The 72,089-nt window shown below is 43.2% G+C and overlaps 3 protein-coding genes and 8 pseudogenes across 12 annotated transcripts; all 11 read left to right on the plus strand.

The window, feature by feature from the left end:
* Positions 1-1,643: 1,643 nt before the first annotated feature.
* On the plus strand, positions 1,644-2,653 carry z1C1_11 (alpha zein pseudogene; annotated as a pseudogene). Its single transcript, NR_152430.1, has one exon. The product of NR_152430.1 is annotated as an alpha zein pseudogene (transcript).
* A 2,350-nt stretch (positions 2,654-5,003) lies between these two features.
* z1C1_12 (alpha zein) lies at positions 5,004-5,942 on the plus strand. The gene has a single exon (NM_001111589.1). It carries the CDS (start codon positions 5,055-5,057, stop codon positions 5,853-5,855), a length of 801 nt encoding a protein of 266 aa, NP_001105059.1. The 5' UTR covers positions 5,004-5,054; the 3' UTR covers positions 5,856-5,942.
* A 2,153-nt stretch (positions 5,943-8,095) lies between these two features.
* On the plus strand, positions 8,096-8,625 carry z1C1_13 (alpha zein pseudogene; annotated as a pseudogene). Its single transcript, NR_152426.1, has one exon. The product of NR_152426.1 is annotated as an alpha zein pseudogene (transcript).
* Positions 8,626-15,990: 7,365 nt separating this feature from the next.
* On the plus strand, positions 15,991-16,804 carry z1C1_1 (alpha zein pseudogene; annotated as a pseudogene). The gene has a single exon (NR_152175.1). The product of NR_152175.1 is annotated as an alpha zein pseudogene (transcript).
* A 3,332-nt stretch (positions 16,805-20,136) lies between these two features.
* On the plus strand, positions 20,137-32,724 carry z1C1_2 (alpha zein pseudogene; annotated as a pseudogene). The gene is made up of 2 exons (NR_152431.1): positions 20,137-20,896; positions 32,543-32,724. The product of NR_152431.1 is annotated as an alpha zein pseudogene (transcript).
* Positions 32,725-35,868: 3,144 nt separating this feature from the next.
* z1C1_3 (alpha zein pseudogene) lies at positions 35,869-36,695 on the plus strand (annotated as a pseudogene). Of its 3 annotated transcripts, NR_153773.1 has the most exons (3): positions 35,869-35,982; positions 36,233-36,314; positions 36,401-36,695. The product of NR_153773.1 is annotated as an alpha zein pseudogene, transcript variant 3 (transcript). The 3 variants fall into 3 exon arrangements; NR_153772.1 differs by having other exon boundaries at positions 35,870-36,314; positions 36,418-36,690; NR_153770.1 differs by having other exon boundaries at positions 35,870-36,691.
* Positions 36,696-39,229: 2,534 nt separating this feature from the next.
* Positions 39,230-41,036, plus strand: LOC103655048 (CRS2-associated factor 1, chloroplastic-like; annotated as a pseudogene).
* A 3,364-nt stretch (positions 41,037-44,400) lies between these two features.
* Positions 44,401-45,349, plus strand: z1C1_4 (alpha zein). The gene has a single exon (NM_001111588.2). It carries the CDS (start codon positions 44,447-44,449, stop codon positions 45,245-45,247), a length of 801 nt encoding a protein of 266 aa, NP_001105058.1. The 5' UTR covers positions 44,401-44,446; the 3' UTR covers positions 45,248-45,349.
* Positions 45,350-49,586: 4,237 nt separating this feature from the next.
* z1C1_5 (alpha zein pseudogene) lies at positions 49,587-50,535 on the plus strand (annotated as a pseudogene). Its single transcript, NR_152177.1, has one exon. The product of NR_152177.1 is annotated as an alpha zein pseudogene (transcript).
* A 12,599-nt stretch (positions 50,536-63,134) lies between these two features.
* Positions 63,135-64,098, plus strand: z1C1_6 (alpha zein pseudogene; annotated as a pseudogene). Its single transcript, NR_152180.1, has one exon. The product of NR_152180.1 is annotated as an alpha zein pseudogene (transcript).
* A 3,161-nt stretch (positions 64,099-67,259) lies between these two features.
* Positions 67,260-68,199, plus strand: z1C1_7 (alpha zein). Its single transcript, NM_001112277.1, has one exon. It carries the CDS (start codon positions 67,312-67,314, stop codon positions 68,113-68,115), a length of 804 nt encoding a protein of 267 aa, NP_001105747.1. The 5' UTR covers positions 67,260-67,311; the 3' UTR covers positions 68,116-68,199.
* Positions 68,200-72,089: the final 3,890 nt, after the last annotated feature.

The following is a 72,089-nucleotide window of genomic DNA, read 5'->3' on the forward strand; positions in this document are numbered from 1 at the left end:
TGGTGCAATCCATGCTCAGGTAAAGAAGAAGGCGTCGAGGCGGATCTCCAGGAGTTCCAGGACTTCGACGAGTTCGATGATTAGGCTAGCGACCTCCCCAGTCAGCTGCCTGTGGTGGGTTAATTTTTGTTGGCTACGTTTCGATTCTGTGTACTTTGATTTATATTATGCAAATGACTCTAGTCTTTAATATTATTACATACTCTTTATTGTTATTCAAAGCATTGTGCTCTGATGAGTCATTTATGTAATCGCTGTGTACGTGAATTTCTGATCCTGGCACGTACATGGTTCGCATTCGGTTTACCTTCAAAACCGGGTGTGACAACCCCTGACATAAATTATATAGACACTTGCAATTTGTTCCTTTGTAAATAAAAGGAAACTATAGAGGAAATCAGTAGTGTTTTTTTGCTCTCGCTTTGATTTTGTGTCCATAGAAGTTTATCTTTTAAAATATTTTTAGCCATATTGGATTTCCTTAGCCCAAAATAGGTGCCGAGTCCTAGCAAAAGAGAATGTGAAGGAGTGTAAAGTCATGGAACTTCATGTTTTGATGCTCTAGGTTTTGGATTGAAAAATCAATGGTGACACCATGCTTGTCTCTTTTTTCTTGAGTTTTTGCAGCATTATTGGTAAATGTTTACGTTAATGAACATGTTGACTTTCTTCTTGAATGGATCAATGCCTTTGAGCCCCAACTTTGTTTCAAACAACAAGAAGGTTGTGCATTGTCCTCTTCATGTATATAATGTAGGCTAGACTTACAACATAGCTGTTGGAAGGAATAAATGTTGCATAAACTTTGTCATTTGCATTCTTTGAGGAAACAAGTCAATATTGGCATTTGCTGAAGATAGCTTTACATCTAATTGAATCAAGAATGACAATTCAACATATACTCCATCCACACTAGTTTATTACGTGTCCTAGCTTTTCCCTAAATTAGTTTCACTAAATTTACATAATTCTTAGAAAATGTATCCAAATTTTGAAGATCAATTTTCTTCCAATGAGTTATTTATGACATATATATTGGTATTTCATTTTAGTCATCAAAATATATTTAGAACTCTAACAAAGCTATACAAGATTTGTTTTAGAAAATACCAAAGAAAATTGTAATCAAGATTACTCGAGATGTGGGCCAATTGCCACGTTTACATAAAATCATTGTAATTTTGTTCATCCTATGTTTGTGCATTCATCTATGCATTTAGGATTCCAATTAGTCTCAATCTTGTAGTATTTTTTCATTCATTGTTTGATCACTTCTCGTCTATCTACTAAGCTTGTTCAACCACGAGAAGAATATTAGGACAATATATATTTATAAACGCTTCGATAGCAAACTTTACATATTCATCATGTCTATAAAATGGAACATTTTTTATGTGGCTAAGGTTGTCACATGTGTAAAGGTGAAGAGATGATGCATGTCATCCAAGTATATGAAAATAATTCCTATAGAAAATGACACTTTTTCTTATAGGTAGTGGAAACTATCTTTCTATATAATCCGATGAAACCGATAACTAAATGTCGAAATTGAGTAGGTGCCATATCATCGATAGCTTATCTATTGTTTGGCAAAAAGACAAAATCCAAATATATATATATGAGATCTCACATGTATGAATATCTCCCAAATCAGTAGTTAATTCATCGCCCATAATATTTTGAGCATTCAGAAACACACAAAGGGAAGTGCACTAGCAACTTCCTAACAACAATGGCTACCAAGATATTAGCCCTCCTTGCGCTCCTTTCCCTTTTAGTGAGCGCAACAACTGCATTCATTATTCCACAATGCTCACTTGCTCCTAATGCCATTATTCCATAGTTCCTCCCATCAATTACATCAATGGGCATCGAACACCCTGTTGTGCAAGCCTATAGGCTACAACAAGCGCTTGCGGCGAACGTCTTACAACAACCGTTTGCCCAATTACAACAACAATCCTTGGCACATCTAACCATACAAAACATCGCAATGCAACAACAACAACATTTTGTGCCAGCACTGAGCCAACTAGCCACGGTGAACCCTGCCGCCTACTTGCAACAGCAACTGCTTGCATCCAACCCACTTGCTCTGGCAAACATAGCTGCTTACCAGCAACAACTACAGTTGCAACAGTTTCTGCCAGCTCTCAGTCAACTAGCCATGGTGAACCCTGCCACATACCTGCAACAGCAACAACTGCTTTCATCTAGCCCACTCGCTGTGGGCAATGTGGCTACATACCTGCAACAACAGCTGCTACAACAGATCGTACCAGCTCTCAGTCAGCTAGCTGTGGCGAACCCTGCTGCCTACTTGCAGTAGCTTCTTCCATTCAACCAACTAGCTGTGGAAAACACTGCTGTATACCTGCAACAACGACAACAACTACTTAGTCCACTAGTAGTGGCTAACCCATTGGTCGCAGCCTTCCTGCAACAACAACAATTTCTGCCATAAAACCAGATCTCTTTGATGAACCCTGCCTTGTCATGGCATCAACCGATCGTTGGAGGTGCCATCTTTTAGATTACAAATGAGATGTACTTGATAACATTGCCCTCATACCGGCATGTGCAACTTCCTATAAATAATCAATATATTGATTGAGATTTATCTTGATCTTTTCTTAACTATGTTCATCATTTAAATAATTGAAACATCAAATCAAAATTATATACGCATGATTGGTCAATACATAGACAATACAATATTACTTCTTCATCCCAATGATGTCCTAGCACAACATCTTGAATACTACTATTTGGGTGTGTGAGGGTGTCTTTGTAAGATAGATGTGACTATTTGCACTTCTTGTTGAGTACAAGCATGTGTGGTATGTTGATTTGATATAGTGATGGGTACAAGCTTTGACCATGGCTTTTTAAATTAGTTGTACTTGCACCAAGCAAAACAAAATAAGTTCAGGAGTAAACTTATAACTGTCAAAGTTGTTGACGCAAAGTCATTTCACATAATTTTTTTGGTAAACATTCCACACACATGTTTACAAGAACCCAAATTTTGCAAGCCGTCATAATATTGTATAAATATATAGAATTCTTTGGAGCCCACGAACATAACAACGCCATGGCCATTAAATCAACTGGACCAAGTCAGCACAAATTTTGGTGTTGCAAAAACCAAATTACAAAACTTGTTGGCCAAAACATTATGATGAATATGAAGTTTAAATTATTATCCCATTAATACTTGCATGGAATGCGTTGCTCAGCATACTAGCTCACTTTTTTGCTTGGTAGCATTTCCAAAGATGGGGACCTTGCTGATGAACATAAAACCTAGTAAAATAATATTTATGTTTCGACTTTCTAATCATAAAAGTAAAGACCCAAGATTGAACTACCAATCGACAAACGCATCCTCCAATTTTATGGAGAACACACTTGGTGTGCCATTCATACTTGTAGCTTAGTCCAATGGATTGCATTTTCCTTATATGTGTAGAATGTGGCAAAGGGCATGATCTAAAATGTTAAATCTAATGAAATCAGGAAGTTTATTACTAGCATGATGGTTTACTATGCCTAGCTCATAGCACTAGAACCAATATAGCCTGCACCCACATGTCATAGAAACAGAAGGAATACCCTAGCACATTTTTGTGAGCACCCGTGACACAAATTATATAGACTCTTACAATTTGTTCATTTGTAAATAAAAGGAAACAATAAAGGAAGCGATAGTGTTTTTTTGCTCTCGCTTTGATTTTGTGTCCATAGAAGTTTATCTTTTAAAATATTTTTAGCCGTATTGGATTTCCTTAGCCCAAAATAGGCACCCAGTCCTAGCAAAAGAGAATGTGAAGGGCTGTAAAGTCATGGAACTTCATGTTTTGATGTTCTAGATTTTGGATTGAAAAATCAATGGTGACCCCATGTTTGTCTCTTTTTTTCTTGAGTTTTTGCAGCATTATTGGTAAATGTTTACGTTAAGGAACATGTTGACTTTCTTCTTGAATGGGTCAATGCCTTTGAGCCCCAACTTTGTTTCAAACAACAAGAAGGTTGGGCATTGTCCTCTTCATGTATATAATGTAGGCTAGACTTACAACATAGCTGGTGGAAGGAATAAATGTTGCAGAAACTTTGTCATTTGCATTCTTTGAGGAAACAAGTCAACATTGGCATTTGCTGAAGCTAGCTTTACATCAAATTGAATAAAGAACGACAGTTCAACATATACTCCATCCACACTAGTTTATTACGTGTCCTAGCTTTTCCCTAAATTAGTTTCCCTAAATTTACATAATTCTTAGAAATTGTATCCATATTTTGAAGATCAAATTTCTTCCAATGAGTTATTTATGACATATATATTGGTATTGCATTTTAGTCATCAAAATATATTTAGAACTCTAACAAAGCTATACATGATTCGTTAAAGACAATACCCAAGAAAATTGTAATCAAGAATACTCTAGATGTGTGCCAATTGCCACGTTTACATAAAATCATTCTAACTTTGTTCATCCTATGTTTGTGCATTCATCTATGCATTTAGGATTACAATTAGTCTCAATCTTGTAGTAATTTTTCATTCATAGTTTGATCAGTTCTCGTCTATCTACTATGCTTGTTCAACCACGAGAAGAATATTAGGACAATATCCATTTATAAACGCTTTGATAGCAAACTTTACATATTCATCATGTCGGTAAAATGGAACATTTATGATGTGGTTAAGGTTGTCGCATGTGTAAAGGTGAAGAGATGATGCATGTCATCCAAGTATATGAAAAGAATTCCTATAGAAAATGACAATTTTTCTTGTAGGTAATGGAAACTAGCTTTCCAGCAAAGACCATATAATCTGATGAAACTGATAACCAAATGTCGAAATTGAGTAGGTGCCATATCATTGATAGCTTATCTATTGTTTGGCAAAAAGATAAAATCCAAATATATATATATATATGAGATCTCACCTATATAAATATCTCCCAAATCAGTAGTTAATCCATCGCCCATAATATTTTGAGCATTCAAAAACACACAAAGGGAAGTGCACTAGCAACTTCCTAACAACAATGGCTACCAAGATATTAGCCCTCCTTGCGCTCCTTTCCCTTTCAGTGAGCGCAACAACTGCATTCATTATTCCACAATGCTCACTTGCTCCTAATGCCATTATTCCACAGTTCCTCCCATCAGTTACATCAATGGGCATCGAACACCCTATTGTGCAAGCCTATAGGCTACAACAAGCGCTTGCGGCGAGCGTCTTACAACAACCGTTTGCCCAATTACAACAACAATCCTTGGCACATCTAACCATACAAACCATCGCAACACAACTAGAGCAACAGTTTGTGCCCGCATTGAGCCAACTAGCCGCAGTGAACCCTGTCTCCTACTTGCAACAGCAACTGCTTGCATCCAACCCACTTGCTCTGGCGAACACAGCCGCATACCAGCAACAACTACAGTTGCAACAGTTTCTACCAGCTCTTAGTCAACTAGCCATGGTGAACCCTGCCACATACCTGCAACAGCAACAACTGCTTTCATCTAGCCCACTCGCTGTGGGCAATGCGGCTACATACCTGCAACAGCAGCTGCTACAACAGATCGTACCGGCTCTTAGTCAGCTAGTTGTGGCGAACCCTACTGCCTACTTACAACAGCTTCTTCCATTCAACCAACTAGATGTGGCAAACTCTGCTGCGTACCTACAACAGCGGCAGCAACTACTTAATCCACTTGCAGCGGCTAACCCATTGGTCGCCGCCTTCCTGCAACAGCAACAATTTCTGCCATACAACCAAATCTCTTTGATGAACCTTGCCTTGTCAAGGCAGCAACCGATCGTTGGAGGTGCCATCTTTTAGATTACAAATGAGATGTACTTGATAACATTGCCCTCATACCGGCATGTGCAACTTCCTATAAATAATCAATATATTGATTGAGATTTATCTTGATCTTTTCTTAATTATGTTAATCATATAAATAATTGAAACATCAAATCGTAATTATATACACATGATTGGTCAAAACATAGGCAATACAATATTACTTCTTCATCCCAATAATGTCCTAGCACAACATCTTTAATACTACTATTTGGGTGTGTGAGGGTGTCTTTGTACGATAGATGTGACTATTTACGCTTCTTGTTGAGTACATGCATGTGTGGTATGTTGATTTGATATAGTGATGGGCACATGCTTTGGCCATGGCTTTTAAAAATTAGTTGTACTTGCACCATGCAAAACATAATATAAGTTCAGGAGTAAACTTATAAATGTCAAAGTTGTTGACACAAAGTCATACCACATAATTTTTTTGGTAAACATTCCACACACATATTTTTACAAGAACACAAATTTTGCAAGCCGCCATTTGTAGAAATATATAAAATTCTTTGGAGCCCACGAACATAACAACACCATGGCATTAACTCAACTGGACCTGGTCAGTAACAAATTCGATGTTGCAAACACCTAATTACAAAACTTGTTGGCCAAAACATTATGATGAATATGGATTTTAAATTATTATCCCATTAATACTTGCATGGAATGCGTTGCTCGACATGCTAGCTCACTTTTCTGCTTTGGTAGCATTTCCAAAGATGGGGACCTTGCTGATGAACATAAAACCCAGTAAAATAATATTTATGTTTCGGCTTTCTAATCATTAAAGTAAAGACCCTAGATTTAACTACCAATCAACCACCGCCATCCTGCTATTTTTCGGAGAACGCACTTGGTGTGCCTTTCATACTCATAGCTTAGTCCAATGGATTGCATTTTCCTTCTATGTGTAGAATTTTGAAAGGGCATGTTCTAAAATGTTAAATCTAATAAAATCAGAAAGTTTATTACTAGCATGATGGTTTACTATGCCTAGGTCATAACACTAGAAGCAACATAGCCTGCACCCACATGTCATAGAAAACAGAAGGAATACCCTAGCACATTTGTGTGAGCACCAATGACACAAATTATATAAACTCTTGCAATTTGTTTCTTTGTAAATAAAGAGAAACAATTTGGAAGCGATAGTATTTTTTTGCTCTCACTCTTATTTTGTGTCCATAGAAGTTTTTCTTTTAAAATATTTTTAGCCATATTGGATTTCCGTATCCCAAAATAGGTGCTCAGTCCTAGCAAAAGAGAATGTGAATGAGTGTAAAGTCATGGAACTTCATGTTTTAATTCTTCTAGGTTTTGGATTGAAAAATCAATGGTGACCCCATGTTTGTCTATTTTCTCTTGAGTTTTTGCAGCACTATTGATAAAGGTTTACATTAATGAACTTGTTGTCTTTCATCTTGAATTGGTCAATGCCTTTGAGCCCTAACTTTGGTTTAGACACCAAGAATGTTGGTCATTGTCCTCTTCATGTATATAATGAAGGATAGACTCACAAGATAGCTGATGGAAGGAATAAATGTTGCATAAAATTTGTCATTTCCATTCTTTGAGGAAAAAAGTCAACGTTGACATTTGTTGAAGCTAGTTATACATCTATTTTAATCAAGAGTTACAATTCAACATATACTCCATCCACTCTAGTTTATTACATGCCCTAGCTTTTTCCTAAGTCACTTTTCCGTAAATTGACATAATTCCTAGAAAACCTATCCGAATTTCTTAAATCAAATTTGTTCCATTGAATTTTTATGACATATAAATTGGTATTGCTTTTTAGTCATCAAAATTTATTGTGTTTGTTTAACCAGGAGGACAATACTAGAACAATATCCATTCATAAAGGATTTGATAGCAATTCATAACTTAACAAATTTAGCAAATTGATAAAATGAAACATTAATTATGTGGCTAAAGTTGTAACATGTGCAAAGGTGAAGAGATCATGCATGTCATTCCTCATGTATGGAAAGAATTCCAATAGAAAATGACGAATTTTCCTGTAGGTAGTGAAAACTATCTTTATAGCAAAGTCCATATAATCATATGAAACTGATGACTAAATGTCAAAATTGAGTAGGTGCCATATCATCTATAGCTTATCCATTGTTGGGAAAAAATACAAAATCCAAAAAATATATATGAGACCTCACCTGTATATATAACCCCCAAATCAGTAGTTAATTCATCACCTAAAACATTTTGAGCATTCAGAAACAAACCAAGTGAATCACACTAGCAACTTCATAACAACAATGAGATTTGGCCCTCTTTGTGCTCCTTGCTCTTTTAGTGAGTGCAACATCTACATTCACTAATCCATAGTGCTCTCTTGCTACAAGTGCCATTATTTCACAATTCCTCCCACCAATTACTACAATGGGCTTCAAACACCTAGATGTGTAGGCCTACAAGGTACAACAAACGCTTGCGACGAGCATATTACAACAACCAATTATTCAATTGCAACAACATTCCTTGGCCCATATAACCATATAGACCATTGCATCACAACGTCAACAATTGTTCCTTCCAACACCGAACCACCTAGCGATGGTCCTTGCCGCTACTTGCAACAATAGCTACTTGCATTCAACCCACTTGCTCTGGCAAATGCAGTTGCATACTAGCAACAACAACAACTGCAACAACTTCTACTAGCGTTCAATCAACTAGCCACGAAGAATGTTGTTGCCTACCTGCAACATCAACATTTGCTTTCATCAAACCCACTCATTGTAGGCAAAGTGGTTGTATAGCAGCAACAACAGTAGCTTCAACAAATCGTACTAGCACTTGTTGTTATGAACCCTGTCGCCTACTTGCAACAACAATTGTTGCTTTCATTCAACTAACTAGTTGTGGCGAACTCTGCGTGTACCTGCTTCAGCAGGAGCAGCTATGTAATCCACTAGCAATGGCTAACCCATTGGCCGCGCCTTACAGCCGCTGCCTTCCACTAATAGAAAAAATGGCTGGCATACAACCATATATGTTTGATAAACTCTGCCTTGTCGTGGTAGCAACCCATTGTTGGAGGTGTCATCTTCTATATTACTTATGAGACATACTTGATAATAGAGCCGTCGTAGCAATGTGTGCAACTTCCTAGAAATTATCAATGCACTGATTGAGATTTATCTAGGTCTATTTCTTAACTGTGTGTTTCATATAAATAATTGAAAATATCAAATCAAGATTATACGCACATGTTTGGTTAATACTTGGACGATTCAACATTTCTTCATCAACCTAAATGATGTGCCAGCATGGTCGCTTGGATGTTACTGTTTGGGTGGGGTGCGTGTGTGTTTATAATCTATATCAAGAAAAATATAATACTCACTCTGTCCCAAAATATAATTTGTTTTAGCCTAAACATAGGTTCATTAATTAACCTAAGAATGTAGTTTGTATGTATGTCTAAATTCATTATCATTCATTCAGATGCGGATGAAAAAAGGGCTACAAAGAACTATAATTTAGGACAGAGGGAGTATAAGTTCAAGCATAAAATTATATGTACCTCCAAAGTTGTTCACACCAAGTCGTACCTCTTAAATATTTTTAAATATTACATACATATGTTTTAATAGAACCCAAATTTACATGCCACCATAATATTGTAGACATAAATGGAATTCTTTGTAGCCCATGAACTTAACAACACCAAAGTCATTAAATCATTTAGACCCTATCAGTAACAATTTCAATGTTGGAAACACCAAATAATGGAGCTTATTGGCCTAAATATTATGACCAATAATATGAAGTTTAAACTATTATCCCATAAATACATCAAAGAATTTTTTTAGGGACATACTTGCATGGAACGGGTTGCTCAACACGCTAGCTCACTTTTATGCTAGGTAGTATTACCAAAGATGGGAACGTTGCTGATGAACACCAAACCCACTGAAACAATATTTATATTTGGGTGTCTAGTTCTAAAAGTAAAGCCCCAAGATTGAAGTACCAATAGGCCATTGCCACTCTACGGTTTTGTTTTCAGAGAGCACTTGGTGCGTCATTTGGACTCGCGCGTATCTTAGTCCAATAGATAACATTTTCCTTGTATATGTAGAATCTGACAAAGGACATGTTCTCAAATGCTAAATCTCTACTATATTTAAGTGTGAGTTTCTTCGTGCGTTATCTGTGTCCATCCCAGCGCTTAGTTGTGTCTATCTCGAGTGCAGTGCTTACTTGCAAAAAAAGGAGTGACTGGGAGCTCGAAGCTTACTCCAGTATGTTAGGTGTTGAGTGCTTCCACCACTAAGGAATGTTTGTATTATATGGAAGAGATATATTGTAAATATATGTATGAATATTTATAATAAAAATAATATAATATTTAAATAAATATTTCATTTAAACAAGGTTTATATATATATATGATACAAAGAAGCCATAGAAATGTACAAACAACTAACTAGTCTAACTAAATTAGGAAGTTTGTTCCACATCCATATGCATCCAACTTTATCATAAGGTTACACCTATATTGTACCTTTCGCGAGCTTCTCAGTGGTGCTCTGCATATTTTAGATCCGACTTTGTATCACTTCCAATCTAATTTGGGGTTTTCTCCGACAAACCTCGAATTATGCACCCAAAGATGAATGGATTGCCATCATTCATCTGTTACTATCAATTGAAAACGACAAAACTTTATGTCGTCGAGCTCGGTGCGGCGTGCTCACGAGCGCGTGTGGCTTCTCCTTCCCCACATTGAACTTCTCAATAGGTAGCCACTGGATCACGCTATTTAAGTTGATTAACCTTTTCTTACAATTAGCAACATGGGATTAATGTCCCAATGATACTTAGTATTCCACAGGGGCCTTGGAGTTAATTAGGCCTAAAAGTTGCTATATTACAATAGTTTTTTATTGCTTACTATGTATGAAGAGGCTTGACTTGCTTCTTGAGTATCTCATCCATACTGTAGCATTACGCTGCTGTCCGATGAGCCAAGACTATACTAGCTCTCTGTACATTCACTGGTTCTGGACATTGTCATGTGTTTGGTTGCCCGTATTTGCTGGTGCTTGCATCGCGGGATGCAATGAGCTGGTGTTTGGTTGTTTTCAATGAGGCTCTACGCATGCGAGGTGTGTGTTTGGTTACCTGCGTGCAGATGTGGAGTCAGACTCGCACGATACTTAAAGCACCCTGGGCCAGGCTCTGCAGACGCGAGTAAATTGGTCGTATCTCTGCAGCTAGGCTCCCGCCGACCTGGCTCATACAGCCGGGCTACCGGAAGAAGCCAACCAAACAGGCGGTGTAGGTATACGCGGAGGCCACTTGCTTATGTACATGCTGTTTGATGTTCAGGCCATGCATGTGGTACGTTCACATGTAAAATACACATGTTTTAGTGTTCGTGAGAACAAAAATATAAATAAAATAAAAAAGATCTGGCGACGAGGATAAGTGTAGCAATCATGAATCATATATTTAATTAATTATCCGATTTACAAAATATATAGTTCGTTTGAACTTGTCTTCCGCTATCTTCTGCGTTATTGCTTGGAGAGAGTTCTGACTTAAAGAATGTGTAGTTTGCGATTCCCGGGGCCTTACGCGAGAGAGGTTTGTCCGATTAATTACATCTACAAAGCAATTAAATTGCACATAGTGGTTGCCGCATCTCTAGGATGGGTGCAAAGTGTATGATGCGAGTAGCTTTAGAATTGCAATTATAATTACACCATTTTCACGTTGGTTGGTAAACAAGGTTTGTTGATGAAGGGATGACTTTCATATCGACGGCGCTCGATCATGTGTCCGCTAGTCTTCATCGGCTTGAACAGGTTTGTTGTCTTTGCCTCGTTGGTGTCTAGCAATGGTGTGTTCGGTCTCGTTTACACAAGGCGTGTCGATGTGATAATAATGATAAGTCTAGCCAATAATTGGCCAACACTTCATCAAGCCTTGTCAATATTAGATATGGGTGGATAGCTTCTTTAGTTAATCAGGAGTACTAAAAAGATGTTGCACTTTTGTTTGGCGAGAATTCCTCATCCATGACATTGACATAATTTTAATCTAGATCACATATATATTATCGGATCTTTGTCTTGCAATGTTACCCACTTGGTAATCATTCATTGTTTAATAATATGAGCCAATAATAATGGTTTGGTTGCTTTACGTTGCTAAAATATCCAAGCTGTTGAGATCTTATGTGTTCTTCAGTGCCACTATGCATAGCTTATCCATAGAGCTACATTGGTGTTCCAGTGGCTTCAGCAGAATTTTATTACGCTGACTAAATATTATACATAAAGAAAGAAAGCTGAATCTTATGTCACCTTGTATATTTATCACCTTAATTAATTAAATTGCAAATGTATAGTGTCGTTCCTTCTATGGACTAAATGGTGAATTACATACTTCTTTAACATATTTAACGAGAGATTTTGATATTTGCCATCAACAAGAAACAGGTTTGTAAAATTGCCATCAGGCCCATATTTCATAGACTCAGCTGGACCCACAATTCATAAACACAGTGGTAATTATAACAAGAAGACAACATTGTGAGTGGCAAAAATCCAATCATAGACACAGAGGTTTTCTTAGCCCCATTTTTCCCTGTTCAAATGTTTTTAAACAGCCTACAATACATTGTTGACCTTTGTTTACCATTTAAATGCTGTTCAAACAAGTTAGATATAACGGTGGTTGCGACTGAATGAGAGGCATGCATTTCTACAAGGTGGACATGCGCATAAGCTAAACTAGGGTGTCAGGGCCTAAGGAGGCCCACGGAAGGGCGGCAGCCATAGACCCTTAAAGAGGATTAAATAAGAATAGTTAGAGATAAAATCAAAAGATTAGTTGAGATTATCTAAAATATTAGTTGAGATTATTTAGGAAAGTTATCAGTTAATAGTTGTTGAGAGTTTTTAGGAGAGCTTTAAGGAGATAAGGATCTCTATCTAGATATGGACGGCCAGCTGGCCTATTTACGTAATCAATAGATGGGAAATAAAGTAGGCAATAATTAGAAGAGAGAAACTCTCCTCTTGCTTGACCATTAGCAGAGGCCCCCGGCCGACGTTACTGCCTATCGATACCCCTCTCTCATCTCTCACCAATCTAGCAACCATAACGTAGAGTCCTTCATATATACCCACATACACACGGTGGTTTATTAACGATAGGAGTAATTACACCTGGGAGTAGGAAAAATGCACCATATATATGTCAAACTTCAACTATATATTAGAACCATTGAGACTTTCTGATTGGTGTCCTTCGCAAATATAACCTCATGGTATGGCTTATATGACAGAACATCTCCATTAGATGTGTGTGAAAGAGAGGACGCTACGCCTGCTGAGGATGCTGATTGAATTGCTGCTGCATATATATAGGTTTCGATGAATTGCCATAAGCGGATATGTGACCCATGCACTCCTGTTGCACCATTCATGTGTCCATCTGATAAACCATATGCAGAATCCTGAGCTGAATCCTGGAGTTGGGGTCCTGTTGATTACTGAATCCGGAGCTGCACATTCTGTTGATTACTGAATCCTGGAGTTGGGATCATGTGAGCTGAGGTAGTTGTCGATGGACACCAACTGAACCCGGCCCATCGTAGATTGTACGTTATTTGTGGTAGATTTTGTGGAATGCCAGCATTTAAATGCTGGTAGCCATTGGACCTGTGTGGAGGAATTAAGAGTGGGTTACTATAAAAACAAAATGTTATTCTTTTACAATTTTTTGTTAATACACATGGCTCTGTTCCTGATGCAGCATTTCCTATATATAGACTTGATGAAACATTTCCTGATGAAGCTTTCTTTTTCTTAACAGGTCAGTGGAGGTGACGTTTAGTACGAAATGAGGACACATGTCGCTTATCTGCTGCTAATACTGCCGTCGGACAAAAAAAACTTATAACTTTTTGTGCAATCAGCAATTACTAATATGCTGCTCGCGATGAATGATGTGTGTATGCTACTTTTGGACCTGTGGTATCTAAGGCTGCCAACCATAATGTTTTGGCAAACACAAATCCGTGTGGCTAAACAAAAATCTTGATGCCTGTTGTATGATACAGCTAACATCAATGCCGCTTTATTGTAAATATTTATGTTTTTACTATATGACTTACTATATGTGTTGATTATATTGTAAATATTTTTATCTCCTCCCATTCTTCCGAAGGGTAGACTCACAGCATAGCTGGTGCAAGGAAAAAAATCTATAATATAATTAAAGCACCAGTTTCAACAGTCGCCCCGCGTCATCTTTTTACAAATAACCCCTCACAGCTATTTCAAATTAACCCGCTGCACGTCTATAAATGGCCAAACGGCGGCCCAGTATGGGCCAGACGCCCACGGGCCACAGCTCTGGCCCAGGCACGTCATGCCGACTGTGCCGGGCCAGCTCGTTAGCATGTTGGCCCATTTGATTAAATCAGTGTAAAATGTTAAAAAACGATGCAGGAGGTGGGGGTTCGAACCTATGCCCTGATGGAAGAAGGGCGAGAGACACTGGGTGAAACTTTCTAAGCTGTAGAACATCATGTTCAGATATTTTTAATATTGAATATAAATTATATATATGTATATACATTTTTTGTAAAATAAAAAAATATAATCGTGTCAGGCCAGCACTACGGGCCGAGACTACATCTTAAACACGACACAACATTCTTGGCTCTTGCAAACATTAGATCGTTTCTGAGACCATTTTGGCGCAATGGACTCCATGATGTTTGAGGTTGCTGAATTGGATTGAACAACAATGATTTGTCACACTAACAGTAAAATGAAAGGTTATTTGTTGGTTTTAAATGTTAGTAATTGCTACGAATTAGCACATTTATATGGAGCACATCTTGTTTTATTGATACTTGACTTAAGCAACTATATATTTTGATTTATCTTTTTTATAAGTTTGAGTTCATGTGACTTATTTTAGAAACTTGAGCTCACAAACTTTCTCTTATTTGGTATCTGTATGGTGGAATTATATCATTCTATAATCTCCGTTCGTTCAGTCAGTCGTTGTGAACTCTCTTCTAATCGCTCACTTTATTAGTCGTGTTGTACCAAAACATATTGGATGTAGTAAACAATAACATCAGTTAGCCAAATCAAAAAATATTATATGGAGAGCAGAGACAATCAATAAAAAATATTGAGATTTTTTTGGTGGATAGTTTACGTGGGTATTGTTGTAAGCCGTCGCAACGCACGGGCAACCGACTAGTGTTGCATAAAATATGTCATTTCTATTTTTTGAGGAAACATGTCAACATTGATATTTGCTGAATTAGGTATACATCTATTTGAATCAACAGTTATAGTTCAACATATACTCCTTCCGCTCTAGTTTGTTGCGTGTCCTACCTTTTTCATAAATCACTTTACCTAAATTGACATACTACCTAGAAAATCTATCCAAATTTTTAAGATCAAATCTGTTCCATTGAATTATTCATGACATATATCTTGGTATTGCTTCTTCGTCATCTGAATATATTTTGAACATAGTAAAAGTTATACACGATTCTTTTTAGACAATACTAAAGCAAATTGTAATCAATAACACTTGAGGTGTGCGCCAATTGCCACATTTAAATATAATAATCATTCTAATTTTGGTCATCCTATGTGTGTGCATTCATCTATGCATTCTAGGATTTCAATTAGTCTCAATCTTGTAGTATTTGTTCCTTCATTGTCAATTCACTTCTCATCTAACTACTATGCTTGTTTAACCACTAGAACATAACTACGACAATATCCATTTATAAAGGCTTTGATAGCAAACTTTACATATTCATATCATGTTAAGGTTGTCACATGTGTAAAGGTGAAGCGATCATGCATGTCATTCCACGTAGATGAAAAAAAATTCCTATATAAAAATGACAATTTTTCTTGTAGGTAGTGGAAACTATCTTTCTAGCAAAGACCATATATATAATCCGATAAAGCCGATAACTAAATGTCGAAATCGAGTAGATGCCATATCATCTATACCTTATCTGTTGTTTGGAAAAAGACAAAATCCAAAAAATATATATGAGATCTCACTTGTATGAATAGCTCCCAAATCAGTAATTAATCCGTCACCTATAATATTTTGAGCATTCAGAAACACACCTAGCGAAGCGCACTAGCAACGACCTAACAACAATGGCTACCAAGATATTATCCCTCCTTGCGATTCTTGCCCTTTTAGTGAGCGCAACAAATGCGTTCATTATTCCACAATGCTCACTTGCTCCTAGTGCCATTATTCCACAGTTCCTCCCACCAGTTACTTCAATGGGCTTCGAACACCCAGTTGTGCAAGCCTACAGGCTACAACAAGCGCTTGCGGCGAGCGTCTTACAACAACCAATTGCCCAATTACAACAACAATCCTTGGCACATCTAACAATACAAACCATCGCAACGCAACAGCAACAACAGTTCCTACCAACACTGAGCCACCTAGCCATGGTGAACCCTGCCGCCTACTTGCAACAACAACTGCTTGCATCCAACCCAATTGCTCTGGCAAATGTAGTTGCAAACCAGCAACAACAACAACTGCAATAGTTTCTGCCAGTGCTCAGTCAACTAGCCATGGTGAACCCTGCCGCCTACCTACAACAGCAACAACTGCTTTCATCTAGCCCGCTCGCTATGGCCAATGCACCTACATACCTGCAACAACAATTGTTGCAACATATTGTACCAGCTCTGACTCAGCTAGCTATGGCAAACCCTGCTGTCTACTTGCAACAGCTGCTTCCATTCAACCAACTGACTGTGTCGAACTCTGCTACGTACCTACAACATCGACAACACTTACTTAATCCATTGGCAGTGGCTAACCCATTGGTCGTTGCCTTCCAACAGCAGCAACAATTGCTGCCATACAACCAGTTCTCTTTGATGAACCATGTCTTGTCGAGGCAGCAACCCATCGTTGGAGGTGCCATCTTTTAGATTACATATGAGATGTACTCGATAATGGTGCCCTCATACCGGCATGTGTTTCCTAGAAGTAATCAATATATTGATTGAGATTTATCTCGATATATTTCTGAACTATGTCCATCATATAAATAATTGAAAACATCAAATCGTAATTATAAACTCATGCTTGGTCAATACATAGACAATGCGATATTACTTCAACATCCCAATGATGTCCTAGCCCAACCTCTTGAATGTTACTGTTTTAACGCGTGAGGGTATATTTATAAGATAGACGTGACTATTTGCGCTTTTTTTTAGTACATACATATATGGTATGTTGATTTGATATAGTGATGGACACATGCTTTGACCATGAATATTTAAATCAGTTGTACTTGCATGAAGCAAAACATAATATAAGTTTAGGAGTACACTTATAACTGTGTCCAATCATGCTCACACAAATTCATACCACATTATAATTTTTTGGTAAATATTCCACACATGTATTTTTTACAAGAACCCAAATATTGCAGACAAATGCAGCATTGTAGACATGTAGAATTATTCGAAGCACGTGAACTTAACAACACCAAGGTCATTAAGTCAACTGGACCCTATGAGTAACAATTTCGATATTGCAAACACCAAATTATAGAACTTATTGGCTGAAAATTTATGAGCAATGTGAACTTTAAATTATTATACCATAAATATATCAAATAATTTTTTTTTGAGGAACGTAAAAATTGCATGGAATGGGCTGCCCAACGTGCTAGCTCACTTCTATGCTAGTTAGCATTACCAAAGATGGGAATGTTGCTGATGAACGCCAAACCCACTCAAATAATATTTATAGTTGGGTTGTTTAGTTGTAAAAGTGAAGACCCAAGATAAAAGTACCAATTGTCCAATGACATTCGATTATTTTGTTCGGGGAGCACTTGGTGCGTCATTTGGACTCGTATCTTAGTCCAATAGATTGCATTTTCCTTCAATGTGTAGAATCCGACAAAGTGCATGTTCTAAAATTGTAAATCTAACTAAATTAGAAAGCTTGTTACTAATTTGATGGTTTATTAGGTGTAGCTCATAAAACTAGAACCAACATAGCCTGCACTCACATGTCATAGAAAATAGGACTATCCAAGCACAATTTGTGTGAGCATCCATGACACAAATTATATATAGTCTGATATAATTAATTCCTTCAAAATAAAAAAGGAAAAAATAAAGTGGTTTTTGATACTGCAGGATATCTCCTTTAGCTAATGAGGAGTACTAAAAAGTTGTTGCACTTTTGGGTGGCGAGAATTCCTCAATCATAACTTTGACATAATTTTAATCCAGATCACATATATAGCATCATATCTTAATTATTAAATTATTATGGTTCCATCATCGTATTATTAATTCAATATGATATAACCATCAAATCTTAATTATTAAATTAATCTGGAGCGTACATTAGATTATCAAACCAAATCAACCCGACATAACCATCGAATGTTCCGCTATGCACCTTAAGCACATGGTCTGGGGCTTAATCATCCGGAATAACCATCCGATCTTCTAGTAAGCATAGTAAGCGTATGGTTCACGACTTCGTTATCCGGAATAACCATCAGATTTTCCAGTATGCACTGAAAGCAAATGATCCGGGGTTTTGGTAGGTGAAACATTGTTAGGTGAATGCGGATGCTGGCTGCTGTTGCACGTGTGAACTGCTGTGTGGAAGCTGCTGGGTCCTCCTCTATTGTGTGTGGTTTGTGGCGGGCTTCGAATGCTCTCATGGCTTCGGTGCTTGGAACTGCTCGTACGTCCGGTCCTGCGTGCATCTCTCTCTCCTGGCTGGAGGCGTGGTGGTGTGGCGGCTTGTCTGTGTTTTTCTTTTTACGGCGGCTTCTCGTGTTGGCTAGTGTTGGCGTCAGGGGCCCGGTCAGCTATGCTCCCTCAGTTTTATAGGCAGTGCACCACAGCAGGCAGAGCAGAGATAAAGATTCCAACTGCATCCATCTACAAACAAGGCTCTCGGCAGAAGGGATAAAAGCATGGAGCGCAATTGTCGCTGCCCTGCTGCAGCCTTGACTCTCGTCAATTGGATGACCAAAAGATGCCACCGTCTAAGCTCTTTTCTATGTGCAGCTGCCTGTTTGTCACCAACACAAAATAGTAGGTGCCTGTTTGACACCAATTATCCTCTACCACAAAGAACTACAATAGTGATGGAGGATCCGATCCGGCACAGATCCACTATAATGCATATTGGGTGATGCATGCCTAATGGTGGTTGTTTAGTGTTAGTTTGGGCATGTTGGAACTAAGCAATTGACGATGCCATACACTAGAAGTGAAGAATGTTGTTAGCGTTAGGAGTTGAGGTGTCAATGGGGACCAATACCCGTTAAGCCATGGAGAATTTCTCTATTAGATTTAGGGTATGGGAAAAATTTTATTTCCATTTGCTGATGTTAGGTATACATCTATTTGAATCAACAGTTACAGTTCAACAGAAACTCCTTCCGCTCTAGTTTGTTTCATGTCCTAACTTTTTCCTAAACTAGTTTTTCCTAAATTGACATACTCTCTACAAAATCTATCCAAATTTTGAAGATCAAATCTGTTCCATTGAATTATTCATGACATATATCTTGGTATTGCTTTTTGTCATCAGAATATATTTCGAACTCAGTAAAAGTTATACACGATTTTTTAGACAATACTAAAGCAAGTTGTAATCAAGAACACTTGAGGTGTGCGCCAATTGCCACATTTAGATATAATCATTCTAATTTTGGTCATCCTATGTGTGTGCATTCATCTATGCATTCTAGGATTTCAATTAGTCTCAATCTTGTAGTATTTTTTCCTTCATTGTCAAATCACTTCTCATCTAACTACTATGCTTGTTTAACCATTAGAACATAAGTACAACAATATCCATTTAGAAAGTTTTTGATAGCAAACTTTACATATTCATATCATGTTAAGGTTGTCACATGTGTAAAGGTGAAGCGATCATGCATGTCATTCCACATAGATTAAAAAAAATCCTATATAAAAATGACAATTTTTCTTGTAGGTAGTGGAAAGTATCTTTCCAGCAAAGACTATATATATAATCCGATAAAGCCGATAACTAAATGTCAAAATCGAGTAGATGCCATATCATCTATACCTTATCTGTTGTTTGGAAAAAAGACAAAATCCAAAAAAATATATATGAGATCTCACTTGTATAAATAGCTCCCAAATCAGTAGTTAATCCATCACCTATAATATTTTGAGCATTCAGAAACACACCTAGGGAAGCGCACTAGCAACGACCTAACAACAATGGCTACCAAGATATTATCCCTCCTTGCGCTTCTTGCCCTTTTTGTGAGCGCAACAAATGTGTTCATTATTCCACAATGCTCACTTGCTCCTAGTGCCATTATTCCAAAGTTCCTCCCACCAGTTACTTCAATGGGCTTCGAACACCCAGCTGTGCAAGCCTACAGGCTACAACAAGCGCTTGCGGCGAGCGTCTTACAACAACCAATTGCCCAATTACAACAACAATCCTTGGCACATCTAACAATACAAACCATCGCAACGCAACAGCAACAACAGTTCCTACCAGCACTGAGCCACCTAGCCATGGTGAACCCTGCCGCCTACTTGCAACAACAACTGCTTGCATCCAACGCACTTGCTCTGGCAAACGTAGTTGCAAACCAGCAACAACAATAGCTGCAACTATTTCTGCCAGCGCTCAGTCAACTAGCCATGGTGAACCCTGCCGCCTACCTACAACAGCAACAACTGCTTTCATCTAGCCCGCTTGCTGTGGCCAATGCACCTACATACCTACAACAACAATTGTTGCAACATATTGTACCAGCTCTGACTCAGCTAGTTGTGGCAAACCCTGCTGCCTACTTGCAACAGCTGCTTCCATTCAACCAACTGACTGTGTCGAACTCTGCTGCGTACCTACAACAGCGACAACAGTTACTTAATCCACTTGCAGTGGCTAACCCATTGGTCGCTGCCTTCCTACATGTCACACCCGGTTTTAAAAAGGCAAACCGAATGCGAACCATGTACGTGCCAGGATCAGTTATTCACGTACACAGCAGTTACATAATATGGACATCATCACACAGTGCTCAAAATAGTATTAATAAGGGAAATAGTAGATTACATCATACGTCTGAGACGTCCATATAGTTCTTACAATAAATCAAAGTGCGGAAAAGAAACGTAGATAACGCGGCCTTCACAGGCAGCCGACTGGGGGTTGCCGCTAACCCACACCTAGAACTCGTCGTAATCTTGGAACTCCTGGAAGTCTCCTTCCACAGCTTCATCTTCGCCTGAGCAGTGGTTGCAATGCTGACAACCTGGGGGGGGGGGGGGGTTTGGTGTGTAGAGCAAGGGTGAGTACACATCAACATACTCAGCAAGTATCCTGTTTGGCTGTAGTGGACTAGCTTTATGTGGGGATAAGTCAAGCAGTTGCTTTTAGTTGGTCAGGTTATTACTTACTAGTAGAAAGCCAAGTTTTAGCATTAACCCAAGTTATTAACCCAATGTATCCTTTCCAAACGGAAAGAATACCACTTACCAGCACCATAACCATAACCAGAACCATCAATCTCATAACCACCTGTACCACAATGTCTCTGATCAAGTACCACTAATCATTGGAGCTCCCTTGGCCGCTCATAACCGCGAGCACGGCTGATATATCAGTTTCATAACACTCTGCAGAGGTTGTGCACTTTACCCACAAGCCGTGATTCCCATTCTGCCCGGAGATCATGACTCTCCATTGATCACTACCAAGGTGATCCAGCAGGGCATCACTACGAAGCCTTTACAAAGATTCCCCGGGACTGCAGCCACCCGTTAGGTTTCCTAAATGCACCGCACTCCTCCCCAAGGGGCGAACCCAAACTTGGCAGAGCGAGCCGCATACACCGAGCCCCATTGACGGCACGACGGCTAAGTGAACTACACCCCGGATCCTCTAATTATTCAGCTAAGGGCACCCCATTCCACCCTCATGGTTGCACTGTTTTCCCGGGCGGTCATCCATAGAACAGGTCCTTACGGAGAGGCACTCGAGAAACCGCTCGAGTCCCCTTGAAAACCACAAGTATAATCATAAAGAAGAACGGGAAAACAGCGTATCATAGATAATCACATCATGTTCATTGATTAGAGTTGAGCAATAGCATCAGACTAAGTAGTAATAATCCGACCCAAATAGGTAAACAAGGACATGGATAACAAAAGCTAGTCAATCCTTAGGTATAAATGTGTAATGCGGGAGGTGAATTAAAGAATGAATAGGACATAGATAGGTCAAAGGACACTTGCCTCCACCAAACGACTGCTGCTCAGGGGCTTCTCCTGCGAATTCCTCGGGCTCTTCGACTGGATCGTTCTCTATGCGAGCGCAAACATACATACATACATCCACATATTTAATACAAAAGAACAGTACACCATACAAGATAACAAATAAAGCGAATATGCATCAAGTATGACATTCGATAACGCATTTGTTATGGTCAGAAAGAAACGGGAAAGGTCTCGCAGGGGGGGTTAAATCTTATGCACTAACGATCAATTACAATTGGTTTTTAACAAAATAATTCTGCTACATATACACTAATGGAAACCTAATCACTTTTAGTTGATCAACATTGCACAGGGTAAACAATTAACTACGTGCGTCAATAGCATAACGGAATTTTAAATTAAACTTCCTATTTTCCCATAGCATGAACAGTGATTAGCCTACTTAAAATACAGTAATTATGATCACAGAAAGTAAATAAAATAAAATAAAAAAAAATAAAAAAAAAAACAGAGGGGGGGGGCGGTTGAACCGGCCCTAGGGCGGTTGAACCGGCCCTAGGCGGGGCGCGGGCGCGGGCGGCGCAGGGGGCGGCCGAACCGGGGGGCGGGGGGGCGGCGCAGGGGGCGGCCGAGCCGGGGGGCGGGGCGGCCGAACCGGCGGGGCAGGGGGGCGGGTAGGGGGCGGCCGAGCCGGGGGGCGGGGCGGCCGAACCGGCGGGCAGGGAGGCGGCCGAACCGGCCATGGGGAGAGGGGATGGGGGAGGGAGGAGAGGGGGAGGGGGAAGCTCACCGGCGACGGGGACGGGGCGGCCGAGCGGGGCGGCCGAACGGCGACGGGGAGGGGCGGCGGCCTAGGCAGGGGCGGCGGCTAGGGCAGGGGGCGGGTAGGGGGCGGCGGCTTGGGTGGGGAGGGAGAAAATGAGGGGGGAGAGGGAGAGGGTTAGGGGATAAGGGAAAGAGGGGGGGGGGCGGCTGGGCCTACTAGGCCCAAGAGGGGGGCGCCAGGGGGCGGCTGGGCCGGCCGGGGTCGGCCCACGGCGCGGGAGAGAGAGAAAAAAAAGGAGAGAGAAAGAGAGAGAGAAAAGAGAAAGAAAAGAGAAAGAAAACATTTTCGAAATCCGATCTTTCTACATGAATGCATTTGCACTTTCAAAGCAATCAAAAGAAATGCAAGGTTCGGCATGGTGCATCAAACAACATAAAGTATTTAGGGTTTTTATACATACGGGAATTCCAAACCGAATCCCGCTAGAACTTTGGAAAAGGTCAAGGTTTAGCGAGGGAAAAAGAAAAAGAAAAGGTAACGCCCGAATTTTGGCGAGTAAAGAAAAGAAAAAAAATTCAACTGCAAAAATTCGGGGCGTTACAAACCTATCCCCCTTAAAAGAATCTCGCCCTCGAGATTCAGGGCTGGCTAGCAAAGAGCTCCGGGTACTTGGCCTTCAGATCATCTTCACGCTCCCAGGTTGCTTCTTCCTCAGAGTGGTGACTCCATCTGACTTTGCACATTCTGACGGTCTTCCTTCGGGTGACTCTGTCTGCAATCTCAAGGATCTGAGCTGGCTTCTCAACGTAGGTCAAGTCCTCCTGGACTTCCAGACCTTCCACTGGCAACTGCTCTTCCGGCACACGCAAGCACTTCTTCAACTGAGACACATGAAAGACATCATGCACAGCAGACAAATTCTCTGGCAGACTGAGCTGATAGGCCACTTCTCCACGTCTTGCAAGAATCTGATACGGACCAATGTAGCGGGGTGCTAGCTTGCCTTTCACTCCGAATCTTCTGACTCCTCTGATCGGTGACACTTTCAGATAGACAAAGTCTCCGACTTCGAAACTCAGCTCTCTTCTTCTTGTGTCTGCATAGCTTCGCTGCCTTGATTGCGCTATCTTCAGATTCTCTCGGACCATCTTGACGTTCTCTTCGGCTTCGAGCAAAATGTCTGGCCCAAACACTTGCTTTTCCCCAGGCTGATCCCATTGCAACGGAGTTCTGCAACTCCTTCCATACAGCGCTTGAAATGGTGACATCTTCAAACTGGCCTGGTAACTGTTGTTATAGGAAAACTCCGCATAAGGCAATCGCTTGTCCCATCCGGACTGATCTTGCAACGCACATGCTCTCAACATATCTTCAAGAATTTGATTGGTTCTTTCGGTCTGGCCATCTGTCTGCGGGTGGTAAGCTGAACTGAAATTCAGATGCGTGCCCAAGGCTTCATGCAACTGCTGCCAGAAATGAGAGGTGAACTGCGTTCCTCTGTCTGACACTATCTTCTTTGGCACACCATGAAGACAAACGATCCGAGACATATACAATTCTGCCAATACTGCACTGTTGTAGTTGGTCTTGACAGGTATGAAGTGGGCTGACTTGGTCAAGCGGTCCACTACTACCCAAATGGAATCGTAGCCGGCTCGAGTGCGAGGCAATCCGACTATGAAATCCATACCAATTTCATCCCATTTCCACTGAGGGATCTGCAACGGTTGCAACAATCCAGCTGGTCTCTGGTGTTCTGCCTTAATTCTTCGACAACTATCGCACATAGCCACATGCTCTGCGATTTCCCTTTTCATTCCGTACCACCAGAATTTCTTCTTCAGATCCTGATACATCTTCTCACTGCCAGGGTGAATCGAATAGGCTGTCTCATGAGCTTCCTTGAGAATCAACTCCCGAATAGACTGGACATTGGGAACACACAAGCGGTCTTTGAACCATACCACACCTTCTGCATCTTCTCGAAAGTCTTTGCCTCTGCCATCTAGAATCAATCGCCGAATCTCACTGATCTTCTCATCATTTTTCTGCGCTTCTTTGATTTCGCGCTCCAAGGTAGGTTCCAATTCAACTGTGACTCCTCGAGAATTGTTTAGAAATCCGAGACTCAACCTGTCAAACTCCTTGGCCAACTCATAAGGCATCGGACGAGCGACCATCAGATTGACTTGACTCTTTCTGCTCAAAGCATCTGCCACTACGTTTGCTTTGCCTGGATGGTAATGAATCTCCAACTCATAGTCTTTGATCAATTCTAACCATCTTCGTTGCCTCATGTTCAATTCTGATTGAGTGAATATGTACTTCAGACTCTTGTGGTCTGTGTAAACATCGCATTTCTGTCCATACAGATAGTGCCTCCATGTCTTCAGTGCGTGAACCACTGCTGCCAACTCTAGATCATGGATGGGGTAGTTCTTCTCATGAACCTTCAGCTGTCGGGACGAGTAAGCCACAACTCTTCCCTCTTGCATCAACACACATCCCAAACCTGTGTAACAAGCATCACAATACACCGAGAAGGGCTTGTGCACATCAGGCAAGACTAGGACAGGCGCTGTTGTCAACTTCTCTTTCAGCGCTTCAAAGGCCTCTTGGCATTTCTGGGTCCACTTGAACTCAACCTTGTTGCCTAGCAACGCTGTCATTGGCTTCGCAATCTTCGAAAACCCTTTAATGAATCGCCGATAATATCCGGCCATTCCAATGAAGCTCTTGATTCCTCTAGCATCTGTTGGTGCTTTCCAGTTCAGAATGTCTGCCACTTTCTTCGGATCCACAGTCAATCCTTCTTTGTTGATTATGTGACCCAAGAACAGGACTTCACTGATCCAGAACTCACACTTGCTCAACTTTGCATACAACTGGTGCTCTCGCAATCTCTGCAACACCATCCTCAAATGATCTGCATGCTCTTCTTCACTTTGAGAATAAACCAGAATGTCATCAATGAATACCACCACGAACTTATCAAGATAATCCATGAATACACTGTTCATCAAGTTCATAAAGAATGCTGGCGCATTGGTCAAACCAAAAGACATCACTGTGAACTCATATAAACCATACTTGGTAATGAATGCCGTCTTCGGAATGTCCGAAGGTCGGATCCTGAGCTGATGATAACCTGACCTCAGATCGATCTTGGAGAACACACTGGCTCCTCTCAACTGGTCGAACAGATCTTCTATTCTGGGCAAAGGATACTTGTTCTTGATCGTGACCTCATTCAAAGCTCGATAGTCGATACACATCCTCTTGGTACCATCTTTCTTCTCCACAAACAAGACAGGGGCGGCCCAAGGCGAGGTGCTTGGCCGGATGTAACCTTTTTCTGACAGCTCATCAATCTGCTTCTTAAGCTCATCCAACTCTGGTCCAGATATTCTGTAAGCTCTCTTGAAGATAGGGGCGGTTCCAGGAAGAAGCTCTATGGCAAATTCAACTTTCCGCTCTGGTGGCATACCCGGTAAATCCTTTGGAAACACATCTGGGAATTCGGACACAACCTTGATACTCTCAATCGGGTCTGCTTCACTGCTATCGACAGTCATCTGATAACAACTTCCTTTCTTTGGCTCAGGCGGGACTAACTCAGTCACCACTTCCTCTCCTAGTGGGGACACTAACTTGATTGTCCTTTTATCACAACTGATAACTGCCTGATACTTATCTAGCCAATTCATCCCTAGGATGACATCTATTCCCTGAGTACCCATTACTATAAGGTTGGCGGGAAACGCTATCCCCCTTATTTTCACACTTATATTCAAACAAATGCTATCGGCTCGAATTCTACCACCGGCTGAATCAATTTGAATGGGGGTTGACATGGTAGTTATTGGAAGTTTATGTGCTTCTACCCATGATGCAGTAATGAAAGAATGTGTTGCTCCAGTATCAAATAACACTTCTGCAATATGGGAGTCGACTGGGAACATACCTACTGTCATGCCGGGGGTCTCCTGAACTGCTTCAGCTTCCAAGTGGTTCAATCTTCCATGATTATAGCGCTGCTGAGAGCGATTGCCTGCTCCAGGCTGAGACACATTCTGCTTTGCTGGGGCATTGGGGCCTGACTGCTGCTGGGCTGCCTTCTTTGGACATTGCATCACCCAATGGCCTTGCTCTCCACAGTGGAAACATGCCCTGTTTCCAACCTGAGCTGGTGCTGCCTGACTGTTCTGCTGATTTGCTGGGGCAGGAAGACGAGGTGCTTGCTGATTCTGCCTTTGAAACTGACCTCCTGACTGATTGCTCTGACGGTTCTGGTACTGATTCTGAGGGTACTGCCTTTGGAACTGCTGATACTGCTGACGCTGCTGATGCTGCTGAGGTGGACGCTGGTTCTGCCTGAACTGCTGAGGTTGATTGCCTGAAAAGCGAGGGCGACTGCTGCTTCCAGACTGCGGTCCACTGATCTTGCGCTTACGATCTTCCATCTCCTTGCGCTTCCTTTCTGTCATGATTGCTCTGTCAATCAGGTGCTGGAATGTCGGGAAGGTGTGATTCATCAGCTGATACTGCAGAGGGTCAACCAAGCCTCTCAGGAAACGGTACTGTCGCTTGGCGTCGGTGTTGACATCTTCAGGAGCATAGCGAGACAATTGCAGAAACTTGTCCCGGTACTCACTGACAGACAATGGCCCTTGCTTAAGGGCCAGGAACTCCTCCTTCTTCACTGTCATCAGACCTGCAGGCACATGGTACTGACGAAAGCTACCCCTGAATTCTTCCCAGGTGATGGTGTCGGGGTTGGCATGGGTGGCGAGGTAAGACTCCCACCATGACTGGGCTGCTCCTCTCAACAGACGGGGACCATACAGAACTTTCTCCCTGTCATCGCACTGAGCGGTATGCAACTCCCGCTCCACAGTGCGCAGCCAATCTTCAGCATCCATGGGGTCAGAAGAGTGAGCGAACGTTGGTGGATGACCTCTCATGAATTCAGCACGCTTATCTCTAGGCATCTGAGGCATCTGAGGCTGGGGTGGTGCTTGCTGCTGTTGCTGCTGCTGCTGCTGCTGAATGGCGGCCAAAGTCTGACCGATGGCTTGAACTGCCTGAGTCTGCATCAGAAACATCTGCTCAATCGACATCGGGGGCGGGGGCGGCAGGTGCTGCTGCTGGGGCACCTCATCCTGCGGAGCGGCTCGCTCCTGCTGAGCACGCCTTCCTCCTCTACGCCTGTTCTCTGACATCTGCAGAACGCAACCACACATCAGAACTGATCTGGCAAATCTTGCAGCATAAGGAAAGAGAATAGAATTCTTCAACAGCACTGGGCAGGTGAGCATCTTCACTGATCTCCAACACAGACCACACATCTTCTCAGATAAAGAGGAAAGGAGAATAATGGGTTTCCCAACTATATAACTAACTTTATTGACATAGTATGTAAACCAAAATGCAGGGGATACCCACACTCTGGTGACAATCATTACAAAGATCCAAACCAAACATAGTTCATCATGACAAGCATAAATGCACAGGATATAGCAAACTACCCTGTCTAACTAAAACTAACTAAGACCGAGACTAACGCTAAGACTGAAGCTTCTATGTATATATTTATTTCGTATTAATTACAAGATCCAGCTCTAACGATCTATGGTTCTAGAGTTATCTTGGTCTTGCAGGCGGGATTGCCATAAGACTGGTGTCCACGCTGAGGTGAGCGGTACGGGTGCTGAGTCCCAACGGGAGCGGGGGAACCACCATCCAGAAAACGACGTTCCGCGCGCTCAGCCCGCAGCAGGGCGATCTCAGCACGAGCCCTACTCAGCTCGTCTAATGCATGGTCCAGCTCCGTGTTTAGCACGGCGGCTAGGTTGACTGTGCTGCTCAACCTAGGATTGCCCTCACCGACAGGTGAGACAATCACGCCTCCTGTGCTGCCAGATGAACGGCGGGGGTAATACTTCAGGTCAAGACCGTCAGCTGCCCCACCGAAAACCGAGCAGTAGTGCGAAAGCGCACGCCGTGCAGCATCTTGCATGGCTGCCTCAGCTGAGTCCCGCTCAGAGATAGAATAGTACTCTGAACAGGCCTCTGCACCCTGGAGACTGTCCTCCGGGCAGCGCACCAAGCAAGTCGCCTCCCAGCGGTCCGGGTAGACCCCGCGACTATGCTGGTAGACCACACAGCGATACTCGACGGACCAAGTATGCCGGTCAAATGCCCGACGTAGCAGGGTGTCGAGCGCATCATGGAAGTGACACCCGCGAGCAGCGTCGCGAGTGATGGGTCGAGCAACCCATCCTTCCGGCTCAGGATTAGCAGAGAAGTCGGTGTCGTGGCTCGAGCTGTCGTCGCCATCTCCGTCGTCTGGGTCTCCTCCAGCAGCTACTCCAGAAGCTGGGGCGCCCAGTGGTGGTGCAGGGGGCGGCTCCAGAGAAAGCACAGGGGAGCAGCTCCTCACAGACTCTATCTCCTGGTGGAGCGAGAGGGAAGAGCTCCGCTGCTCCTGTCGTCGACGCTCCTGCTCCTCACGCAGGCGGTGGTGTAGTCTCTCCAAGTGGCTGGACTGTCCGGCCACGGGACGGCGAAGCGGACGCTCAGCAAGGCGGGAGGGTAAGAAGGGGATGACTGACTTTCGTGCAGTGTGTCTAAGTCGAGCCATCTACAAAAGACATCGCAAGCAAAAGGGTGAGAACAGAATTAATATGACCAGCAAGTAATAAGTAAATGAAGGATCAGAATAAAACATAATTTTCAGCAAGGTATAATATGTAGTAGAACATAGGTTTGGTCAGTAGGACCAACTTTTGAAGGGATATCAAAGTCAAGGAAGAGACAGAGGTCTATAGTCCTTAGAACGACCATTCTACTCTAGGTTAGCGGTCCTACAGTCAGCACGGCTCTGATACCACTTATGTCACACCCGGTTTTAAAAAGGCAAACCGAATGCGAACCATGTACGTGCCAGGATCAGTTATTCACGTACACAGCAGTTACATAATATGGACATCATCACACAGTGCTCAAAATAGTATTAATAAGGGAAATAGTAGATTACATCATACGTCTGAGACGTCCATATAGTTCTTACAATAAATCAAAGTGCGGAAAAGAAACGTAGATAACGCGGCCTTCACAGGCAGCCGACTGGGGGTTGCCGCTAACCCACACCTAGAACTCGTCGTAATCTTGGAACTCCTGGAAGTCTCCTTCCACAGCTTCATCTTCGCCTGAGCAGTGGTTGCAATGCTGACAACCTGGGGGGGGGGGTTTGGTGTGTAGAGCAAGGGTGAGTACACATCAACATACTCAGCAAGTATCCTGTTTGGCTGTAGTGGACTAGCTTTATGTGGGGATAAGTCAAGCAGTTGCTTTTAGTTGGTCAGGTTATTACTTACTAGTAGAAAGCCAAGTTTTAGCATTAACCCAAGTTATTAACCCAATGTATCCTTTCCAAACGGAAAGAATACCACTTACCAGCACCATAACCATAACCAGAACCATCAATCTCATAACCACCTGTACCACAATGTCTCTGATCAAGTACCACTAATCATTGGAGCTCCCTTGGCCGCTCATAACCGCGAGCACGGCTGATATATCAGTTTCATAACACTCTGCAGAGGTTGTGCACTTTACCCACAAGCCGTGATTCCCATTCTGCCCGGAGATCATGACTCTCCATTGATCACTACCAAGGTGATCCAGCAGGGCATCACTACGAAGCCTTTACAAAGATTCCCCGGGACTGCAGCCACCCGTTAGGTTTCCTAAATGCACCGCACTCCTCCCCAAGGGGCGAACCCAAACTTGGCAGAGCGAGCCGCATACACCGAGCCCCATTGACGGCACGACGGCTAAGTGAACTACACCCCGGATCCTCTAATTATTCAGCTAAGGGCACCCCATTCCACCCTCATGGTTGCACTGTTTTCCCGGGCGGTCATCCATAGAACAGGTCCTTACGGAGAGGCACTCGAGAAACCGCTCGAGTCCCCTTGAAAACCACAAGTATAATCATAAAGAAGAACGGGAAAACAGCGTATCATAGATAATCACATCATGTTCATTGATTAGAGTTGAGCAATAGCATCAGACTAAGTAGTAATAATCCGACCCAAATAGGTAAACAAGGACATGGATAACAAAAGCTAGTCAATCCTTAGGTATAAATGTGTAATGCGGGAGGTGAATTAAAGAATGAATAGGACATAGATAGGTCAAAGGACACTTGCCTCCACCAAACGACTGCTGCTCAGGGGCTTCTCCTGCGAATTCCTCGGGCTCTTCGACTGGATCGTTCTCTATGCGAGCGCAAACATACATACATACATCCACATATTTAATACAAAAGAACAGTACACCATACAAGATAACAAATAAAGCGAATATGCATCAAGTATGACATTCGATAACGCATTTGTTATGGTCAGAAAGAAACGGGAAAGGTCTCGCAGGGGGGGTTAAATCTTATGCACTAACGATCAATTACAATTGGTTTTTAACAAAATAATTCTGCTACATATACACTAATGGAAACCTAATCACTTTTAGTTGATCAACATTGCACAGGGTAAACAATTAACTACGTGCGTCAATAGCATAACAGAATTTTAAATTAAACTTCCTATTTTCCCATAGCATGAACAGTGATTAGCCTACTTAAAATACAGTAATTATGATCACAGAAAGTAAATAAAATAAAATAAAAAAAAATAAAAAAAAAACAGAGGGGGGGGGCGGTTGAACCGGCCCTAGGGCGGTTGAACCGGCCCTAGGCGGGGCGCGGGCGCGGGCGGCGCAGGGGGCGGCCGAACCGGGGGGCGGGGGGCGGCGCAGGGGGCGGCCGAGCCGGGGGGCGGGGCGGCCGAACCGGCGGGGCAGGGGGGCGGGTAGGGGGCGGCCGAGCCGGGGGGCGGGGCGGCCGAACCGGCGGGCAGGGAGGCGGCCGAACCGGCCATGGGGAGAGGGGATGGGGGAGGGAGGAGAGGGGGAGGGGGAAGCTCACCGGCGACGGGGACGGGGCGGCCGAGCGGGGCGGCCGAACGGCGACGGGGAGGGGCGGCGGCCTAGGCAGGGGCGGCGGCTAGGGCAGGGGGCGGGTAGGGGGCGGCGGCTTGGGTGGGGAGGGAGAAAATGAGGGGGGAGAGGGAGAGGGTTAGGGGATAAGGGAAAGAGGGGGGGGGCGGCTGGGCCTACTAGGCCCAAGAGGGGGGCGCCAGGGGGCGGCTGGGCCGGCCGGGGTCGGCCCACGGCGCGGGAGAGAGAGAAAAAAAAGGAGAGAGAAAGAGAGAGAGAAAAGAGAAAGAAAAGAGAAAGAAAACATTTTCGAAATCCGATCTTTCTACATGAATGCATTTGCACTTTCAAAGCAATCAAAAGAAATGCAAGGTTCGGCATGGTGCATCAAACAACATAAAGTATTTAGGGTTTTTATACATACGGGAATTCCAAACCGAATCCCGCTAGAACTTTGGAAAAGGTCAAGGTTTAGCGAGGGAAAAAGAAAAAGAAAAGGTAACGCCCGAATTTTGGCGAGTAAAGAAAAGAAAAAAAATTCAACTGCAAAAATTCGGGGCGTTACACTACAGCAGCAACAATTGTTGCCATACAACCAGTTCTCTTTGATGAACCCTGTCTTGTCGAGGCAGCAACCCATCGTTGGAGGTGCCATCTTTTAGATAACATATGAGATGTACTCGATAATGGTGCCCTCATACCGGCATGTGTTTCCTAGAAATAACCAATATATTGATTGAGATTTATCTCGATATATTTCTGAACTATGTCCATCATATAAATAATTGAAAACATCAAATCGTAATTATAAACTCATGCTTGGCCAATACATAGACAATGCGATATTACTTCAACATCCCAATGATGTCCTAGCCCAACCTCTTGAATGTTAGTGTTTTAATGTGTGAGGGTATATTTATAAGATAGACGTGACTATTTGCGCTTTTTCAGTACATACACATATGGTATGTTGATTTGATATAGTGATGGACACATGCTTTGACCATGAATATTCAAATCAGTTGTACTTGCACGAAGCAAAACATAATATAAGTTTAGGAGTACACTTATAACTGTATCCAATCATGCTCACACAAATTCATACCACATTATAATTTTTTGGTAAATATTCCACACATGTACTTTTTACAAGAACCCAAATTTTGCAAACAAATGTAGCATTGTAGACATGTAGAATTCTTTGAAGCACGTGAACTTAACAACATCAAGGTCATTAAATCAACTAGACCCTATGAGTAACAATTTCGATATTGCAAACACCAAATTATAGAACTTATTGGCTGAAAAATTATGAGCAATGTGAACTTTAAATTATTATACCATAAATATATCAAAGAATTTTTTTAGGAACGTAAAAATTGCATGGAATGGGCTGCCCAACGTGCTAGCTCACTTCTATGCTAGGCAGCATTACCAAAGATGGGAATGTTGCTGATGAACGCCAAACCCACTCAAATAATATTTATATTTGGGTTGTTTAGTTGTAAAAGTGAAGACCCAAGATAAAAGTACCAATTGTCCAATGACATTCGATTATTTTGTTCGGGGAGCACTTGGTGCGTCATTTGTACTCGTATCTTAGTCCAATAGATTGTATTTTCCTTCAATGTGTAGAATCCGACAAAGTGCATGTTCTAAAATTGTAAATCTAACTAAATTAGAAAGCTTGTTACTAATTTGATGGTTTATTAGGTGTAGCTCATAAAACTAGAACCAACATAGCCTGCACTCACATGTCATAGAAAATAGGAGTATCCAAGCACAATTTGTGTGAGCATCCATGACACAAATTATATATAGAGTGATATAATTAATTCCTTCAAAATAAAAAAAGGAAAAAATAAAGTGTTTTTTGATACTGCAGGATATCTCTTTTAGCTAATGAGGAGTACTAAAAAGTTGTTGCACTTTTGGGTGGCGAGAATTCCTCAATCATAACTTTGACATAATTTTAATCCAGATCACATATATAGCATCATATCTTAATTATTAAATTAATATGGTTCCATCATCGTATTATTAATTCAATCTGATATAACCATCAAATCTTAATTATTAAATTAATCTGGAGCATACATTAGATTATCAAACCAAATCAACCCGACATAACCATCGAATGTTTCGCTATGCGCCTTAAGCGCATGGTCTCAGGCTTAATCATCCGGAATAACCATTCGATCTTCTGGTAAGCATAGTAAGCGTATGGTTCATGGCTTCGTCATCCGGAATAACCATCATATTTTCCGGTATGCACTGAAAGCAAATGATCCGGGGTTTTGGTAGGTGAAACGTTGTTAGGTGAATGCGGATCCTGGCTGCTGTTGCACGTGTGAACTGCTGTGTGGAAGCTGCTGGGTCCTCCTCTATTTTGCGTGGTTTGTGGCAGGCTTGGAATTCTCTCATGGCTTCGGTGCTTGGAACTGCTCGTACGTCCGGTCCTGCGTGCATCTCTCTCTCTCTCCTGGCTGGAGGTGTGGTGGTCTGGCGGCTTGTCTGTGTTTTTCTTTTTACGACGGCTTCTCGTGTTGGCTAGGGTTGGCGTCAGGGGCCCGGTCAGCTATGCTCCCTCTGCTTTTATAGGCAGTGCACCACAGCAGGCAGAGCAGAGATAAAGATTCCAACTGCATCCATCTACAAACAAGGCTCTCGGTGGAAGGGATAAAAGCATGCATCGCAATTGCCGCTGCCCTGCTTTAGCCTTGAGTCTCGTCAATTGGATGACCAAAAGATGTCACCGTCTAAGCTCTTTTCTTTGTGCAGCTGCCTGTTTGTCACCAACACAAAATTGTAGGTGCATGTTTGACACCAATTATCCTCTACCACAAAGAACTACAATAGTGATGGAGGATCTGATCCGGCACTGATCCACTATAATGCATAGTGGGTGATGCATGTCTAATGGTGGTTGTTTAGTGTTAGTTTGGGCATGTTGGAACTAAGCAATTGTCGATGCCATACACTAGATGTGAAGAATGTTGTTAGCGTTAGGAGTAGAGGTGTCAATGGGGACCGATACCCGTTAAGCCATGGAGAATTTCTCTATTAGATTTAGGGTATGGGAAATTTTTTATTTCCATTTGCTGAAGTTAGGTATACATCTATTTGAATCAATAGTTACAGTTCAACAGAAACTCCTTCCGCTCTAGTTTGTTTCATGTCCTACCTTTTTCCTAAACTAGTGTTTCCTAAATTGACATACTCTCTAGAAAATCTATCCAAATTTTGAAGATCAAATATGTTCCATTGAATTATTCATGACATATATCTTGGTATTGCTTTTTGTCATCAGAATATATTTTGAACTCAGTAAAAGTTATACACGATTTTTTTAGACAATACTAAAGCAAGTTGTATCAAGAACACTGGAGGTGTGCGCCAATTGCCACATTTAGATATAATCATTCTAATTTTGGTCATCCTATGTGTGTGCATTCATCTATGCATTCTAGGATTTCAATTAGTCTCAATCTTGTAGTATTTGTTCCTTCATTGTCAAATCACTTCTCATCTAACTACTATGCTTGTTTAACCATCAGAACATAACTACAACAATATCCATTTATAAAGGTTTTGATAGCAAACTTTACATATTCATATCATGTTAAGGTTGTCACATGTGTAAAGGTGAAGAGATCATGCATGTCATTCCACGTAGATGAAAAGAATTCCTATATAAAATGACACCTTTTCTTGTAGGTAGTGGAAAGTATCTTTCCAGCAAAGACCATATAATCCGATAAAGTTGATAACTAAATGTCAAAATAGAGTAGATGCCATATCATATATACCTTATCTGTTGTTTGGAAAAAAAAGACTAAATCCCAAAAATATATATGAGATCTCACTTGTATAAATAGCTCCCAAATTAGTAGTTAACCATCACCCATAATATTTTGAACATTCAGAAACACACCTAGCGAAGCGCACTAGCAACGACCTAACAACAATGGCTACCAAGATATTATCCCTCCTTGCGCTTCTTGCCCTTTTTGTGAGCGCAACAAATGCGTTCATTATTCCACAATATTAGTTATACTCTTAATGTCACGATGTATATGTTTGATTAAATTGTTTAATAGATATAATCAAAGATAAATAACTTGCATGGCTCCGTAGGATATTATGTGTATCTTGTTCATGATCACTAATGGTCCTCATAGGCACCATTTGATTTGCTGCTCCCATTGTCTCAATTTCCATTGTATTGTCATCGTTGACCCCCGACGCTCGAAATTCTGCAGGTGGTGTTACAATATGTCTCCGTGGACTCGTAGCACAGTTTGGAGATTTAAGTCTTAGGGTGAGCGCTGTTGGTAGACCACTGTATGTGTCTGCACGACGGCCACCATATTTGACTTTTTATTTTATAAACCGATGTATTTATACAAATATTAATGTACCTGATGCAGCTCTGTGCATGATGCAGAAGAAACATCACCAGTTTCTTCTTCTCCACCGTCAACCATGGGTCAACAATGCAGCGACGCCGCCAGTTCCCTTTCTTATATGCACCGCTCTGTCTAGTCTCGGGTAGCCATGTTTACGCTATTTTTTGTGGTCATTTACGGTCTATAAAGTTTGTTCCTGCATGCATGGAGATATTATCGGAGACGTGACAACTACCCGATAGATTTTATCTCGGTTTGTTGAAACAATTTTGTATTTACTCAACTAAATGAAACCAGTTACGCAATTTTCTGTATATATTTATGCCTGAGTTTCTGCTTACGTGCATGCCATGCAATATTCTCGGGAACTACCAATTATGGTTTGTGATTTTATCGCGTATTCCGTTTATGCTAATATTCAAACACGTTTACATTTTGTTTGTTAATGTTTATGCTTTGGTTCGACCAACCAGAAAACCGCACAGAGAAACTTGGGCGCTGCCCGGATCGAACAAATTGGCTGGGGCTTCCCGATACTAATGGAAGCCCTAGGCTTCCATTAGTTCGTCCATATATATATATATATATATATATATATATATATATATATATATATATATATATATATATATATATATATATATATATATATATATATATATAGTTTATCTATTTGGAGCCCTGGGCTTCCAAAAAAACAAGGAAGCCCTGATCCAAAAAGTCTATTCCGGTTCAGTGCAACCACAACCGGCCAACCCAACCACAATCCCCCACGCTTGCGCGTACATTTCATTTTTTCCATCAATTCAGCCGAAACCGCCACCTTAAATTAGGATATATTATTTTCCCCCAAAACAAACCCTAACCGGTCGGCCCAATTCTCACGCGCTCGCCACAGATCTAGCCCTGCCTACAGCGCTCTCGCTGCTGCACGTCCCGTTCACGTCGTCGTCCGCCCCTGGCCCTTGCCTCACCGACTCGTGGCCGTCGGCAGCTCCACGTGGGACACGGCCACGCCTGACGCCTCCACCTCCACGACTCAGCTGACGGCTCCTCTCCATGGGACGGTGCATGACGACGCCATGGCGGTTCACCGGCTCCAACCTTCCCCCTCCGGCCTACAGTCCTCCACCGTCCGGTCGCCAGTGGTCCTCCATGGGCCATGGCTGACGGGTGCACGCACCGGTATTCATCCCTTGCTGCTCTATTCCCAATGCTCTAGCTCGTGTACTAGTTGTGCAGCCTGTCGCCTAGCCCTGCTCCGGCGTGAAGTCCTGATGCTTCTAGTTGTTTTTGTCTTAAATAAAGATGCTAGTATGCATGTGGCTATGTGAGGTCTATTGCATCCGATTTAGTGCTGCACATTTAAGTAATCTTGATGATTGATTCAAGCAATTTTTTACTTGGCCTTTATATTCTAGATTATTGTAACCGGTTGAAACTAAGAGATACATGATGATTTTCTAAATCATAAATATATTTATATTGCATAATCTTCTACCTAAGGCCTTAGTGCCTATCCTTAACAAATATTTTTTTATACTTGATTCTACTGTGTAGGTATGACAGGTCGTTCAACGAGCACCTCATTATCCAGAGTCTCACAATTTAAATTGTTTGATTTCTAAAGTCCAATTATATTTCTAGTCAGCAATCACATATTAACTACACAAGCAAAGTGCAGAGATATATTATGTTCCTTTTTGAAACAAGTTATTTCTTACAATACCATTTTCATTGTGTTCTTTTCATTGTATTTTTCCTTCATCTATCATGTCACGTTGTGGTTGTGGACCTGGCTAGCTTCAATCATGCTTTTCCTTTTTCAGTTTCGCCTTTTCCAGTGGTAATACTTGACAGAGAAATCCTGAACCAAGCGCAAACCTTCTGCAAGACCTGGTAACTTATTTTAGGGGCTAGAAATAGGCGACGACAGTTCAGGCCTTGTTTTTTACACCAATCCAACCCTGGATTAGCAATGATTTTTATGCAGCTCTTGTTTGTTACGACTACTCATGGCACCATTTATGCATACATCTGAACTATTTATGCTGTTGATATGTTTCTAGTGTGGCAATGATTTTTTTACATATAGATGCTTACCAAAAGTTCAAAATCTTTCCGGTCGGTAGCAGTAGAAGCAGCACACCCAATTTGTCATACACTCTGTAATTTTTATTTCCTAAATATGTCTTTTTATGCTAATTTGAATACGCTATTACGCCCAATTACTAGATCGCGCGTATGCTCCATTTTGTAAACACGTAGACCACCAAATTGTACATTTTTTATGTTCTTTTTATGCTTTTATTCTGAGTTGAATTGGTCCTCACATGATCATGCATCAATACCCAATGGTTCAGACTCATCTAATGCTTCTGCTTCCTTACATGAACATGCATTAGCACATCAGTCATCTAGCGCTACTTACTATAACAAGCACACATTATCCACCGATATGATTCTTATTCCTGCTAATTTTAATGTGTTATTATGCTCAATTATCAGATCTCGTGTACGCTCCGCATTGTAAACACGTAGACCAATTCTCCTACATTGTTTTTGTTCTTCCTTTTATGCTTTTACGATGATTTGAATTGGTCCTTTTCAGAACAATGCACCCCCAGTACGTAGTCCACTCTAGAGCAGTATACGACAGATACGCCCAGTACCTCCAGTAAGTATATGCTCTTTATTTTTGTGATCTACTGCCCAAGTATCCAGAAGGCAAACTAGATTTTGATGTCTGCATATTAAAATTGCCGATATCAAATAAATCGTCCATGAGTTGTCCTAGAGTTTCTAGTGTGAAGGATATGCATTGAATCAGTTTTATATGTTTTCGGAATGATGGACAAGGTACAACATGATAGGAGAATTTTTTTACACCCTAGTTATCTTGTTTTAATTCACCCTTTTTGCGCTCCAATTATTTTGGTGAATCTTAGCATAGAACTTGACCTTATATTATTTTGTATGTTTGGTTTGCATGGGATATATTTATGAACATTGATATCGTTTTTATGCTTACTGACAGAATGCATATGGCCTGAAAATGGAGAATTGAGGTATAAAATATCGGCTCTTCACTGTCATATGCATTCATTAGCTTTTTGGTGATTGGCTCAATTTAATGGTTGGTGCACTCATGCAATTTTGAACTAAAACAACAACTTGTTTGCACTATCCATGCATATTGATATTGCTATTGTAGCAACTGCTATAAATAACTGTGGCACCATTTATGCATACACTCCACTATATATGTGTTTTGATTTGTTATGATCAGAAATTCCATTATTAACGACTGAATTTTGGTGTGCTGATGCTATAACCTGTGACATCCAGCTATTTTCTTGATTTGTTACATCTTTTTGTCAATCTTAATCTTATTTTATTTGATTTATTGCATCATCCATTTGAATATAGACATAAAAACCAAGAGCTAAAATGAATACTATTTCCAGTTCTAGGCGGCATTATAAATTCTATTTTTTTCTTATAATGATGTGAATCTTGATGGTTTAATACTATTGTTTTAGGACAATTATTATGGTTTCATACTATTTCCAGTTCTTTAGTCATGGATTTTTTTTCAGAAGTTGATGAACTCTACCTTCGCAGGATCTAGTTCCTTGAATCTTACTGTCTTTTGAGTTTGAGCATATACTGATGTGGAGAGGAAGTGATTGGAAATCATCTCTTCCTCCATTAGAAAATAGTTATGAAGTGACAAAGGTGCAAGAAAGTTTTAGTGGCAAAGAATCTAATGAAAAGGTTACACATTCAGGAAATGTTCTGATCCAGATTTAGTTGGTCAGTGTTGCAACATCTCACAAGAACTGGAACTTGGATGAAGGTCAAGAAAAATTTAAAGATTCCACTGACAGTGATATGGTACTGAATTCTGCAAAGGATGTTCCTGCATTGTTCCATTCTACAGGTATATCTAGAACTGAACCCTCAGCAGACATTGCATTGGAATATTCCCCATTAAATCCAGTATGTGATATTATGGATCCATCCCTGAACTGCCGAAGTATCCCAACAAACAAATGTGAAAGTAGAGCTCTGGTAGAGAAGTCAGAACATTGTCCGAATGATTATAATTTGGAAATGAAGGGGAAAAGAAACGATGGTACAAAATGTACAGTTGTTCTAAATAGCGGTTCTAAAGTAGAGGGATTGTTATGTCTTTTGGAGCAAGCCATTCACAGTGGCAGGGCACTTGTTCTGAGTGAAGATGAACTTGCTGATTCAGATCTGGTCTATGAAAAGTCTGTTGCTTTTAGAAAGTCAATTCTGCGAAGACTGGTTTTTGAGAATACTCGAAGGAAGTCCAGTGCCAGGAGAAATGTGCCAGACAATCATGCAAGAACTAAAACACATATTATAGCAAATAAAATGTTGAGCAGTCCTGTTGAAAATAAATTTATCGTTAATGGAGGATCTGCAATGCAGACAATTGACCATGGACAAGAGTGTCTTTCTGGTGTTGTTCATCAAGGTACCTTAAGAGTAGATGAACTAGCAAAGTTACTAGCTTGAGAGGTGATTGCTCTTTTATCAACCACATAGACCAGTATCAACATCCTTTGAAACATATGCAAGATTTGCATGAACTCTGAATTTGGTTAAAACAAGTCTCAGGTCTGTTGCGTCGTGGCGAGTCCTTTTTAACCTTGAAATATTGAACTATAATCATGTGCGATGTACAAACAACCTTCCGAATACATATTCTCTGATTTGTCTGTTGTCACCATAATTGGCCACTGATAAATAACCCTTCTGTTTTATGTGACAAAAAATGGTCCACACGATGCGTTTTACGTTCAAAAACTTCTACGCGACATGCACGGAAACTAACGCTAAACATGCGTGATTTAAACGTCGTAATTCGTTACGAAACAGATCAACGATTTATGCTAAAATTCACACCCATTTACGCTATTTTGGATCATATTTTACGCAAAAATCCGCCCGAGCCAGAACCCGCGCATGATCCGACGCGCGCGATTTTTACGCCGTAATTTTTGGGCCACATTCGTCGTTATGAAACTAAGTTACGATTTACGCTAAAATTTTTACCCATTTACGTTGTTTTGGTTAACGTTTTACGCAAAAATCCATCCAAGCCAGAACCCGCGCATGATCGGACGCGCGCAATTTTTACGCCGTAATTTTTGGGCCCTATTCGTCGTTACAAAACAGATCTATGATTTACGCTAAAATTCATAACCATTTACGCTGTTTTGGTTCACGTTTTACGCAAAAATTCGCCCAATCCAGATTCCGCGCACGATCGGAAGCGCGCGATTTTTACACCGTAATATTTGGGCCCATTCGTTGTTATGAAATAGATCTACGATTTACGCTAAAATTCGTACTCATTTACGCTGGTTTGGTTCACGTTTTACGCTAAAATCTGCCTGAGACAGAACCGTGCACGATCGGATGCACGCCTACCTGCGCGTAGGTATACCTGGCTGGGGCTTCTCGGTACTAATGGAAGCCCTGGGCTTCCATTAGCTCGTGTATATATATATATATATATATATATATATATATATATATATATATATATATATATATATATATATATATATATATATATATATATATATATATATATATATATATATATATATATATATCAAACTTCATTAGATTTGTATATTTATCACCTAAATTGCAAATGTATAGTGTCGTTCCTTCTATGTATGGACTAAATGGTGAATTACATACTTCTTTAACATATTTAATTGAGGTTTTCTTGGCCCTGTTCAAATGTTTTTAAACAGCCTACAATACAGCGTTGACCTTTGTTTACCATTTAAATGCTGTTCAAACAGGTTAGATATAACGGTGGTTGCGACTGAATGCCGAGGCATGCATTTCTACAAGGTGGTTTATTAACTAGGGTCCACTCCTTCATATGTACCCACATATATACAAGGTGGTTTTTTAACGATAGGAATAACTACACCTGGGAGTAGGAAAAATGCACCATATATATATGTCAAACTTCAACTATATATTAGAACCATTTGAGACTTTCTGATTGGTGTCCTTCGCAAATATAACCTCATGGTATGGCTTATATGACAGAACATCCATTAGATGTGTGTGAAAGAGAGGACGCTACACCTGCTGAGTGAGGATGCTGATTGAATTGCTGCTGCATATATATTGGTTTCGATGAATTGCCATAAGCGGATATGTGGCCCATGCACTCCTGTTGCACCATTCATGTGTCCATCTGATAAACCATATGCAGATGAGTTGTCCAGCATGTCTGAATGTATTCCAGAATTATTGTGGCCTATGCTGAATCTGATTGCAATTTTGGTTGCTAGAAAATTGGATCTGGATCCGGAGCTGAATCCTGGAGTTGGGATCCTGTTGATTACTGAATCTGGAGCTGCACATTCTGTTGATTACTGAATCCTGGAGTTGGGATCATGTCTCATGTGAGCTGAACCAACTGAACCCGGCCCATCGTAGATTGTACGTTATTTGTGGTAGATTTTGTGGAATGCCAGAATTTAAATGCTGGTAGCCATTGGACCTGTGTGGAGGAATTAAGAGTGGGTTACTATAAAAACAAAATGTTATTCTTTTACAATTTTTTGTTAATACACATGGCTCTGTTCCTGATGCAGCATTTCCTATATATAGACTTGATGAAACATTTCCTGATGAAGCTTTCTTTTTCTTAACAGGTCAGTGGAGGTGACGTTTAGTACGAAATGAGGACACATGTCACTTATCTGCTGCGAATACTGCCGTCGGACAAAAAAACTTATAACTTTTTGTGCAATCAGCAATTACTAATATGCTGCTCGCGATGAATGATGTGTGTATGCTACTTTTGGACCTGTGGTATCTAAGGCTGCCAACCATAATGTTTTGGCAAACACAAATCCGTGTGGCTAAACAAAAATCTTGATGCATGTTGTATGATCCAGCTAACATCAATGCCGCTTTATTGTAAATGTTTATGTTTTTACTATATGACTTACTATATGTGTTGATTATATTGCAAATATTTTTATCTCCTCCCATTCTCGGCGCCTCCTGTTCTAGTTTGTACATAATGAAGGGTAGACTCACAGCATAGCTGGTGCAAGGGAAAAAATGTTGCATAAAATATGTCATTTCCATTTTTTGAGGAAACATGTCAACATTGACATTTGCTGAAGTTAGGTATACATCTATTTGAATCAACAGTTACAGTTCAACATATACTCCTTCCGCTCTAGCTTGTTGCGTGTCCTACTTTTTTTCTAAATCACTTTTCTCTAAATTGACATACTCCCTAGAAAATCTATCCAAATTTTGAAGATCAAATTTGTTCCATTGAATTATTCATGACATCTATCTTGGTATTGCTTTTTAATAATCAGAATATATTTTGATCTCAACAAAAGTTATACACGATTCTTTTTAGACAATACTAAAGCAAATTGTAATCAAGAACACTTGAGGTTCGCACCAATTGCCACATTTAGATATAAGCATTCTAATTTTGGTCATCCTATGTGTGTGCATTCATCTAAGCATTCTAGGATTTCAATTAGTCTATATCTTGTAGTATTTGTTCCTTCATTGTCAATTCACTTCTCATCTAACTACTATGATTGTTTAACCAGTAGAACATAACTACGACAATATCCATTTATAAAGACTTTGATAGCAAACTTTACATATTCATATCATGTTAAGGTTGTCACATGTGTAAAGGTGAAGAGATCATGCATGTCATTCCACGTAGATGAAAAAATTCCTATATAAAAATGACACCTTTTCTTGTAGGTAGTGGAAAGTACCTTTCCAGCAAAGATCATATATATAATCCGATAAAGCTGAAAACTAAATGTCGAAATCGAGTAGATGCCATATCATCTATACCTTATCTCTTGTTTGGAAAAAAGACAAAACCAAAAAATATTTATGAGGTCTCACTTGTATAAATAGCTCCCAAATCAGTAGTTAATCCATCACCTATAATATTTTGAGCATTCAGAAACACACCAAGCGAAGCACATTAGCAACAACCTAACAACAATGGCTACCAAGATATTATCCCTCCTTGCGCTTCTTGCGCTTTTTGCGAGCGCAACAAATGCGTTCATTATTCCACAATGCTCACTTGCTCCAAGTTCCATTATTACACAGTTCCTCCCACCAGTTACTTCAATGGGCTTCGAACACCCAGCTGTGCAAGCCTATAGGCTACAACAAGCAATTGCGGCGAGCGTCTTACAACAACCAATTTCCCAGTTGCAACAACAATCCTTGGCACATCTAACAATACAAACCATCGCAACGCAACAGCAACAACAATTCCTACCAGCACTGAGCCACCTAGCCATGGTGAACCCTGCCGCCTACTTGCAACAGCAGTTGCTTGCATCAAACCCACTTGCTCTGGCAAACGTAGTTGCAAACCAGCCACAACAACAGCTGCAACAGTTTCTGCCAGCGCTCAGTCAACTAGCCATGGTGAACCCTGCCGCCTACCTACAACAGCAACAACTGCTTTCATCTAGCCCGCTCGCTGTGGCCAATGCACCTACATACCTGCAACAACAATTGTTGCAACAGATTGTACCAGCTCTGACTCAGCTAGTTGTGGCAAACCCTGCTGCCTACTTGCAACAGCTGCTTCCATTCAACCAACTGACTATGTCGAACTCTGCTGCGTACCTACAACAGCGACAACAGTTACTTAATCCACTAGCAGTGGCTAACCCATTGGTCGCTGCCTTCCTACAGCAGCAACAATTGCTGCCATACAACCAGTTCTCTTTGATAAACCCTGTCTTGTCGAGGCAGCAACCCATCGTTGGAGGTGCCATCTTTTAGATTACATATGAGATGTACTCGATAATGGTGCCCTCATTCCGGCATGTGTTTCCTAGAAATAATCAATATATTGATTGAGATTTATCTCAATATATTTCTGAACTATGTTCATCATATAAATAATTGAAAACATCAAATCGTAATTATAAACTCATGCTTGGTCAATACATAGACAATGCGATATTACTTCAACATCCCAATGATGTCCTAGCCCAACCTCTTGAATGTTACTGTTTTAATGTGTGAGGGTATATTTATAAGATAGACGTGACTACTCGCGCTTTTTTTAGTACATACATATATGGTATGTTGATTTGATTAGTGATGGACACATGCTTTGACCATGAATATTCAAATGAGGTGTATTTGCACGAAGCAAAACATAATATAAGTTTAGGAGTAGACTTATAACTGTGTCCAAACATGCTCACACAAATTCATACCACATTATAATTTTTTGGTAAATATTCCACACGTATTTTTTACAAGAACCCAAATTTTGCAGATAAATGCAGCATTGTAGACATGTATAATTCTTTGAAGCCCCTGAACTTAACAGCACCAAGGTCATTAAATCAACTGGACCCTATGAGTAACAATTTCAATATTGCAAACACCAAATTATAGAACTTATTGGCTGAAAAATTATGAGCAATGTGAAGTTTAAATTATTATACCATAAATATATCAAAGAATTTTTTTTGAGGAACGTAAAAATTGCATGGAATGGGCTGCCCAACGTGCTAGCTCACTTCTATGCTAGGTATCATTACCAAAGATGGGAATGTTGCTAATGAACGCCAAACCCACTCATATAATATTTATATTTGGGTTGTTTAGTTGTAAAAGTGAAGACCCAAGATAAAAGTACCAATTGTTCAATGACATTCGATTATTTTGTTCGGGGAGCACTTGGTGCGTCATTTGGACTCATATCTTAGTCCAATAGATTGCATTTTCCTTCAATGTGTAGAATCCGACAAAGTGCATGTTCTAAAATTGTAAATCTAACTAAATTAGAAAGCTTGTTACTAATTTGATGGTTTATTAGGTGTACCTCATAAAACTAGAACCAACATAGCCTGCACTCACGTGTCATAGAAAATAGGAGTATCCAAGCACAATTTATGTGAGCATCCATCACACAAATTATATATAGACTGATATAATTAATTCCTTCAAAAATAAAAAAGGAAAAAATAAAGTGTTTTTTTGATATTGCAGGATATCTCCTTTAACTAATGAGGAGTACTAAAAAGATGTTGCACTTTTGGGTGGCGAGAATTCCTCAATCATAACTTTGACATAATTTTAATCCGGATCACATATATCATCATATCTTAATTATTAAATTAATATGTGTCGGAGAGGGAATTCTCCGGCCGGGTGGCGGAATGCACCCGCCCTAAATCCTAAGATGAGGAAGGGGCTTAAGTGTTTTGCCTGTCTTGCTAAGCGATCACCGAGCACACGAACACGCGAGGATTTAGAGTGGTTCGGGCCGCCAGAGCGTAATACCCTACTCCACTGTGTGTTGGATTGCTGTGGAAGCTTGAGAGCTGAGAGTCTGAGTCCTTTGTCTGTGTTGCGTGCCCTCCCTTTTATAGCTCAAGGGGGGCATGTACAAGGACACTGAACCCCGACATGTGGGCCTAGGGACATAACAGATGGAATACTCGGAGCAACTAATATCAGTCACCTTGTGCAATCATCCTGTGCCCCGATATCCGCCGCTAGAGTAGCATTGGCGTGCAGCAGAAGGTTCCCCGGCATCGTACAAGTCATGATGGCCATCGCACGCGCGCTGCGGTATGGGCGTACTGCCCACTGTCTGATTGGACAGGCACGTCGCCTGTAGAGTGGTCTGGTCGTCGCCTGTCATCAGAGTGGACGGGGCACATTAAATGCCGAGACGGCACATCGCCTGTCAGCAGGGCGGACAGGCGGCGCGTCCTCTCCGCAATAAATGTAGAGATCACGTGGCTCAAAGGCCTTACGTCAGGCTCCACCCGCCGGCTTACGTCACGAGCAATAGGCCGCGTGGCAGCATTAGGTCCTCGCCTGAGCGGGGAGCGGAAGTACACCAGGCAAGACCCTGACAAGTGTCTACGCCGGACCCCTGTACGTCCTTGACTTAGGCCAGGGTATTCTTCATCCCGGGATCTTGCTGTGGGTGGCTTGGACCTCACTTAGAGGGGTCCAGGTCCCATCCAAGGGAACATGGAGGTCCTGGGTCGTACCCGGAGGTCCGAGTCATGTATGCTGGGGTCCGACACTTTCCCATGGGGGTCCGGATTCACTGACGATATCACGGTATGTGTTACCTTCTCTGGTCACTTGGCGGCCCCGGAGTCGCCCACGTGGTGGGGTCGGGCGTTGTTTACCGTGCGTCTAGAGATAGACGTGCGGGTACCGCGCCTTCATACTATAGTAAGGGGTACTCCTGTTCCAGGGTATCGACAATATGGTTCCATCATCGTATTATTAATTCAATCTAATATAACCATCAGATCTTAATTATTAAATTAATCTGGAGTGTACATTAGATTATCAAACCAAATCAACCCGACATAACCATCAAATGTTCCGCTATGCACCTTAAGCGCATGGTCTAGGGATTAATCATCCGGAATAACCATCCGATCTTCTAGTAAGCATAGTAAGTGTATGGTTCACGACTTCATCATCCAGAATAACCATCAGATTTTCCGGTGTGCACTGAAAGCAAATGATCCGCGGTTTTGGTAGGTGAAACGTTGTTAGGTGAATGCGGATGTTGGCTGTTGTTGCACGTGCGAACTGTTGTGTGGAAGCTGCTGGGTCCTCCTCTATTGTGCGTGGCTTGTGGCGGGCTTGGACTACTCTCATGGCTTCGGCGCTTGGAACTGCTCGTCTGTCCGGTCCTGCGTGCATCTCTCTCTCCTGGCTGGAGGTGTGGTGGCCTGGCGGCTTCTCTGTGTTTTTCTTTTTATGATGACTTCTCGTGTTGGCTAGGGTTGGCGTTAGGGGCTCGGTCAGTTATGCTCCCTCAGCTTTTATAGGCAGCGCACCATAGCAGGCAGAGCAGAGATAAAGATTCCAATTGCATCCATCTACAAACAAGGCTCTCGGCGGAAGGGATAAAAGCATGCATCGCAATTACTGCTGCTCTGCTGCAACCTTGGCTCTCGTCAATTGGATGACCAAAAGATGCCAACGTCTAAGATCTTTTCTTTGTGCAGCTGCCTGTTTGTCACCAACACAAAATTGTAGGTGCCTGTTTGTCACCAATTATCCTCTACCACAAAGAACTACAATAGTGATGGAGGATCCGATCCAGCACAGATCCACTATAATGCATAGTGGGTGATGCATGCCTAATGGTGGTTGTTTAGTGTTAGTTTGGGCATGTTGGAACTAAGCAATTGTCGATGCCATACACTAGAAGTGAAGAATGTTGTTAGCGTTAGGAGTAGAGGTGTCAATGGGGACCGATACCCGTTAAGCCATGGAGAATTTCTCTATTAGATTTAGGGTATGGGAAGATTTTAATTTCCATTTGCTGAAGTTAGGTATACATCTATTTGAATCAACAGTTACAGTTCAACAGAAACTCCTTCCGCTATAGTTTGTTGCATGTCCTACCTTTTTCCTAAACTATTTTCCCTAAATTGACATACTCTCTAGAAAATCTATCCAAATTTTGAAGATCAAATCTGTTCCATTGAACTATTCATGACATATATCTTGGTATTGCTTTTTGTCATCAGAATATATTTTGAACTCAGTAAAAGTTATACACGATTTTTTTAGACAATACTAAAGCAAGTTGTAATCAAGAACACTTGAGGTGTGCGCCAATTGCCACATTTAGATATAATCATTATAATTTTGGTCATCCTATATGTGTGCATTCATCTATGCATTCTAGGATTTCAATTAGTCTCAATCTTGTAGTATTTGTTCCTTCATTGTCAAATCACTTCTCATCTAACTACTATGCTTTTTTAACCATCAGAACGTAACTCCAACAGTATCCATTTATAAAGGTTTTGATAGCAAACTTTACATATTCATATCATGTTAAGGTTGTCACATGTGTAAAGGTGAAGAGATCATGCATGTCATTCCACGTAGATGAAAAGAATTCCTATATAAAATGACACCTTTTCTTGTAGGTAGTGGAAAGTATCTTTCCAGCAAAGACCATATAATCCAATAAAGTTGATAACTAAATGTCGAAATAGAGTAGATGCCATATCATTTATACCTTATCTGTTGTTTGGAAAAAAAGACTAAATCCAAAATATATATGACATCTCACTTGTATAAATAGCTCCCAAATCAGCAGTTAACCATCACCCATAATATTTTGAACATTTAGAAACACACACCTAGCGAAGCGCACTAGCAACGACCTAACAACAATGGCTACCAAGATATTAGCCCTTCTTGCGCTTCTTGCCCTTTTTGTGAGCGCAACAAATGCGTTCATTATTTCACAATGCTCACTTGCTCCTAGTGCCATTATTCCACAATTCCTCCCACCAGTTACTTCAATGGGCTTCGAACACCCAGCTGTGCATGCCTACAGGCTACAACAAGCGCTTGCGGCGAGCGTCTTACAACAACCAATTGCCCAATTACAGCAACAATCCTTGGCACATCTAACAATACAAACCATCGCAACGCAACAGCAACAACAGTTCCTACCAGCACTGAGCCACCTAGCCATGGTGAACCCTGCCGCCTACTTGCAACAGCAACTGCTTGCATCCAACCCACTTGCTCTGGCAAACGTAGTTGCACACCAGCAACAACAACAGCTGCAACAGTTTCTGCCAGCGCTCAGTCAACTAGCCATGGTGAACCCTGCCGCCTACCTACAACAGCAACAACTGCTTTCATCTACCCCGCTCGTTCTGGCCAATGCACCTACATACCTGCAACAACAATTGTTGCAATAGAATCTACCAGCTCTGACTCAGCTAGCTATGGCAAACCCTGCTGCCTACTTGCAACAGCTGCTTCCATTCAACCAACTGATTGTGTCGAACTCTGTTGCGTACCTACAACAACGACAATAGTTACTTAATCCACTAGCAGTGGCTACCCCATTGGTCGCTGCCTTCCTACAGCAGCAACAATTGCTGCCATACAACCAGTTCTCTTTGATGAACCCTGTCTTGTCGAGGCAGCAACCCATCGTTGGAGGTGCCATCTTTTAGATTACATATGAGATGTACTTGATAATGGCGCCCTCATACCGGCATGTGTTTCCTAGAAATAATCAATATATTCATTGAGATTTATCTCGATATATTTCTGAACTATGTTCATTATATAAATAATTGAAAACATCAAATCATAATTATAAACTCATGCTTGGTCAATACATAGACAATGCGATATTACTTCAACATCCCAATGATGTCCTAGCCCAACCTCTTGAATGTTACTGTTTTAATGCGTGAGGGTATATTTATAAGATACACGTCACTATTTGCGCTTTTTTTAGTACATACATATTTTGTATGTTGATATGATATAGTTATGGACACATGCTTTGACCATGAATATTCAAATCAGTTGTACTTGCACGAAGCAAAACATAATATAATTTAGGAGTACACTTATAACTGTGTCCAAACATGCTCACACAAATTCATACCACATTATATTTTTTGGTAAATATTCCACACATGTATTTTTTACAAGAACCCAAATTTTGCAGACAAATGCAGCATTATAGACATGTAGAATTATTTGAAGCCCGTGAACGTAACAACACCAAGGTCATTAAATCAACTGGACCCTATGAGTAACAATTTCGATATTGCAAACACCAAATTATAGAACTTATTGGCTGAAAAATTATGAGCAATGTGAAGTTTTAATTATTATGCCATAAATATATCAAATTATTTTTTTGAGGAACGTAAAAATTGCATGGAATGGGCTGCATAACGTGCTAGCTCACTTCTATGCTAGGTAGCATTACCAAAGATTGGAATGTTGCTGATGAACACCAAACCCACTCAAATAATATTTATATTTGGGTTGTTTAGTTGTAAAAGTGAAGACCCAAGATAAAAGTACCAATTGTCCAATGACATTCGATTATTTTGTTCGGGGAGCACTTGGTGCGTCATTTGGACTCGTATCTTAGTCCAATAGATTGCATTTTCCTTCAATGTGTAGAATCCGACAAAGTGCATGTTCTAAAATTGTAAATCTAACTAAATTAGAAAGCTTGTTACTAATTTGATGGTTAATTAGGTGTAGCTCATAAAACTAGAACCAACATAGTTTGCACTCACATGTTATAGAAAATAGGAGTATCCAAGCACAATTTGTGTGAGCATCCATGACACAAATTATATATAGACTGATATAATTAATTCCTTCAAAAATAAAAAAAGGAAAAAATAAAGTGTTTTTTGATAATGCAGGATATCTCCTTTAGCTAATGAGGAGTACTAAAAAGATGTTGCACTTTTGGGTGGCCAGAATTCCTCAATCATAACTTTGACATAATTTTAATCTGGATCATATATATAGCATCATATCTTAATTATTAAATTAATATGGTTCCATCATCGTATTATTAATTCAATCCGATATAACCATCAGATCTTAATTATTAAATTAATCTGGAGCGTACATTAGATTATCAAACCAAATCAACCCGACATAACCATCGAATGTTCCGCTATGCACCTTAAGCGCATGGTATGGGGCTTAATCATCCGGAATAACCATCCAATCTTCTGGTAAGCATAGTAAGCGTATGGTTCACGGCTTCGTCATCCGGAATAACCATCAGATTTTCTGGTGTGTACTGAAAGCAAATGATCCAGGGTTTTGGTACGTGAAACATTGTTAGGTGAATGCAGATGCTGGCTACTGTTGCACATGCGAACTGCTGTGTGGAAGCTGTTGGGTCCTCCTCTATTATGCGTGGCTTGTGGCGGGCTTGGACTGCTCTCATGGCCTCACCAGCTGCAACGACCAGAGCGGTACCCCTTACTAAAGTATGAAGACACGGAGCCTGTACGACGTTCTCTAGCCACACGGTGAACAACACCCAACCCCACCACATGGGCGGCTTAGGGGGCACCACGTGGCGAGAAAAGATGATACATCGCAGGATGTATCAGTTGGACCGGACCACCGCAAGAAAGCATCGGACCCCTGTACGCAAAACCCGGATCCCCGATTATGGTCCGGGACTCCCAAGCAAGCATGTCGGGTCCCTTGGATGGGGTCCAGATCCCTCCGAGTAAGGTCCGGGCCACAACGAGGTCCCATAACAGGGGAGACCCTGGCATAAGCAAGGGTCCGATACTGACACGTGTCCAGGCCTTATCCTGTGCGCTTGCGCTCCCCGCTCAGGCGGAGACCCGATGCTGCCACGTGGCTTGTTGCCCATGACATAAGCCAGCGGGCGGAGCCTGACGTAAGGCCTCTAGGCCGCGCGGTCTCTGCATTTATTGAGGAGAGGACGCGCCGCCTGTCCACCCTGCTGACAGGCAAAGTGCCCCCTCAGCATTTAATGCGTCCTGTCCACTCCGCAGGCAGGAGGCGCCAGGGCCATCTTGCAGACGGTGCACCTGTCCAGTCCATTGTCAAACAGTGCGCCCGTGCTGCGCGGCGCACTATGCTCATCATCCCTTATACGAGAAGCTTCCCCTGCACGCCGATGCTACGCAGATCTCGGATGTCAGGGTGCAAGAAGATTGCTCCAGCAACAAACATTAGTAGCTCCAAGTACTACATCCGTTATGTTCCTGTGCCCACATGTAGGGGCTCAGTGCTCTTGTACATGCCCCCCTTAGCTATAAAAGGGGAGGCATGCAACGTTACGGAGGGGCTCTCTTGGACAAAAAACTGAGACTCTCAGCTCTCAAGCCTCCACAGCAATCCAACACACACTGGAGTAGGGTATTACACTCCGGCGGCCCGAACCACTCTAAATCCTCACGTGTTCGTGTGCTCGGTGATCGCTTAGCAAGACAGGTAAAACGCTTAAGCCCCTTCCTCATCTTAGGATTTAGGGCGGGTGCATTCCACCACCCAGCCAGAGAATTCCCTCTCCGACATTTGGCACGCCAGGTAGGGGCCTAGGCATTAGGTTTTTGCTTGTTTCTGTCACACCCTGGTTTCGGGTCACCAAGACCCGGGCGCGAACATAATCACCAGGTGTGCTGGGACCAAGTCTCACACATATGATGAATCATGGCACAGGATCGAATGTCACATCTTTACTACATAACAGGAGTTTTATACAAAATAAATAATTACATTATAAGGAGACAACGGTCCAGCAACCCAAAGTTGACTGGCAGGCGACGGCCTAGACCTCTCACGAACTCGTCACAGCATCCTCCAAGCGCCTCATCCTGCGGTACCTGTTCTTGACCTGTGGGGGGGTGTGAGACAGCAAGAGTGAGCTCACATACGTTCATCGCTCAACAAGTTGTGGGGAATAATGTGCATGAACTCGCCAAAGGTGGGAGCTCATGTGAAGTGTAAGGCTTACCAAAGAGGATGGTTAGAGCTGAGCATTGCTTTTAAAGTTGGTCAAAATTTTATTAGCAGTTACTAAGTATAAGTAAATACCAACCCAATTAAGTAGTAGAACAACAGTAACAACATCACCTGCGATGCAATGCATATGACAAATTGAATTTAGTTCCATAAATTAATCATGTGAGTGTCCGAGCTGCTCATGACCGTGAGCACGGCTAGTATACCAGTTTTACACTCTGCAGAGGTTGCGCATCTTTACCCACAAGTCATGTTACCCATCTGCCAAGAGACGGCCAATCCCATACACCTCTACCGAGGAGGCGAGGCAGGGTAATACTACGAGGCCTTTACAAAGTTCCACTAGCTTCAGAAAACCCGCTACAGTTTATAGGAAGCTCCAGTGCAGGAGTCCCTCGACTGACCACCATCGCAGCAAAATCAACCAAGGACCTCCCTACACTGACCACTCCCCTACCGCCCTTGCCCCTTTCAGGTAAGGTAATCATCCACTAGCTTTCCTAGTTAATCAGCCAAGGGCGTCCATAATCCCTTGTGGTAGCACTGTTTTCCCGGGTGGTTCTCCATGTTCCCATTAACATAATGATCTTATCATGAACAGTAAATAATAAACAAATAATAAAAGTATAATCATGAATAGTGTATCTCCATACCCAAAACCACAATAAGCAATAGCAAGTACTACCCAAGAATTCAGTGGTAAACAAGGTATAAAGATAGTCAAAATCTAGGGTAACCTATTGGGTCCCATCAAAATTAACCTATGCAGATCATTATGATTAATAAGAACATGACTGGGTAAAAAGAAGTGATCAAGGGCACAACTTGCCTGGGACTTGAGATTCCAGGTACCAACTTGCTCTTCAGGTGACACGTGTCCTCACTGCTAAACGTAGCAATACAGACAAACATGTATATGAAAAATTAACATCACACCAAACATAAAAATAAACTGCGTAATAATGATCTACGCGTCGCTACGAGATCGCAGAAATAAGAAACACTAAATTCAGAGCTACGATTATTGAGTTATGAGTTTCCAAAATTATTTTAGTGTTTAGAATAGATTAATCCAAATGAACAATTTTAATTCATGTTTCATGGCTAAACAGTGTTACTAGTTGATAGAAAATATTGAAACAAAATTAATGCAACTGGAACGGGTTAAAAAGGAGTTAAAATGGATTTAATATGAATCAAGCAAGTTTCTTGGATTATTTTTATAACAAAGATCATTAATAAAACTATTTCATAAACTTTCTGGGATGGGGCCACTATTTCTCATAAGCACAGGGTTAAATACGCAAATAAAAGGACCCGGTTAGAATTATTTTTGAACCAGCATGGATGGCGGGTTAGTTTCTAGTAAGCGCAGGGGCTTATTAGCAAAAGGGGCGGGCCGAAGGGGTATCACCCAGTATCAGCCGTAGGATATGATATATGTGGCTCGGATTAGATTAGAGCTTCATCAAAACAGTATGCGCTATAGACCGTCGATCCCGAGACCGACGGTTAGGATTTTCATGACGCCACATCTCACACCAACCGCTCGATTAGATCAGACGGTACAGATATTCCTGGCCACAGCCTTATCCACCACCCAATCGTAGCCGCACGCCAACAATCCAACGGTTCCAGTGCTTCACATACCACTGTCTTCACCGGCAGCGGCGCCAGAGCGCATGCCACGGCGGCGGACAACACCGGAGAGCACCCAAACCTCGCTGAGGGCCCCAAACGATATTTCGAGCAGCGTACACATTCCAGGGAAAGCTACGAATCTAAAGGGAGAGTTCTCACCAGGATTTGAGGTCGTGACGTGCCCGGTCGCTGATGTCGAGCGGATCCAAGGTGGAGCCCAATTCCGGTGAGCAATCACAGGTACACCGGCCAACTCCCCCATCCGGACAAGTTACCAACTCGTGCGAGTAGCACCTGGTGATCTGCCCCGGCCAGGGATTCAACTCACGACGGTGTTTCACAGGTTCCGCGCGCGGCGGCACTTACCCAAGCCCCACGGCGACAACGCTCGAGCTTCAATGGAGCAGGAGAGAGTTGCGGCGAGGTCCGCATTTATACGCATGGGAAGGTGTCCGTCTCCCAACTACCACGCGAGATCGCCGGAGGATCCCATTACCCGGTCGGCGAAGACCACGGAGGGGATTTGTGCGGCGGACGCGGGGCTTCGTTGCGATCCTAGGAGATTGATTCGACAAATGGGACCCACCAGTCGGTGGCTTGGTGACAAGCGCGCGTGGCAAAAGAGACTGGTTCGCGGGCCCCGCATTTCAGAGACTGAGCGTGGCGGGGAAAATTGGCAGGAAGGCCGAGGGTGCGCGCTTTAGTGGGCCGAGGGAGGCCGGAGCTGGGCCGAGCCAGGGAGGAAATCAGACCATGTGCGTTTTCTACTTTTGTTTTATTTTTCTTTTATAATTTTTGTTTTGTTTCCAAATCAAAAATTCAAACTAAATTCGAATTCTGGTCTTAATTTTCAGGTTTCAAACATCAAACCAAATTCTAATTCTTCTATTACTTGCACTGAAATTATTTATTTATTATTCTTATTTATTATTCTCCCTATTGTTTAAATATGGAAGAAAGGAATGGCTTTATTAAAATTTCCTTTCTCCCCTTTGTTTTATAATTTTTTTGAGGTCAATTTAAATTATGATTCCTTGATTCAAATAAGATGCATCACAGAAATAACATCAGCATGAGGTACACATTTCTTTATTTATTTATTTGTTCTTTACATAATTTAATGCCATTAGTTGAGTATGTAGAGAAAAAAATAAAAATAAAAATCAAGGGATCCCCAAAACACCCACTTATTTGTTTATCTATTCATTTTATTATTATTTTGGAAATATATTCATTTTGGGAGTAGTAACTTCCAAATTATGAATATCTTTAAGGAAAGGTGTTTTGATTTAAAACCTTTGGGGAATTTTTCCTTATTTTCACAAAATTGATCTTTAGGGTGTTACAGTTTCCTCGCTCAGCATGATGGTGCAAATCGTGGAGCACCGCGCCAAGACTTCAACGGATTTCCTGGTGAAGAAAGAAGCTGTTTCTTCCACGCCACAGGTTCCCAACCGCCCAGTGTCGGGCACTGCTGCTGTGCACGCTGCACGGCAGCATACGGCTGCACAGACATCCCGGACTCCGTCGAGGGCGGCTCCGGGAGCATTGTTAGCAGCCAGGGAATTGCTGCGTCACCCTCCAAGCTCCACGGCCTCACCGGGGGCCATGAAGCAGTGGCAGGATGACGTCAACCGACAGCTCGACATGGCACATTCTACCTCGACCAGGTCGAGGCCACAGTCATCCCATCGCCAATATGAGGCGTCGACGTCTATGCGCTCACCCTCAGTGAGGGGTGCACAGACCAACGACCTCTGGGTAGAGCTCAACCACAGGCGTGCGGGAGAGGACGCCCGGGTCTCTTTAGAGAGGGCGTGCGAGCGCCGACAAAACATCGAGGGTCGCAACCTCGATCAAGACTTCGCTGAGGTAGTACCACAGGCCCCAATGGGCACCCGGTCCCAAGCGGGTGTCCCCTTGGCCGGCGTAGGTTGCGCCGCTCTCGTGGATCATCTCCGCGCGGCATCATGGCCATCAAAGTTTCGGCCACACCTGCCGGAAAAGTACGATGGTACGTCAAACCCGTCGGAATTCCTGCAGGTGTACGTCACCGCTATCACAGCAGCAGGTGGAAACACCGCAATGATGGCGACATATTTTCATGTCGCCTTATCTGGACCTGCTCGGACTTGGCTCATGAACCTCTCCCCAGGGTCAATCTACTCCTGGGAAGAACTCTACGCTCGGTTCGTTGCGAACTTCGCCAGCGCTTACCAGCAACACGGTGTGGAGGCCCACCTCCACGCAGTGAGGCAGGAGCCCAGGGAGACTCTCCGGATGTTCATCTCCCGCTTCACCAAGGTGCAAGGTACTATACCTCGCATTTCCGATGCTTCCATCATCACGGCCTTCCGCCAGGGAGTACGTGATGAGAAAATGTTGGAGAAGTTGGCCACGCATGACGTGGAGATTGTCCCCACACTCCTCGCTCTGGCCGACAAATGCGCCAGAGCCGCCGAGGGTCGTGCATGGCACTTGGCCCCACAGACTGGGGCTACCCAATCGGGTGGCTCGGGTGCCATCCCCCGGGACGGTAAGAAGAAAGAGAAGAAGGACCGCGACCACCAGAAGCCGCGGTCCACTGCGCTGGTCGTTGCAGTTGGGACTGGGGGCCGAGGCGACCGCAACAAACGCCCACGACCACAGAGGGGTAACAGCGGCTCATGCCCTGTGCACCCCAACGGTCGCCACAACACCGTGGAGTGTCGCGAGATCATCGACCTCGCAAAACGCGTCAGCGAGCGGCACGAGTAGTCTTCTAAAGACGGCTCCCCACCTCGTCGCCGACCTGGCAAGGAAAGGGTCGACGACGGCGAGGTGGCCACGGCTGAACGGGACCTCGGGTATCAGTCACTCGAGGGGGACCTGAAGGATGTCTTCGTCGGAGACTCCCACTCCGGTGGTGACAACTAGATGGACCCCCAGATGGACCCCGTGCTCCCCGGTCTACGGGGCCGAAGCCTGCCTTCCTCCGGAAACCCTTCTGGACTCCCCACGGGTCCAGGCTTCTGACAAGTCCATACAGAAATGGCTACAGCACGAGGACGAGGACTCCCTCATCAAACGCAGATGGGAACCCAGGGTCGAGACCTAGTCCTACGGCAAGTACCAAACCAAGAAGGGCTCCGAAACTCTCCCCCAGCTGGGAAGGACCCTTCAAGGTGACGGGAATACGCTGACCCGGGGGTGACTATCTTGTTATGACTGAAGGAGTGCCTCTTCCTGGTCACTGGAGCATCTCTGTAAGTTCTATCCATAGGAGCAAGTCTGAGGGTCGAGTTTTTCTCCCTTTTGTAACTAGGTAACGCATACGTGTACGCCAACCCGGTGAGGTCCGCCCTCATAAGCCCGGCCTGTTGGTCTGCACCCATGCATGACAAGTTATAAAGAAAAGATTTACCCCCTCAGATGTGCCTCTATGATAGTTTTATCCTACTGCTCCATGGTCTTACCTTGTAGTTTTCCGGATCTTGTTTTATCTAACCCACCCAAATAGTTCCCTTTCCATCGAACATAATGACATCCGAATTGAACAGCCAGGCTTGCAGTTTAGGACCTCTCTGCGAAAGAAGGAGGGCCCGATAGCCTGTGGGCTGGTTCTAAAGAATGGGAGCCCATTCCATGGGGTGGTCCGGAGCCTGTGTGGCCGATTAGCCTGGTCCCGTACCCGAAAGCCTGCACACTCCACCACTCCGTGACGGGTACCCTAGTATTTGGAGCTATAAGTCCTATGGGTCCGGCAACCTGGGGTCCGAAACTAGAGAATGGACACTTGTCTCCTAGGGTGGTTCGGAGCCCGTGTAGTCGCTCAGCCTGGTTCCGTACCATGGGCCCGCATGATCCACCACTCTGCGATGGGTGTCCTAGTACCTAGAACCACCATCCAGGGGGTCCGGACGCACAACTTGGCCTCCCAGACTAGACCCTGCAAGTCCCGAGCATGTATCAAAGAATGGCTAGTGTCAGATGGCAGGTCCTGTGGGTGTACTACTAATGCTCCCTAGTCGAAGCTGTGTGCAGGCCCAGGTCCCAGTCGAGGCTACCTCCTGGGGGCCATTGCCAAATCTTTCTTAGGTATGCTGGTCTGCAACCTCGACAAATCGAGCCTACATCCTAGGGGGGCAGGTACCAAGGAGGAATTGGTTACACCACACACAATAGGGACAAGTGGTACACAGATAAGTGCTAATACTGCTTGATAAATAGTACTCGAAAGTACCTTAGGAAAAGCAAAAGTATTACATCCGCTTTCAAGCGGAGTCCTAGCTCCATCTCTACTCTGCAGGAATGGACTACTCTGCACCAGCAGGGTCGCGTTGGAAGCTAGCTCTGGGCAGCCTCACCAACGGCGGCGACCACCTCTACTCCAAGCGGCTCGCCAGCGGAGGCGGCCACCTCTGCACCAACGGCTCGCCAGCGGCGGTGGCCACCTTTGCACCGGTGGCTTGCCGGCGACGGTGGCCACCTCAGCGCGTGCGAAGAGGTCCTCGCCCCCGTCCTCCTACGGGGGTGAGGACAAGACCATCCAAGAACGCGGCCACCACCTCCACAGCGTATGACATCTTGTACAACCCCCCAGGCAGCGTCGGAGCAGTGCGGCCAGCGGCGCAGGGGACACCACGGATGCGGTGGACCTGCGCACGACGCGACCGTCGCCCGTGCGGTGGACGGAAAGCCATGCCCCGCTTGGCGGTGGGAGGCAGCGTTGGAGGCGGCACCAAAACCATCAAAGCCAAAGAGATGGAGCCGCAGCACGGCTCGCTTCCCACCCCAAAGAGTTGGGGGTGCGTGGGATGGAGCCGTGGCTCAACCCGCTGTCCACCTTCACGAGGCTGGTGATCATCCTTCCCTCCGAATGCTAGAGGAAGAAGCGGGAAGGAGCGTCGCCTCCACGGACATCCCGCGGAGGTAGGCGACGATGGCTGCCTGAAGGATGAAGCAGGACACCACAGGTAGAGGCTGGGGGCTAAGCCCCTCCAGCAGCTGCACGAAGAAAGATGGGATCGGCAGAGCCAACCCGCTGGGGAGTTTGGAAACAAAGAACACAAACTCTTTGACAGCAAGGTCGCCGAGAGGAGAGACACCAGCACAAGTCCTCCCGGCAAATGCCAGCACACCCCATCCGAGCGGGTTGCGCGCCAAGTTGAGTGCCACCTCGGGCTGGAAGCGCTCGCAAGGGTCTAGCAAGGCCATGGTGACTACGGCAACGCGAAGCAGAGACCTTGAAGGAAAAGGGGCACGGAGAGCTCGGAGGCGAAGGGACGCCGTGAGAGGGAGAGAAGCAAGGCATGGCTGCTATTCGAGGGATGAACCCCTCTTTAAAGGCAGGCTCCCCTGCTCCCGCCTCGAAGCGCCGTGAGAAGCCTCCCCCAATGCACACCGAGGTATCCATCCCATGACACGGGGGCCCAGTCCCACAAGTCATATAGCTGGCGCGCTGGCCTTCGAGTGCGAAGAAGGCGAACCGCCGCACAGGAAGCGTGCTACCGCCCCGCGGTAGTACGCCTCCTTCATCTTCACTACGACCAACGGTCAGGAAGGCGAACCACAGCACAAGGAGCATGCTACCGCCCCGCGGTAGTGCGCCCCCTCGTCTTTGCTGCAACCTGCGGTCCAACCTCTGGCATGGGGGCCCAGGCCCACATGTCACGCACCCGGCGTGCTGGTTTCTGGGTGCAGAGAAGTCGCACCGCCACTCGCACCAATACCGCGTCTCCTCAGGGCCGTCGCAGAAGACTGAGAAGATAAATTTTCAAAACCAATGCAGCAACTCGAGGCACCCCGTGCATGGCCCAACAAAGACATTAAGTGCGGAGGTCACGGGTCAGCCAGCCGCAGGGACAGGCATGGCAGTCGGCGTGACCATGGGCGGACCGGCAGTAATTGCATCAACGGGCGCGCAGGGGCAGCGAGCCAATCACCAATAAAACTTTGGCCCCACCTGCAGGCCCGTATCCTCCCCTGAGGCGGGCCCAGGGGCCACTGTCGGTACCCTGAATCAGGAGTACCCCTTACTGAAGTATGAAGACACGGAGCCCGTACGATGTTCTCTAGTCGCACGATGAACAATACCCGACCCCACCACGTGGGCGGCTCGGGGGCACCACGTGGTGAGAAAAGATGATACATCCCAGGATGTATAAGTTGGACCGGACCACCGCAAGAAAGCACCGAACCCCTGTACGCACAACCCGGACCCTCGATTACGTCCCGGGACTCCCAAGCAAGCATGTCGGATCCCTTGGATGGGGTCCAGATCCCTCTGAGTAAGGTTCGGGCCACAACGAGGTCCCAGAACAGGGGAGACCCTGGCATAAGCAAGGGTCTGGTACTGACACGTGTCCAGGCCTTATCCTGTGCGCTTGCGCTCCCTGCTCAAGCGGAGACCCGATGCTGCCACGTGGCTTGTTGTCCGTGACATAAGCCAGCGGGTGGAGCCTGACGTAAGGCCTCTAGGCCGCGCGGTCTCTGCATTTATTGCGGAGAGGACGCACCGCCTGTCCACCCTGCTGACAGGCGATGTGCCCCCTCAGCATTTAATGCATCCTGTCCACTCCGCTGGCAGGCGGCGCTAGGGTCATCTTGCAGACAGCGCACCTGTCCAGTCCATTGTCAAACAGTGCGCCCATGCTGTGCGGCGCACTGTGCTCATCATCCCTTATACGATAAGCTTCTCCTGCATGCCGATGCTACACAGATCTCGGATGTCAGGGCGCAAGAAGATTGCTCCAACAGCAAACATTAGTAGCTCCAAGTACTACATCCGTTATGTTCCTGGGCCCACATGTCGGGGCTCAGTACCCTTGTACATGCCCCCTTAGCTATAAAAGGGGAGGCATGCAACTTTACGGAGGGGCTCTCTTAGACAAAAAACTGAGACTCTCACCTCTCAAGCCTCCACAGCAATCCAACACACAGTGGAGTAGGGTATTACGCTCCGACGGCCCGAACCACTCTAAATCCTCGCGTGTTCGTGTGCTCGGTGTTCGTGTCCTACCTTTTTCATAAACTAGTTTTCCCTAAATTGACATACTATATACAAAATCTATCCAAATTTTGAAGATCAAATTTGTTCCATTTAATTATTCATGACTTATATCTTGGTATTGCTTTTTTGTCATCAGAATATATTTTGAACACAGTAAAAGTTATACACGATTTTTTTAGACAATACTAAAGTAAGTTGTAATCAAGAACACTTGACGTGTGAACCAATTGCCACTTTTAGATATAATCATTGTAATTTTGGTCATCCTATGTGTGTGCATTCATCTATGCATTCTAGGATTTCAATTAGTCTCAATCTTGTAGTATTTGTTCCTTGATTGTCAAATCACTTCTCATCTAACTACTATGCTTGTTTAACCATCAGAACATAACTACAACAAAATCCATTTATAAAGGTTTTGATAGCAAACTTTACATATTCATATCATGTTAAGGTTGTCACATGTTTAAAGGTGAAGAGATCATGCATGTCATTCCACGTAGATGAAAAGAATTCCTATATAAAATGACACATTTTCTTGTAGGTAGTGGAAAGTATCTTTCCAGCAAAGACTATAATCCGATAAAGTTGATAACTAAATGTCGAAAAAGAGTAGATGCCATATCATCTATACCTTATCTGTTGTTTGGAAAAAAAGACTAACTACAAAAAATATATATGAGATCTCACTTGTATAAATAGCTCCCAAATCAGTAGTTAACCATCACCCATAATATTTTGAACATTCAGAAACACACCTAGCGAAGCGCACTAGCAACGACATAACAACAATGGCTACTAAGATATTATCCCTCCTTGCGCTTCTTGCCCTTTTTGTTAGCGCAACAAATGCGTTCATTATTCCACAATGCTCACTTGCTCCTAGTGCCATTATTCCACAGTTCCTCCCACCAGTTAGTTCAATGGGCTTCGAACATCCAGCTGTGCAAGCCTACAGGCTACAACAAGCGCTTGCGGCGAGCGTCTTACAACAACCAATTGCCCAATTACAACAACAATCCTTGGCACATCTAACAATACAAACCATCGCAATGCAACAGCAACAGCAACAACAGTTCCTACTAGCACTGAGCCACCTAGCCATGGTGAACCCTGGCGCCGACTTGTAACAACAACTGCTTGCATCCAACCCACTTGCTCTGGCAAACGCAGTTGCAAACCAGCAACAACAACAGCTGCAACAGTTTCTGCCAGCGCTCAGTCAACTAGCCATGGTGAACCCTGCCGCCGACCTACAACAGCAACAACTGCTTTCATCTAGCTCGCTCGCTGTGGCCAATGCACCTACATACCTGCAACAACAATTGTTGCAACAGATTGTACCAGCTCTGACTCAGCTAGCTGTGGCAAACCCTGCTGCCTACTTGCAACAGCTGCTTCCATTCAACCAACTGACTGTGTCGAACTCTGCTGCGTACCTACAACAGCGACAGCAGTTACTTAATCCACTGGCAGTGGCTAACCCATTGGTCGTTGCCGTCCTACAGCAGCAACATTTGCTGCCATACAACCAGTTCTCTTTGATGAACCCTGTCTTGTCGAGGCAGCAACCCATCGTTGGAGGTGCCATCTTTTAGATTACATATGAGATGTACTCGATAATGGTGCCCTCATACCGGCATGTGTTTTCTAGAAATAATCAATATATTGATTGAGATTTATCTCGATATATTTCTCAACTATGTTCATCATATAAATAATTGAAAACATCAAATCGTAATTATAAACTCATCCTTGGTCAATACATAGACAATACGATATTACTTCAACATCCCAATGATGTCATAGCCCAACCTCTTGAATGTTACTGTTTTAATGTGTGAGGGTATATTTATAAGATTGACGTGACTATTTGTGCTTTTTTTGAGTACATACATATATGGTATGTTGATTTGATATAGTGATGGACACATGCTTTGACCATGAATATTCAAATCAGTTGTACTTGCACGAAGCAAAACATAATATAAGTTTAGGAGTAGACTTATAACTATGTCCAAACATGCTCACACAAATTCATACCACATTATAATTTTTTGGTAAATATTCCACACATGTATGTTTTATAAGAACCCAAATTTTGCAGACAAATGCTGAATTGTAGACATGTAGAATTCTTTGAAGCTCGTGAACTTAACAACACCAAGGTCATTAAATCAACTCGACCCTATGAGTAACAATTTCGATATTGCAAACACCAAATTATAGAACTTATTGGCTGAAAAATTATGAGCAATGTGAAGTTTAAATTATTATACCATAAATATATCAAAGAATTTTTTTGAGGAACGTAAAAATTGCATGGAATGGGCTGCCCAACGTGCTAGCTCACTTCTATGCTAGGTAGCATTACCAAAGATGGGAATGTTGCTGATGAACGCAAAACCCACTCAAATCATATATATATTTGGGATGTTTAGTTGTAAAAGTGAAGACCTAAGATAAAAGTACCAATTGTCCAATGACATTCAATTATTTTGTTCGGGGAGCACTTTGTGTGTCATTTGGACTCGTATCTTAGTCCAATAGATTGCATTTTCCTTCAATGTGTAGAATCCGACAAAGTGCTTGTTCCAAAATTGTAAATCTAACTAAATTATAAAGCTTGTTACTAATTTGATGGTTTATTAGGTGTAGCTCATAAAACTAGAACCAACATAGCCTGCACTCACATGTCATAGAAAATAGGAGTATCCAAGCACAATTTGTGTGAGCATACATGACACAAATTATATATAGACTGATATAATTAATTCCTTGAAAAAAGAAAAAGGAAACAATAAAATGTTTTTTGATATTGCAGGATATCTCCTTTAGCTAATGAGGAGTACTAAAAAGATGTTGCACTTTTGGGTGGCGAGAATTCGTCAATCATAACTTTGACATAATTTTAATCCGGATCACATATATATCATCATATATTAATTATTAAATTAATATGGTTCCATCATCGTATTATTAATTCAATCCGATATAACCATCAGATCTTAATTATTAAATTAATCTGGAGCGTACATTATATTATCAAACCAAATCAACCCGACATAACCATCTAATGTTCCGCTATGCACAATAAGCGCATGGTCTGGGGCTTAATCATCCGGAATAACCATCCGATCTTCTGGTAAGCATAGTAAGCGTATGGTTCACGACTTTGTCATTCGGAATAACCATTAGATTTTCCGGTATGCACTGAAAGCAAATGATCCGGGGTTTTGGTAGGTGTAACGTTGTTAGGTGAATGCGTATGTTGGCTGCTGTTGCACGTGCGAACTGCTGTGTGGAAGCTGCTGGGTCCTCCTCTATTATGTGTGGCTTGTGGCGGGCTTGGACTGCTCTCATGGCTTCGTCACTTGGAACTGCTCGTCCGTCCGGTCCTGCGTGCATCTCTCTCTCCTAGCTGGAGGCGTGGTGGCCTGGTGGTTTCTCTGTGTTTTTCTTTTTACGACGGCTTCTCTTGTTGGCTAGGGTTGGCATCAGGGGCCCGGTCAGCTATGCTCCCTCAGCTTTTATAGGCAGCGAACCACCGCAGGCAGAGCAGAGATAAAGATTCCAACTGCATCCATCTACAAACAAGGATCTCGACGGAAGAGATAAAAGCATGCAGCACAATTGCCGCTGCCCTACTGCAGCCTTGACTCTCGTCAATTGGATGACCAAAAGATGCCACCGTCTAAGCTCTTTTCTTTGTGCAGCTGCCTGTTTGTCACCAACACAAAATTTGTAGGTGCATGTTTGTCACCAATTATCCTCTACCACAAAGAACTACAATAGTGGTGGAGGATCCGATCCGGCACAGATCCACTATAATGCATAGTTGGTGATGCATGCCTAATGGTGGTTGTTTAGTGTTAGTTTGGGCATGTTGGAACTAAGCAATTGTCGATGCCATACACTAGAAGTGAAGAATGTTGTTAGCGTTAGGAGTAGAGGTGTCAATGGGGACCGATGCCCGTTAAGCCATGGAGAATTTCTCTATTAGATTTAGGGTATGGGAAGATTTTAATTTCCATTTGCTGAATTTAGGTATACATCTATTTGAATCAACAGTTACAGTTCAACAAAAACTCTTTCCGCTCTAGTTTGTTTCGTGTCCTACCTTTTTCCTAAACTAGTTTTCCCTAAATTGACATACTCTCTAGAAAATATATCCAAATTTTGAAGATCAAATATGTTCCATTGAATTATTCATGACATATATCTTGGTATTGCTTTTTTGTCATCAGAATATATTTTGAACTCAGTAAAAGTTATACACGATTTTTTTAGACAATACTAAAGCAAGTTGTAATCAAGAACATTTGAGGTGTGCGCCAATTTCCACATTTAGATATAATCATTCTAATTTTGGTCATCCTATGTATGTGCATTCATCTATGCATTCTAGGATTTCAATTAGTCTCAATCTTGTAGTATTTGTTCCTTCATTGTCAAATCACTTCTCATCTAACTACTATGCTTGTTTAACCATCAGAACATAACTACAACAATATCCATTTATAAAGGTTTTGATAGCAAACTTTACATATTCATATCATGTTAAGGTTGTCACATGTGTAAAGGTGAAGAGATCATGCATGTCATTCCACGTAGATGAAAAGAATTCCTATATAAAATGACACCTTTTCTTGTAGGTAGTGGAAAGTATCTTTCCAGCAAAGACCATATAATCCGATAAAGTTGATAACTAAATGTCGAAATAGAGTAGATGCCATATCATCTATACCTTATCTGTTGTTTGGAAAAAGACTAAATCCAAAAATATATATATAAGATCTCACTTGTATAAATAGCTCCCAAATTAGTAGTTAACCATCACCCATAATATTTTGAGCATTCAGAAACACACCTAGCGAAGCGCACTAGCAACGACCTAACAACAATGGCTTCCAAGACATTATCCCTCCTTGCGCTTCTTGCCCTTTTTGTGAGTGCAACAAATGCGTTCATTATTCCACAATGCTCACTTGCTCCGAGTGCCATTATTCCACAGTTCCTCCCTCCAGTTACTTCAATGGGCTTCGAACACCCAGCTGTGCAAGCCTATAGGCTACAACAAGCGCTTGCGGCGAGCGTCTTAGAACAACCAATTGCCCAATTACAACAACAATCCTTAGCACATCTAACCATACAAACCATCGCAACGCAGCAGCAACAAGCACTGAGCCACCTAGCCGTGGTGAACCCTATCGCCTACTTGCAACAACAGCTGCTTGCATCCAACCCACTTGCTTTGGCAAACGTAGCTGCATACCAACAACAACAACAGTTGCAACAGTTTCTGCCAGCGCTCAGTCAACTAGCCATGGTGAACCCTATCGCCTACCTACAACAGCAACAACTTCTTTCATCTAGCCCGCTCGCTATGGGCAATGCACCTACATACCTGCAACAACAGTTGTTGCAACAACAGTTGCTGCAACAAATTGTACCAGCTCTTACTCAGCTAGCTGTGGCAAACCCTGCTGCCTACTTGCAACAACTACTTCCATTCAACCAACTGACTGTGTCGAACTCTGCTGCGTACCTACAACAGCGACAACAGTTACTTAATCCACTAGCGGTGGCTAACCCATTGGTCGCTGCCTTCCTACAGCAGCAACAATTGCTGCCATACAACCAGTTCTCTTTGATGAACCCTGCCTTGTCGTGGCAGCAACCCATCGTTGGTGGTGCCATCTTTTAGATTACATATGAGATGTACTCGATAATGGTGCCCTCATAGCGGCATGTGTTTCCTAAAAATAATCAATATATTGATTGAGATTTATCTCGATATATTTCTGAACTATGTTCATCATATAAATAATTGAAAACATCATATCATAATTATAAACTTATGCTTGGTCAATACATAGACAATACAATATTACTTCATCATCCCAATGATGTCCAAGCCAAACCTCTTGAATGTTACTGTTTGGGTGTGTGCGGGTGTATTTATAAGATAGATGTGACTATTTGCGCTTTTTGTTGAGTACACACATATATGGTATGTTGATTTGATATAGTGATGGACACATGCTTTGACCATGAATATTCAAATCAGTTGTACTTGCACGAAGCAAAACATAATATTAGTTTAGGAGTAAACTTATAACTGCGTCCAAACATGCTCACACAAATTCATACCACATTATATTTTTTTGGTAAGTATTCCACACATGTATTTTTTACAAGAACCCAAATTTTGCACACAAATGTAGCATTCTAGATATGTATAATTCTTTGAAGCCCGTGAACTTAACAACAGCAAGGTCATTAAATCAATTGGACCCTATGAGTAATAATTTCGATACGCAAACACCAAATTATGGAACTTATTGGCTGAAAAAATTATGATCAATGTAAAGTTTAAATTATTATACCAAAAATATATCAAAGAACTTTTTTGAGGAACGTAAAAATTGCATGGAATGGGCTGTCTAACGTGCTAGCTCACTTTTATGCTAGGTAGCATTACTAAAGATGGGAATGTTGCTGATGAACGCCAAACCCACTCAAATAATATTTATATTTGGGTTGTTTAGTTGTAAAAGTGAAGATCCAAGATTAAAATACCAATTGGCCATTGTCATTCGATTGTTTTGTTTAGAGAGCACTTGGTGCGTCATTTGGACTCGTATCTTAGTCCAATAGATTGCATTTTCCTTCAATGTGTAGAATCCGACAAAGTGCATGTTCTAAAATTGTAAATCTAACTAAATTAGAAAGCTTGTTACTAATTCGATGGTTTATTAGTTGTAGCTCATAAAACTAGAACCAACATAGCCTGCACTCACATGTCATAGAAAATAGGAGTATCCAAGCACAATTTGTGTGAGCATCCATGACACAAATCATATATAGACTGATACAATTAATTCCTTCAAAAATAAAAAAGGAAAAAATAAAGTGTTTTTGGATACTGTAGAATATCGAGCGAAGGGTGACGTCTTCACCTTCGCCCCAACATTTGCCCTCCGAGGGACCAGTTCGACTAAGTCATTTGGTGCCGAAGGTGTCGCTAGATGGTGGAGACGCTGCCCTCGCTCGAAGTGGTTCCGCGGGGGTTTTTGACATGACCGTTGATTGACGCCACACTGTTGGATTGCTGGCTTCCCGAAGCGTCGCGCCCTGTGTATATAAAGGGGGTGGGGGCGGCGGGGATTGAAATTTACCTTTCTGCGCGCCGCGAAAACCCTAGCCTCCCTGTCAAACTGCTCGCTTGCTCGTCTGCCCTCCTTGCTCCTGTTCGTCGGAGAACTGGCCCACGTGAAGCAGACTGTGCGCCGCCGTCGACGGTACGTAGCCATGCCGTCTTCCTCCTCGTCTGCTGCGACCACGCCGACGGCCAAGGCGACTTCCGAAGATCTCTCGGGCACTGTGGCGGCGGCGGAATTACGACCGGGTGATACGGTGGAATTCGGTGTTTCGCGGATGTCGTTGGTCCGCGTGCAAGATATGCAACAGTTGGTGTATTTTGGCGGCGGGGTTGGTCGAGTCCCGGGGCCAGAGGAGGTCCCCGAGCTCGAGGGCGAATTGGTTGTTTTTGAGGCATTTTTCATCGCCGGCCTTCGCCTGCCTGCGCATCGTTTTATGTCGGAGGTTCTGCAGAAGTTCAAAGTCCAGGTTCATTAGCTCACACCGAACGCCGTGGTGGCGTTGGCGAAGTATGTCTGGGCAACGACGTCGTATGGCGGTCAGCCTTCGGTGGAAGTCTTCGCCAAGCAATACGGTCTGCATTGGCAGAAGAGAAAAAATGGACATAAGATTGCTCAATTCGGATCATGCACTTTCACGCCGAAGTCCGGGAAGACTTCGATGGAAGTGGTGGAGCTGGTCCCCTGTGCCCAAAATAAGTGGGGCAACTGGTGGGACTACTGGTTCTATGTTTCGGAGGCTGAAGTCGAAGATCACCCAGGGCTCCCTGCCGCCATTATGTGCTCTCATTACTATGTGGCATACCCGCCATTTGAAGTGGCGGAGGATGATGAAAATGAAAGGGCCCTTCGGATCGCTGCCCGCACGAGTAGTGGGCGCGATCTAGTTGAGGAATTCATAGGGTATGGGGTGTGGCCCTTGGCGCATGGATGGGCGTTGGGCAAAGTATGCCCTCGCGAGATGCCCTCCCTGGGCGGGCGGAAGGTGCGAAGTCCGCTTTTTGCTTTGGATGTGCGAGGGCGGGATCCTGCCGCGGTTGTGCATGAGGCGGAGGATGGGGCGGTGAGAATTGTTGGGTGCTACGTGCCGAAGACGGAGGCCCAGCGGAGTTGGGATATACGTGGATCCAACGACCGCCTGAATAGGGTCTTCGAGTTGAATTGTTTGCCGTATGGCGGTTATCCCGGGGAAGACGTTGTCGACCACAGCGGGAAAAAACCAGCGGCTGTGACTGAAGACGACCCCGCGTCGGAGGCCGCCCCAGCCACTAAGAAGAGGAAGCTAGGTACTGCGGTGGGAGAACTGGGGGTCTCCGATAGTTTTGCTATGGAGTTGATGGGGACATGCGTGGCCCCCGGGGGAAGGATGTCTTCGCCCGAGCTCCGGGAGTCTTCGGCGCGGATGTTGGAGGTTACCGGGGGTCGATGGCCCAAAAACGTTCCTATCCCCCGCGCGGCTGGCGAAGACTTCTTTACATCTCGCATGGCTCGTGACTTGAGAGTGTTTCCTTACAGACGGAATATTGCTGTTGTTGTGTCGATAGTGATGAACAAGGATCACCAGGATGCTGCGCAGAAGCGTCGGGCGGTCATCAGGCTCCCCGACGCTAGGCGTGAAGCGAAGAGAGCGCGAGGGAGTGCGAAGGCTATCGTCCCCGGCGGTAGCCAGCCGATGCTGGCTGCAAAGCCGGCCGCGCCTGGATCCAGCAAGGTGCCGGAGAGCGGGAAGGCGGTCGGCGCCGGTGGAACCAAGTCTGCCCCGGACGGAGCTGTGAAGGTCCGGGAGCTGCCTTCGACGGGGAAACGCGTTGCCGACTTCGGCATGAATATTAGCGTGGACGACTATCTCGTTGGTAAGCATTTTTTTTATTCTGACCGGTGATACGTTGCAGGGTCGAGTGAGGGGCAACTGGTTGTTGTCCCACCTGTGGTGGCAACCACGGCGTCAACCGCGGTGCTTGGGGTGAAGGGTGGCGCTTTCAGCGCTGGCGGCGAGATTTCGGCGGCCACTGCCGTCAAGGACGAAGCGGGCACTATGTCCCGCCGGCTGAGGGAGGCGTCGCAGCAGCTAAGTCAAGTAAGTTGAGCTGGACTTCGGTGTTTCCTGCTTTCATGGGGATTGTGGTCTCATGTGTGTCTGTTAGGCGGCCGACTTCGCCGACCGCGTGGCGTCGGGTGCCCTTACTGCAGATGTGTCTGCCGAAGTCGAGAGACTTTGGGCGCAGCACGCGGACGCCGTCCGGGAGAAGTCGGCTGCGGAGAGCAAGAGCCACAGGCTGGCGGAGAAGGTGGCCGCCCTGGAGGGCGAGAGGATGGACCTCCGGCGCCAGTTGGTGGAGGAAAGGAGGGAGGCCAACCAGGCCATCGCCAAGGTGCAGGCGGCGCAGGCGGAGGCCAAATTGGCGTGGGCGGAGGGGAGTCTCGCCAGCCAACGCGCCGAGGAATGGGAGGTGCGGTTCAACGCTCTGCACGCCCGCATGGAGAGGGCCGAGGCCTCTACGCGCTCGGAAGTTGAGCG

Source organism: Zea mays, chromosome 4 (genome assembly GCF_902167145.1).
Source record: "Zea mays cultivar B73 chromosome 4, Zm-B73-REFERENCE-NAM-5.0, whole genome shotgun sequence".
Taxonomy (NCBI): Eukaryota; Viridiplantae; Streptophyta; class Magnoliopsida; order Poales; family Poaceae; genus Zea; species Zea mays.

What these genes read in the sequence shown, in the direction of transcription:
- z1C1_12 (NM_001111589.1), top strand. Translation starts at nt 5,055, where the DNA reads ATGGCTACCAAGATATTAGCCCTCCTTGCGCTCCTTTCCCTTTCAGTG.
- z1C1_4 (NM_001111588.2), top strand. Translation starts at nt 44,447, where the DNA reads ATGGCTACCAAGATATTATCCCTCCTTGCGCTTCTTGCGCTTTTTGCG.
- z1C1_7 (NM_001112277.1), top strand. Translation starts at nt 67,312, where the DNA reads ATGGCTTCCAAGACATTATCCCTCCTTGCGCTTCTTGCCCTTTTTGTG.